Source organism: Schistocerca gregaria, chromosome 3 (assembly GCF_023897955.1).
Source record: "Schistocerca gregaria isolate iqSchGreg1 chromosome 3, iqSchGreg1.2, whole genome shotgun sequence".
Taxonomy (NCBI): domain Eukaryota; kingdom Metazoa; phylum Arthropoda; class Insecta; order Orthoptera; family Acrididae; genus Schistocerca; species Schistocerca gregaria.
In genome coordinates, this window is record NC_064922.1 from 825,741,400 (window position 1) to 825,813,488 (window position 72,089).

Sequence of the window (72,089 nt, forward strand, 5' to 3'; positions counted from 1 at the left end):
ACAACCCTCAAATACTCTAATACGCCCGAAATATATGGATTAAACAATGCAAGTACCCAAAAACACACAAAGAAATTAATTAAACTATCTAACAAATAAGTAAACTAGGATTATACGACTTGCTGCTGCAGCTGCTTATCCAACGGCGGCAGGGAGCACAATCCACAGAAAGAAGTCCAGAGGTGTAAGAACAGGAGAACGGGCTGGCCAACTTATGCGTCCACCACGTCCTATGAAAAGCCCGTCGAACATTCTGTCAAGAGTCAGCCTAGTGTTAATTGCGGAATGTGCAGGTGCACCATCATGATGATACCACATACGTCGACGTGTTTCCAGTGGGACATTTTCGAGCAACGTTGGCAGATCATTCTGTAGAAACGCGATGTATGTTGCAGCTGTTTGGGCCCCTGCAATAAAGTGAGGACCAATGAGGTGGTTATAAGCTCCCCACAAAATAAAAATAATATACATAATATTCACATTTAGTGTAACCTCCCCACAAAATAATTTCTGTAATCTCCCAACAGTAAGAAATATAATTATTTATAGCATTCAGCGTAACTCCCACAGATAAATTCCGTAACCTACCAATAATACAATGCTACTAATCTCTCAATAAAATTGCGACTCACTTATAACCTTTCAATAATTGACTGTCAATTTAACCTGGTAAATTTTGGACGTCAGCAGTGCTGCGTCATGGCCCTGATACATCATTCTGAATAAACTGAAAAATCTTACCTTAATTAGGTCGCCGGATAACGCGTATATATCTGCTCCTATAAGAAATTTTTCTGGCGCAGCTAAGTGCAATGCTGACCGATAGATTTGTCTTATATAAAAGGAAAGAACTGATTTTTCTTTTCAATAATCGGGATGACCAAGGATGGGAGAAATTAGTAAATTCTTTAAATTGAAATGAATGATTATCAAAAGTTACTTTTTATGAGGAAGATTCTTACTAAGCGATTTTTCTAAAAACATTTACATGGGACTTGATATAACAATACTACAAATGCGCGAGGCTGCTTTTAACTTATACTACAACGCTCAGGCTCCGCCATCGCTGCACACGACCGGCCCATCCAACACGATACACCAGACTGCTCGCTAGCAACACCTTACTCGTACTGCCACACAGTTCCTACTGCAGTCAACACTGCTCTTTGGTCTCAAATTCTCTTACAGCTTACATATCGCAGGCAGCACGTTAGCAATTCATCCAAATTACATCAGCTCGAGTGCGCTAGCGACAAATTCTTTAATCATGGACCTCTTACATAACTCTCCACTGGGGGGCAAAAATTTGGCAGCGATGGTGAGTCAATTGGACTTGCCATGAGCAACAAATTTTTCTATAATCTATTTAGTTACTTTGTCTACAGTCACAGAGTACATACATCATTGATAAGTGCAGAACATATTAAGAAATTAAATAGAGTGCACATGCACTGAGTACAAAACATATTCAGAAATGACAAAGTATATACGCAATGAGTACAAAATATATTAACAAATGACATAAAGTGCACACGCACTGTATACATGTTTACCATTTTACAAGAATTTAAACAAATTGAGAAATGAAATAAAGTGCACACTCGCTGTATAAGTCTTTAGCATTTTTACAACAAATAAATATATCAAGGAGTGAAATAAAGTGCACACGCTCTGTAGAGTATATTTAGGACAACCGATCTTGTTAACAAATGAAATGAAGTGCACACGCACTGTATAAGTCTCTATCGTTTTACAAAAATTTAAACGCACTGTATAAGTTTTTGCTATTTTAGAAAAACTAGGAAAGGAATGGGAAGGATTGCATCATGGTTGTAGCACAGTAGGTTGCACGTAACTGCACTGGAAGTCCATATCTTTCCACAGAAGCACAACACGAAGTGAGACAATCTGACGTTCTCTTCCCTGAGTATTTATCAGTGTAGCCAAGACACTGAAATGTTGTATTAGTATTCAGTGTTTTCATTTTGGTAGTACATTAGGTACACCAAACAGTAGGACCATAATAACATCTCCATCATTCAAGGTGGTGGACAGCTTGATATGTCAACACCACATTCTTGTAGAATCCATACTCTTACAGCAACGTAAAATTAGTGCAAAAACCAATATAGTGCTCCATGATCATGAGGATGGACAGGACAAACGGATATTGCAGTAATTGCTGGTAATTAGGACAGAAGTTGAAGGACACATTAAGTCTTATGTTAATCATCATAGAATTACACTAGTGTATCAACCGATCTGAATAATTATTGGCATTCATTGGCTATTTACACAGCATTTAAGTAGTATGTTTGGAGTATTATAGAACATTATTCATAAGTCATCTAATTACAGTAATTAGTGGCATGTCATCTCATTATAGTAACCATTAGCATCATAAGATATCTCAGTACAGTTATGTGGCATTCATTGGCCAGTTACTAAACATGTAGCAAGTATTGAGTATTACAGAACACTATTCATAACTCATCTGATTGCAGTAATTATTGGCATTCATTTATGAATAAGTCATCTCATTACAGTAATCAGTGGCATTCATTGTCCACTTACAAAGCATTTTTTTTTGCATCATTCAGAAGTCATCATTCAAAGCAAGACTTAATTAATGGCATAGCATTTATGAATAAGTCATCATATTACAGTAATCAGTGGCATTCATAAGACAATCATGACAGTAATTATTGACATTCATTGGCTAGTTACAAAGTACTCATATAGTGTTACAAAACATTATTCAGTGTTATTCACAAGTCATCATTTAAAACAGGAGTTATTGAGTGTAGCATCAAGTTATTGGTGTTTATATACAATATGATGTAAGTGACACAAGACATATTTAAAATGTAAGACAGTGGAACTATTACTCGAGGTCAGTAGTCCAATAATACAAAGACATAATGGAATCAATACACAGAAAATTTGAATTTTATTTAAGACTAAAAATATATCTTAAACTGGTACCATTATTTAGTTGTATACTGCTAATCGTTGGGACTCGTAATTTTTTTTTTTTTTTTTTTTTTTTGCTAGCAATGCATTGCGCTGGGATCGATAATTAATTGCTGGGGCATGAAAATATTTGCTTTTGACTTATTGCTGGAAATAAGGATTAATAACGTCATTTGTCATGAGTCAGCTGTAGCAAGATTATGAAACAAGTAGAGTATATGTGATCACATTCATAAATGATAGACACAACTGGATAAAAAAAATACAAGTATTAGAATAGGTTTCATAACTAAGGGCTTATAGCATATTAATATCATGAAAAGCTTCTCCTCGAAAAGATACAAAATGGATTATTGACCTGAAAGGAAAAAGGTATATTATGCTGAAAAGTAGCAAACTTCAAATTATCAGGTAATGAAACGTGTACTTAATATGTGTGTACTCTAGCTGTCTTTCCCAAAACATTCAGTCATTATACAATGCGACATAAGACATACTGTCAAAGGACACTGCAAAAAATACTTAAATAACTACATAGCATCTCTTAACTAATAGAAAATATATGAACTTCATCATTATCCTCATCTGCAAAGAAAAACTTCAGTATTCATATTACCGTAACTTCATCATTATCATTATCTACAAAGAAAAACTTCATTACTCATATAACCATATTCTTCATACAACTATACATCATCATTTATCATCATATGCAAAAAATAGACACTTCATTATTCATATTCATATTACCATTTACTTCATACAGCTATTCATAATCATTCATTACTTTCTATAGTATAGAGTTTCTTACTTCTAGCATATATCATCACTAAAATTAACATCTGTAGTTCTGTCTGACAGCTTGCATCAATCGCCTCGTATTCTGAAAGAAAAATAATTAGTCAAGACTGCTATCATACGATGTGTATAATATATTCTGGTTAATGCTTGTTAATTCTGATCCATTTACTCTTCGTGACAAGATATTGCATTTTCTTTCCTTCATTCTGATGGTAAAATTTCCATTTCATAGTAAACCACTGTGGTTATTTAATTTATTTCTTTTTCACGGTATTGCTTTCTGAAAATGAAGAATACGAATTAATATCTTGCATTTAAATCATATACTCATTAAATGAAAACTTGTTTCTAGTGATATAATTAAGCATACAGCATAGCATGACAGAAAACATATTAGGACAAAAACATAGACAGTTTTTAAGTGCATAAAATATACACACAGTATAATAATGTAGTAGCAAAAAATGTAGAATAGTCAAGATGTTGAGATATCTTAATGCAAAAATGTCAAAGTCAGCTGGTGTTTCTTATATCTTAAACATTTCATAGTGTATACAGACAAAAATTCTACTTTCGATAGGAAAACAATCATACATACAGAAAAAATCGAAAATGTGCACGGTCTGATATAACACGACAAGAAAAGCGACCTGCTAACCTTACCTTGCCGGGCACTTGCCAGGAAAAAATATGATAATCATCAGTAAGAGTTCATATCAATAAACGGAAAAGGCATTACAATGTGATAAATCATAAGTATGTTCATTCAATAAAGGGTTTAATATTGGAGACATGATGATTGCCTTTGCTTTTTCTGGTTCTCAAAGTTTCAACATGTACCACATTGGGATGAGGAATGCTGCGAATTCTGTATGGATCTGCGTATAGAAGTTCACATTTACTGCATCTACTCTTTCCTCTGTTGGATAAATAGTGTGTGCGTACTAATATCTTCTGTCCAATGTGAAAGTCACGGCGTGTACAAACATGTTTTTGCTGTCTTCTCCGGCGCTCTGCGGCACGTTTGATGTTGTTGAGCGCAATCTCAATTATTTCATGGTGGCGTAGTCGACGAGATGTAGGAAAGGATACTAATTCTTTAATTTTGTTATGTGGTTCAACATTTTTCAACATAACAGTCGGAGATAGCATAGTAGATTCATTTGGTATGGAGTTAATTACATCCTGGAATGAGAGTATGTGTGTATCCCAATTAATATGTCTTTTATGGCAGTACATTCTACACAGTTTACCAATTTCTTTCATCAGTCGTTCACAATGGTTCGAAGAAGCGTGATACTTGGATATATAGATCGGATAAATGTTTCTAGCTCGTAACATACGTGTCCATATCGCAGATCGAAATTGTGGTCCATTGTCGGAAATTACTTTCAATACATGCCCTACATGAAATAAAAAATGTTTTCCAAATGCATTCGAAATAGATTTAGCAGTACCTTTGCGCAACGGAGTGAAGGTAACAAATTTCGAAGTGAGTTCAACAGCGACAAAGATGTAGCAAAAACCTGTATTAGTTCTGGGAATCGGTCCAAAAATGTCTACAGCGGCCATGTGTCTCAATTTAACAGGCACGATGGGATGTAACGGAGGAATATGTGAAGTCGTGTCTGATTCAGCTTTCTGGCAGATTTTACATGACGCTAAAACTCGTCGAACACGTTTCTCCATGTTGGCAAAATAACAGTTCTGTCTCAGTATAAGAAAACATTTTCTGGCTCCATAATGTGCGTAACTGAAATGAGTATACCAAATTAATTTGTTAACAAGTTCGTCAGGAATGCATAATAACCAGTTGTTGCCGTCAGGGTGAGAGCGGCGGAACAGAATGTTATTGCGTATCGTGTAATGGTTTCTAATGGTAACGTTATTCTTATCTTGCCAAAGGTGTTTAATTTCTTTCCATACGTTGTCTTTGCTCTGCTCCTGTGCTACGTCTCGTAATGACGACGAAATGAAATTTTCAAATGCGACTTGTTGAATATACATGACGCTAAAATTTGCTTGGCAGAAGTAGGTTGCGATGTCTTGCTGATTGTTGCTGTGAGAACGGGATAGTGCGTCTGCTACAAGATTTTGTGTACCGGGAATGTGAACAGCTGTAAAATTAAATTCCTGTAAATAAAGTTTCCATCAGCTTAATCTGTCATGTGTAAATTTAGCGAAAAGTAAAAACTGTAAAGCTCTATGATCTGTGTAAACGGTAGTATGTCTTCCATAATGAAAATGCCTAAATCTGGTAAATGCCCATACAACACATAATATTTCAAGTTCTGTATAAGAATAATTGTCTTCAGCAGGTGACAGAATGCGACTTGCAAAAGCGATGTTTTTAGTTACTGTAGTACTGTCTTCTTCAATTTCCTGAAAAATGTGTACGCCTAAAGCGGTGTTAGAGCAGTCGGTGGCAATGGAAAAATTTCTGGTAGTATCTGGGTGTGATAAAAGTGGTGCGTTCAACAAAGCTTGTTTCAGATTGATAAATTCAGACTGTGCTTGGCTATCCCAGGACCAAATAGTGTTTTTACCCGTCAGTTGGCACAATCTAGGGGTGTCTAAAGCAGAGTAATGAATAAATTTACGGAAAAAGTTAATTAAACCCAGAAAGCTGCGTAGTTGTTTCTTTGTCGTTGGAACAGTAATGTCACGTAAAGCTTGAAGTTTTTCCGGGTCAGGCACAATGCCTTCTGCTGAAATTACATGTCCAAGAAATTTTATGGAAGTTCTGCCAAAGTGCGATTTGTTAAGATTAACTGTGAGTCCTTGTGCACGTAAAGTTTGTAACAGTTGTTCCAGAATCAGATTATGTTCAGACCAGTTAGCTTCTGCAATAAGAATGTCGTCTACATATGTTGTGATTCTGTCTTTAAGTTCTGTCGGAGGTATACTATTCAAACCGCGAATAAACGCTGCTGAAGAAATTGTTAAACCGAACGGTAATTTACAAAATTGATAACAGTCACCAAAACTTTCTGCCGTTCGAGTGGAGCTGAATTTGCCAAAATCCCGATTTCAAATCTAATGTGGAATAAACAGCAGTACCATGAAATTTCTGTAGAAGTTCTTCTAGTGTCTGTGGGCGATCTGTTTCGTTAATAATAATGTCGTTGACATGACGCGAATCAAGTGATCCATCCTTTTTCTTAACAATATGGAGCCGGTTTATGTACGGACTAACAGTTCAATAATACCATGGTCAAGCGTAGCTTGCAATTTTTTCTTAACTTGTTCTCTGTGAATATACGGAATGGGATAATGTTTAGCTTTAAACGTGTCGTGCTGTTTAACTTGAAATTCATACATGAAACCAGACATAGTACCAGGGATGTTGTCAAAAACTGGAGCTTGCTGTAAAAGAATTTTGCGTAGTTGAGTACGTTCGTCATCAGTATTTGCACTGCTCTGTTTCACTTCCTCAGAAATCATTTGCATAACATCATAGTCGGCTTCGTCTCGTGTATTGTAGTTGTGTACGAACGTATCTGTGAACAATGTGGAATGACAGTCTGTGTTACGTGATGCAGAAATGACCTCTGTCCGATTAATTGTTTGTTCTTCTGCAGATAAAGAGTGCTGAAATTCTAATGCCAGTTGTATTTTTCCATCCTTTAACATTAAATAGGAATTTTGAAAGTCAATAATTGCGTCGTGTTGTACCAAAAAATTCGTACTTAAGATAACGCCTGTTATCAATTAGGGAACAATCCAAAAATTTGAGTGGAACGTATGACCTGCAATACAAAATGATAAGTGTGTCTGTAATTTTACATCTACTCCTTTACCAGATACTGCTCCTTTTACTTTAGTTTTGCCTAATGGTAACGTAGGATAAGTATTCTCTTCGTTACATTCGTTGAATGTTTCCTCATTTATAACTGACATAGGTGATCCAGAGTCGATTACTGCTAAAAATGTGGATGATCCAATCTTTACTTCAATGACAGGGTGGGAAATGGTTTTTTGAATAACTGGTTTTTCCTGCAAAAGAGTGTCTCGCATGTCGTCAAAAGTAATAACATTTTCGTGAACAAGATTCTGTGAGTTAAAAGTATGGCTTACGTTGCTAGAAGATGCTGTACTGTATCCAGTCAAATTCGTTCTGACGTGCTGTTATTTGCGGGAGGATGCTGTGGCATTTCAACTATTTGTACTGTTCTATTACTTCGTCCTGACGTGTTAGGTTGGGGATGATACAGACTGTCTGGTTCATTCATGATAATCTGTTGTTGTGGTTGATTCTGCTGCTGGTTAAGACCGACTGTTACGCTGAAAACTGTGCTCATTACTTTTACGCCTGTCATGATAATCATTGATATACGGCGCGTTGCGATAGGAGTTGAAATGATGTGTTTTCTGTACGTACTGATTTTCTTGTTGCGGTGCGTTACTATTTGGTGTGGCCGGCGCTATACGTGTAGGCGGCGAAACATTAAAGCTTTGTTGACCTTGAAAACTACATTGTTGGTTAGGTATGCTAACCGATTGGTTTTGTTGATGTTGTGGGGAAAAGCCTCTATTGTTGCCAAATTGTCTTTGCTGTTGCTTATAACTATGAGGATACTGTTAATTAAAATTTTGTCTGTTATTAAAGTTCCGGTGGTTGTCATTCCTGGACCGTCTATCACCTTTACTATTACAATAGCGTGGCTGATCGTAATTTCCGTATGCTTGTTTGCCTTGGTTATGATGTGAAAAATTTTTGTTGATGAAGGAATAGTCTGACTGCTGAACTTCCAAAAGCTGTAACAGATCTCTGAATGCCGAAATATTTTCTTTCTGCTGACGTGTTAAAAGTTATACTCTTAACGATCGTGGTAATTTAGAAATACATAATTGGATAAGTGCTGATTCACTGTATGGCTCACTTAAGTAATGGTTTTGTTAGATCATGTGCTCAAAAAATTGCGTGACAGTGGGAAAATTTGAGTTCTCATAATTTGGTAAGCTAATTAATTGATCTTTGATTCCGCGCTGTGTAGTCTTCGACCAATACGCTGACAGAAAGGCATTCTGAAATTCTTTTACCGAGTAGCACTGTCTCGCTATCGGTCTCATACGAGTTGCCGGTTCGCCTTCTAAAAAACTGCAAATAAATTCAAGTTTGTGTGTCACGGGCCAAGTTGGCGGAAAAGCAAAGCTAAATTGTTGTATCCAATCCAAAGGGTGAATCTGTGTTCTGTAATTTTAAATACTTTAAATTTCCTAACGGATAGAAAGTGCTTGTAATCAAAATTTTCGTCTCTGAATGTCTGAACAGGTTCAGGATTGTATGATAATCTGTTTGTCTGTGACTGTTCGGAATCTAAGTCATGTACTCTCTGTAAATTACCTAAATTGTACTGGCTGTGTGAGTGTGAGAAATGTTCGGAGAGTGGCGTATGCTGTGTCGTGTTACAGGCTGACATTTTTCATCTCCGTCACTTCTTGCTGTAAAGACGACACTTTTCTACGCAATGTATTATTGGACGAAACTATCTCACTGATTGTCTGCTGTAAATTTTGGAATTCGGGTGTTTGATTGAAAGAAATTGGTGACGTATCGTCTGATTTGGTATCATTGTTATTTTCGATAACGTCAATACGATTGGCCAATTCATCAAATTTTTCAGTCAGTGCTTTTACCTGATCGTCATTTTTACTGTCACAAACATTAATTTGTTTTTGGATTTTACGGGTAGTTTTGTTCAATTTCTTAACGTCTGCTTTAATGGCATCGGGATCCTGTATTAATTCTAATTGTTCAAGTCTGTTGGTCACTGTCTGAAAGTCTACTGTGTGTGCGTCTGTTTTTGTTTTAAGATTGGCGATTTCATCATGCAATTCGGTGTTCAACTGTTTGATTTCGTCTGATACTGTTGCAATATTGTTGTCTACGTATGTTTTCGCCTTCGTAAACATTTTACGCTTATCTTCCTGTCTCTGTGCAGTAATTGTTTCAGTGATTTGTTTCTTTACTTTGTTCTGTTCATGTATGAATTTACGGTAACGCGTTTCACTGTTTTGTGGGTGGTGATTAAAACGTGCGTCAATTAGGCTGTTCTGTTGTTCGAATTTCTTGTCTACTTTCGCATCCAGTGTGCGTGAAAGTTCTGCTGACATTAATTTAAACTCGTCGCGTAACTGTGTTGCGTTTTCAGAACATTGTTTAGCGACTGCACTGATTTCATCTCTAAGAAATTTGGTTGTGGCTGCATGTGTATTACTTAATTCTTGTGCAACGGATCTAATTTATTCACTACTATCCCTAGCACAAGCCTTAATTTCCTCACGTAATTGTTCTTTAGTATCATGACATTGCACGGCAACGGCTTTAATCTGTTCACTAAGCTGTTTGAAATTGTTGTCTTGTTTTTCGTTCGACTGTTTGGAATTGTTGTCTAGTTTTTTATTAAGTTGTTTGTTCGATTCATTAAGTTGTTGTTTGATATTTTCACTAAGTTGTTTATTTGATTCAGTAACTTGTAGCAATAATGCCATAACTTGATCCAAGCCAAAATTTGCGACTCTATTTTCTGTGCTGCGTGATGGTGTATCTGCATTTGTCACGTTTTGTGTAACCATTTGGTCATTCTATGATTGTTGAAAAATTTTGCCAATAGGATGTGCACTGTTGGCCCCTACACCGGAATCAAATAAACCTGACATATTTTGTGTACATGGTTCATTTTCATTAGAAACATTTGTCTGTTCACTGTGTAAATTTTGCAAATCAGGTGTGTTAAACTGGGCAGCGTTCATTGTAACGGAAAGTGCCGCGTCATCAATTGTTAAATTTACAGTGGACACAATTGAATTTGTTTGCTCATCATTTAGATTAGAATCATTACTAGTAATCGGCACGCACTGATTATCTGTAATTAGAGGATTATCACTATTACACTGAGTGTCGCTAGTATTATCGGTCAAATTGTTTGAAACGGCTTTTTCACTCATTGCACATCGCGATGAACTGTTAGCAGTTTTTCGCGGCATTTTACAGATCAAAGCTAAGCAGAAAATCAAACAAAGACAAAGCAAAATGGAACAAATACAATTACAACAAAGAGCAATAAATTGCCGATGATCTGTGAAAGAAAGAGTGACAAATTAGTAAATGCGTTGCGCCAGATGCAAACTACTTTTAATATTAAGTAAATAAGAGCAGATATATAACTGACTACTTCTCAGAAATTCACAAAAATACGATGCTGGCCGGTTGTCGGCAAGTGTAACCTGCCCACAAAATAATTTCCTTAACCTCCCAACAGTAAGAAATATAATTATTTATAGCATTCAGCGTAAGCTCCCACAGATAAATTTCGTAACCTACCAATAATACAATGCTACTAATCTCTCAATAAAATTGCGACTCACTTATAACCTTTCAATAATTGACTGTCAATTTAACCTGGTAAATTTTGGACGTCAGCAGTGCTGCGTCATGAACCTGATACATCATTTTGAATAAACTGAAAAATCTTACCTTAATTAGGTCGCCGGATAACGCGTATATATCTGCTCCTATAAGAAATTTTTCTGGCGCAGCTAAGGGCAATGCTGGCCGATAGATTTGTCTTATATAAAAGGAAAGAACTGATTTTTCTTTTCAATAATCGGGATGGCCAAGGATCGAAGAAATTAGTAAATTCTTTAAATTGAAATGAATGATTGTCAAAAGTTACTTTTCATGAGAAAGATTCTTATTAAGCGATTTTTTTAAAAAACATTTACATGGGACAATGATATAACAATACTACATTTGCGCGAGGCTGCTTTTACCTTATACTACAACGCTCAGGCTCCGCCATCTCTGCACACGACCGGCCCATCCAACACGATACACCAGACTGCTCGCTAGCAACACCTTACTCGTACTGCCACACAGTTCCTACTGCAGTCAACACTGCTCTTTGGTCTCAGATTCTCTTACAGCTTGCATATCGCAGGCAGCACGTTAGCAATTCATCGAAATTACATCAGCTTGAGTGCGCTAGCAACAAATTCTTTAATCATGGACCTGTTACATGGTCGCCAATGATTCCGCACCATACATTCACAGTCCACGGTCGCTGTCGCTCTACCTGTCTGAGCCAGCGAGGATTGTCCACGGACCAGTAATGCATGTTCCGTAGATTCACTGCCCCGTGGTTTGTGAAACCCGCTTCATCGGTAAACAGGTAGAACTGCAACGCATTCTCTGTTAATGCCCATTGACAGCATTGCACTCGATGATTAAAGTCATCACCATGTAATTGCTGATGTAGCGACACATGAAACGAGTGAAAGCGGTGACGATGCAGTATGCACATGACACTACTTTGACTCAGTCCACCGGCTCTCGCAATATCCCTTGTTCTCATGTGTGGGTTCATGGCCACAGCAGCTAACACACCAACTGCACTCCCTTCTCCTGTGACGGGCCTGTTACGGACCCGTTTACGTGCTACGGCCAAACCTTTTGCATACAGTTGGCGGTAGATATTTTGCAATGTGCGGGACGTTGGATGCTCTCTGTCCGGGTACCGTTCTGCATACACCCTGCAGGCTTCAGCTGCATTTCGCCGATACTCGCCATATATGAGTATCATTTCCGCCTTTTCAGAGTTAGAATACACCATGGTTACAGTTCCTACAACACTACACTATCACAGACGTCTGGTAACACGGTGTACTACAGTTGGTTTGCGTGCGGAGACGAATGGAGAATAACAATAGCAGCAAGCGCTACATGTGGGCACTGCGACAGCTAGACCAAACCTCAACAGTGCACTACAGCCACAGTCGTAAACACGGTCGTCATTGTAATCATGTCCCTGAAGATGCTGCTCGCCGACAGTGGCCCGTGTGCATGTGCGTCAGTGAAAAAGACCAATAAAAAGGTGTTAGCATGTGGACGTAATGTGCTGTTCCAGTCTCTTCTGTACCTAAGGTCCATCACCGTTCCCTTTGGCTCCCTACGTAATTCGGTGCTCTCCGATACACACGATCGAACAGCAGAGGAGTGGTACTCAAGCGTCAACTTTAGGTTACAATATCTCTGGATGTAATTAACATTTTACAATGGAACAAACCGCACTGACTACGTATTTGTTTATATGTTCAGATGCGGTAACAAAACTAACGGGGTTCCATTTTAAAATACGTAGGTTTGTGTTAAAAAACATACTTCTGTGCATTTTTTTATGGTTTGTATTAACCAATTACACTAGCCCCTCTCCTCACGTTCGGTCTGTGGAATCGATTCGTCAGTATTTGATGTGGTTTACGAAATATATCCAGCAGTAATGTTAGGTGATTCACCCAATATATAAGAGCTACTGACTAATTATTTCTTTTAACAAATATGTACCGCATATGACCGTTCTCTATAATACGTATTCATGAACCCAACGCACTTTCATTTACGACATACAGCAGCAGATAATTGGTACGAGGCACAAGCACCCATTTGTGGTCAGCACTGAGAAACAAACAAGAAAACATTTCCATTATTAAGCACTCCCCCTCCCCAGCGCAACGACAAATCTATCTGCCCCTGTACCAAGTGGCACCTGTAAAAGTGATAGAACAACTTTACGCGCTCTAACTTATAATTCTTCCAGTATACTTTTCATTTGACGAAGGAGACAGTTACAGCTGACAGCTGCAAACCATTTATTCTTTACCGGATTTGGATATATATCATTTATCGTTCTTCAGAAACCATAAACATTAGCACCTGTTAAAATGAAATAGTACTTTCGGAAACAAACCACTCGCAATTGTTGGTTGTATGTGGCTCCTTTGCCAAATAAAATTGCTGTGCAATTACTGACAACAGTAACCCATGTTTATGGCACTGAAATTATGCAATCTGGGGAAAAAGATTTTTAATACCCGTCCGCCGGTTTAACAACTATTAGGTTATGAGGGATATATTCGTAGGAGACAGGAATATTTGTGTCACGTTGTCAACAGTTACATTTTTAGTCAGTTTTCACAGGAGTTGAGTGTTGAGACCGACTGGAATAATCGTTGTGGTAGCATGAGTCAATGATGACAAGTGCCAATGCTGGCCGAGCGGTTCTAGACGCTACAGTCTGGAACGGCGCGATCGCTACGGTCGCAGGTTCGTATCCTGCCTCGGGCATGGGTGTGTGTGATGTCCTTAGGTTAGTTAGGTTTAAGTAGTTCTAAGTTATAGGGGTTTGATGACCTCAGAAGCTAAGTCCCATAGTGCTCAGAGCCATTTGAATCATTTTTGAACATGTGCCATTCGCAGACTAACAGAATGACTGTCACAATGTTTACGAGTGTTGGAAACTGCATATATGCTGCTGATCAGATTTCAATAAACTGGAAAAACGCATACAGTGCATCTGACTAATTCATTCCAGTTTAATTATCTCTGTGAAAATAAATTCACATGACTTGCATAATCTTACAATATTCATGTAGCTAGGCAGGAGCATATGAAGGGTGAAGGGAAGGAAGGGTATCATTAGTAATTTTGAGCCACTGCCAAAAAAAAATCTGGGATCTTTGTATCTTGTTCCTGAAAGCTATTTTCAAGTACTTTCATGCAAAATGACATAGATGTATTATTAAAGTATTATATTACATTACTTTATTGTAATTGCATTAATCACAAACTTTCATAAAATGTAGAAATAAATAAGAAATCTAAAAAATAAGAAAAGGACAGATGCACTGCACATGCAGCAGGCTATCTAAGAAAGCTACAGGCCTCTTACTGAATCTGGCTTTTATTCATTATAACTGCAAAACAAACGTAAATACAAATATAAAATGTTTCATTGCGTCTTCTAAATGACTGGACAACTGATTACGATATTTATTTTTCAGGCACATTATTTTTTTAAATGGAGCTTCACAAAAGTAAGTTGAAGGAAAAAGGGTTAAAATGAACTGTGCACAGTCTCGTAAATTTTTATAATTGTTAGGCACACATTTCTAAAATTCAGTGTACTGTTGTGTTTCACGATGTTCCATAAATAGAGCTTTAAGCTGTGTGTCGTGCTGAAATCCGATTATTTCATTTAGCAATTTAGTTTTAGGAAATACAAACTGACAGAATAATTTGAGGTCATCATGTCCAATGTGCCAAGGGTTCTCTACGAGAATGAAACAGCTTCGAATATTTCTAAAATCTGCAAATTGTTTTTTTATTTCTTCCGAAAATGCTTCCAAATATTCTTTCATGTTTTGGTAAATAGTTTCGGTGGTAGTTAAACCCTATCAGAGCATAGCAACAGTTGGAAAATTAGACTTCTCGTCCATTTATATATAATTGCACTTTGGCTTCAAATGCAATTATTTTGTTAGTCATTTGCCCAATAATCTTGTTTGTTCCTTGTAATTCCAAGTTAAGTGTGATGAATTTTTGTGTAATATCGGTTAAAAAACTGTAAGTATCCACCATTCATCATCATCAAGTTCAGGCTAATTTTTGCCACTTTATTGTAAGAATAAAATAATTTCAGATTTGCCAAACCGTTTCAATACTTTTCCTAATTTTAGTCATCTGACAGCAGTATGTAGGAGAACATCAATGTAACAAGCTTGCAATTTCTGCAGAAGTCTTTAAATTTTCGATGATTAAATTCACGGGCACGAACGAAATTTATAACGCTTATAACCGTTTGCTTAACATTCTTCAATTTGGTATTTGAAATTTGACATGCCAAACTTTCTTGGTGAAGTAAGCAGTGAATGGAGAGTAAATTTGGCAAATTTCTCTCCTTCTCAATCAGTGATATTAAACCATTGTTCACGCCTGTTATTGACGGACAACCATCTGTACATAATGATATTAATTTGCTCACAGATAAGCCAATTTTTACAAATTCTTTCGTTGCATCCACAAAATGACATCCTTTTGTGTGACCTTTCATGGTTATAATTGCTAAAAAATCTTCCTATGTTACCCCATCATTTGTGCAGTAACGCACAAGTAATGAACACTGAGCCATCGAAGCTAAATCTGTACTGGAATCACATGCAAGACTGAAGTATTTGCATAGTTTGACTTTATTAATTAGTGCCTCAAACATATATTTTGAAATATCTTCTATACGACGTCGACAGTTGGATTCTGAAGGTGTGAGCTTATTTATTTCAGCTGAGTTTGTTTTCTGTGGAAGAAATTTCGAAACAAAGTTTCAGAAATAGTCATCATACATTGCTTCACTAATTCAACATCAGCAGATATATAACTGACAACTTCTCAGAAATTCACAAAAATACGATGCTGGCCCGTTGTCGGCAAGTGTAACCTGCCCACAAAATAATTTCCTTAACCTCCCAACAGTAAGAAATATAATTATTTATAGCATTCAGCGTAAGCTTCCACAGATAAATTCCGTAACCTACCAATAATACAATGCTACTAATCTCTCAATAAAATTGCGACTCACTTATAACCTTTCAATAATTGACTGTCAATTTAACCTGGTAAATTTTGGACGTCAGCAGTGCTGCGTCATGAACCTGATACATCATTTTGAATAAACTGAAAAATCTTACCTTAATTAGGTCGCCGGATAACGCGTATATATCTGCTCCTATAAGAAATTTTTCTGACGCAGCTAAGGGCAATGCTGGCCGATAGATTTGTCTTATATAAAAGGAAAGAACTGATTTTTCTTTTCAATAATCGGGATGGCCAAGGATCGAAGAAATTAGTAAATTCTTTAAATTGAAATGAATGATTGTCAAAAGTTACTTTTCATGAGAAAGATTCTTATTAAGCGATTTTTTTTAAAAACATTTACATGGGACAATGATATAACAATACTACATTTGCGCGAGGCTGCTTTTACCTTATACTACAACGCTCAGGCTCCGCCATCTCTGCACACGACCGGCCCATCCAACACGATACACCAGACTGCTCGCTAGCAACACCTTACTCGTACTGCCACACAGTTCCTACTGCAGTCAACACTGCTCTTTGGTCTCAGATTCTCTTACAGCTTGCATATCGCAGGCAGCACGTTAGCAATTCATCGAAATTACATCAGCTTGAGTGCGCTAGCAACAAATTCTTTAATCATGGACCTGTTACATGGTCGCCAATGATTCCGCACCATACATTCACAGTCCACGGTCGCTGTCGCTCTACCTGTCTGAGCCAGCGAGGATTGTCCACGGACCAGTAATGCATGTTCCGTAGATTCACTGCCCCGTGGTTTGTGAAACCCGCTTCATCGGTAAACAGGTAGAACTGCAACGCATTCTCTGTTAATGCCCATTGACAGCATTGCACTCGATGATTAAAGTCATCACCATGTAATTGCTGATGTAGCGACACATGAAACGAGTGAAAGCGGTGACGATGCAGTATGCACATGACACTACTTTGACTCAGTCCACCGGCTCTCGCAATATCCCGTGTTCTCATGTGTGGGTTCATGGCAACAGCAGCTAACACACCAACTGCACTCCCTTCTCCTGTGACGGGCCTGTTACGGACCCGTTTACGTGCTACGGCCAAACCTTTTGCATACAGTTGGCGGTAGATATTTTGCAATGTGCGGGACGTTGGATGCTCTCTGTCCGGGTACCGTTCTGCATACACCCTGCAGGCTTCAGCTGCATTTCGCCGATACTCGCCATATATGAGTATCATTTCCGCCTTTTCAGAGTTAGAATACACCATGGTTACAGTTCCTACAACACTACACTATCACAGACGTCTGGTAACACGGTGTACTACAGTTGGTTTGCGTGCGGAGACGAATGGAGAATAACAATAGCAGCAAGCGCTACATGCGGGCACTGCGACAGCTAGACCAAACCTCAACAGTGCACTACAGCCACAGTCGTAAACACGGTCGTCATTGTAATCATGTCCCTGCAGATGCTGCTCGCCGACAGTGGCCCGTGTACATGTGCGTCAGTGAAAAAGACCAATAAAAAGGTGTTAGCATGTGGACGTAATGTGCTGTTCCAGTCTCTTCTGTACCTAAGGTCCATCACCGTTCCCTTTGGCTCCCTACGTAATTCGGTGCTCTCCGATACACACGATCGAACAGCAGAGGAGTGGTACTCAAGCGTCAACTTTAGGTTACAATATCTCTGGATGTAATTAACATTTTACAATGGAACAAACCGCACTGACTACGTATTTGTTTATATGTTCAGATGTGCTAACAAAACTAAAGTGGTTGCATTTAAAAAACGTAGGATTGTGTTAAAAAACATACTTCCGTGCATTTTTGTATGGTTTGTATTAAACAATTACACTAGCCCCTCTCCTCACGTTCGGTCTGTGGAATCGGTTCGTCAGTATTTGATGTGGTTTACGAAATATATCCAGCAGTAATGTTAGGTGACTCACCCTACATATAAGAGCTACTGACTAATTATTTCTTTTAACAAATATGTACCGCATATGACCTTTCTCTATAATACGTATTCATGAACCCAACGCACTTTCATTTAAGACATACAGCAGCAGATAATTGGTACGAGGCACAAGCACCCATTTGTGGTCAGCACTGAGAAACAAACAAGAAAACATTTCCATTATTAAGCACTCCCCCTCCCCAGCGCAACGACAAATCTATCTGCCCCTGTACCAAGTGGAGAAGGGGGAGGAGGACATGGAAACATACAGGGAGAGTGCAAAATGGACAGATAAAGGGGTGAAGAGATGGTGAGTGAAGGGAAAGTCGAGATGGACGACAGAGAGTGAGGGAAGGAAGAGACAGAATAACATAAAATTGGAATAAATACATATCTAGCCAGTGCCAAGTACCTCATCTAGTATGAAATAAAATTAAGGTTGCTGTAGTTCAGTCAAGTGAGTTGAAGAACAATGACTTTCAAAACATGTAGAAAACAGTTGAGATCGTGTCTCATGTTATACAATACATTTAAGCAGAAGTCCATTCGCTGTTATTAACTATCTGTTCACAAAGACAACGGAGCAACATTTCGTTGGGCAATGACATTGTTACAATTTACGGGTCATTGAGAGTGGTAACAATCTGAAACAGAGAACATTCTACACGTAGTGGTTCGAATGCTATCGACTTTGACGATAAGTGATAGAAAGTCGGTGGTAAACCTCTCGCTTCTTAACTATAGCTAGTCTATTGGAGGTTCATAACACACCATTTACATGGTTTGCCACTTAATAAAAAGAGCTGGAAATCTGCGGCCCGAGGTGCCACATCATATTGTTAGCTTTGGCCCTTGAGCAAAAACGTTTGACGATCACTGCTCTATACAAAGGGGCTACAGATGACCGTGTGGACGTGCTGGAATTGTTCTTTCAGTGCGCAGTTGTTTTGCGTAAGAAACTTCAGTATGCATAGCAGAAGACAGCTTGCGTTTTTCGAGCACGCTTCGGAGTTCGACAGCGGAAGAACAGTTGCATGTAGGGAGTGCGCATTATCGTTCAGAGAAATTGACGATCGCATCTGACGGAACCAGACAGCTGTGATGCGGATGTGTAATCGCTGCGTGCAGAAGGGAATGATGGAGCAACGCGGCCGACAGCACCCACCTTGTTGCACGACTGCAAGCGACGATAGGCATATTACGCGCTTATCAGTGATGGATCGTTCTGCCACATCAGGAACTAATTCGGTCTATTGTACAACAAGCAGTGTCCGCGGGTGCCATACGACGTTGTTTATCGTTTGCCTCAGATGGTCTGTCCCCAAGGCGTCCGTTGCTGCGTTTATTACTGACAAGGGGAGGCCGCCAATTGTGAAATTCAGATTCGATTCATACTGCGCATAATAAAAGCTCATGGCCAGAGGTGTAATGTGGCAAAGCACCAAGATGCACTTCTCAGCCGTTGTCGAGAAAATCGACAGTTAAAAGAAACCATTGCGGTGAAATAATCTCTACGTTTAATTATTTTGTACAGCGTCGTGGTGCATCGGTAAGCGCTCGGGTTCCTAATTCGAAGGTCGCCGGATCGAATCTCGCACCATGCGGTCTTTTTATTATTAGTTATTTGTAATATATATATATATATATATATATATATATATATATATATATATATATATATATATATATATATACTCCTGGAAATGGAAAAAAGAACACATTGACACCGGTGTGTCAGGTCAGACCCACCATACTTGCTCCGGACACTGCGAGAGGGCTGTACAAGCAATGATCACACGCACGGCACACCGGACACACCAAGAACCGCGGTGTTGGCCGTCGAATGGCGCTAGCTGCGCAGCATTTGTGCACCGCCGCCGTCAGTGTCAGCCAGTTTGCAGTGGCATACGGAGGTCCATCGCAGTCTTTAACACTGGTAGCATGCCGCGACAGCGTGGACGTGAACCGTATGTGCAGTTGACGGACTTTGAGCGAGGGCGTATAGTGGGCATGCGGGAGGCCGGGTGGACGTACCGCCGAATTGCTCAACACGTGGGGCGTGAGGTCTCCACAGTACATCGATGTTGTCGTCAGTGGTCGGCGGAAGGTGCACGTGCCCGTCGACCTGGGACCGGACCGCAGCGACGCACGGATGCACGCCAAGACCGTAGGATCCTACGCAGTGGCCGTAGGGGACCGCACCGCCACTTCCCAGCAAATTAGGGACACTGTTGCTCCTGGGGTATCGGCGAGGACCATTCGCAACCGTCTCCATGAAGCTGTGCTACGGTCCCGCACACCGTTAGGCCGTCTTCCGCTCACGCCCCAACATCGTGCAGCCCGCCTCCAGTGGTGTCGCGACAAGCGTGAATGGAGGGACGAATGGAGACGTGTCGTCTTCAGCGATGAGAGTCGCTTCTGCCTTGGTGCCAATGATGGTCGTATGCGTGTTTGGCGCCGTGCAGGTGAGCGCCACAATCAGGACTGCATACGACTGAGGCACACAGGGCCAACACCCGGCATCATGGTGTGGGGAACGATCTCCTACACTGGCCGTACACCTCTGGTGATCGTCGAGGGGACACTGAATAGTGCACGGTACATCCAAACCGTCATCGAACCCATCGTTCTACCATTCCTAGACCGGCAAGGGAACTTGTTGTTCCAACTGGACAATGCACGACCGCATGTATCCCGTGCCACCCAACGTGCTCTAGAAGGTGTAAGTCAACTACCCTGGCCAGCAAGATCTCCGGATCTGTCCCCCATTGAGCATGTTTGGGACTGGATGAAGCGTCGTCTCACGCGGTCTGCACGTCCAGCACGAACGCTGGTCCAACTGAGGCGCCAGGTGGAAATGGCATGGCAAGCCGTTCCACAGGACTACATCCAGCATCTCTACGATCGTCTCCATGGGAGAATAGCAGCCTGCATTTCTGCGAAAGGTGGATATACACTGTACTAGTGCCGACATTGTGCATGCTCTGTTGCCTGGTTCTATGTGCCTGTGGTTCTGTCAGTGTGATCATGTGATGTATCTGACCCCAGGAATGTGTCAATAAAGTTTCCCCTTCCTGGGACAATGAATTCACGTTGTTCTTATTTCAATTTCCAGGAGTATATATATATATATATATATATATATAATTAATGAATTACTTATGCATGTTGGTGAAGGCGGATCGCTCTCCAATTGTACCGCCTCCATTTTTCCGTTTGTTTAACAGGGTGTACCAAAGCACTCTGGTTTGCACTGATTTTCGACGATGTTATAAGTTGCGCTAGGGACCGCATCTACCTTCTTTCGAAGTTAGCAGGCAACTACGCAGTTATGCGGCATCTCGTTTCGGCCCATTCAACATCTGTCCTTCAAGTGTAAAAGGCGATTAACGGAGTTTATATTTCATACGTGCCCCAGCAAATTTGTGTTCGTGGGGTCTTTATTCTAATCGAACGTTTGACTTACGCTATACATATTCGTTTCGGAATATCGTTTCTACGTCTACGTCTTCCGTTAACTAATCGTGGTTAACAGTATGAAGACAATTAATAACATTTGTGAAATACAACTTTGTTTGCGGAAAACATAATAATGTTCGATGTCGCCAGTTTTTCCACGACAAACGACTTTCAACAACTTATTATATGGATAATTGTTGCAACTGATATATACTAGAAAAAAAAAGTTTGCATGGTGCGAGATTCGATCCGGCGACCTTCGGATTACGAACCCGAGCGCTTACCGCTGCACCACGACGCTGTTGAAAATTATTAATCGTAGAGAGTGATTCACCGCAACGGTTTCTTTTAACTGTCGATTTTCTCGACAACGGCTGAGAAGTGCATCTTGGTGCTTTGCCACATTGCACCTCCGGCCATGAGCTTTTATTATGGGCAGTATGAATCGAATCTGATTTTCACAATTGGCGGCCTCCCCTTGTGAGTCAACGCCGGAGGGCGTTTGCCTGAGCAATGGTACGATGAATGATGGGCGTAGACAACCGAATGGAATGACATTCTTTTGCCGAAGAATCCCGACTCTGCCTGCACCACCAGAATCGTCGGATTGGAATCTGGAGATAGCGTTTTGAGAGACTGTATACTGGTCCTTGTGTAATACCTAAACAATTAACTCTCAATATCATACTTTTTTATTTATTTTTTGTTATTAATTTATGTGAATGTTCTCTTCTCGTCATTAGTTCAAAAATGGTTCAAATGGCTCTAAGCACTATGGGACTTAACATCTGAGGTCATCAGTCCCCTAGACTTAGAACTACTTAAACCTAACTAACCTAAGGACATCACACACATCCATGCCCGAGGCAGGATTCGAACCTGCGACCGTAGCAGCAGCGCGGTTCTGGCCTGAAGCGCCTAGAAACGCTCTGTCCAGCGGCCGGCCGTCATTAATAATAAGAAATTTGTACATAACCGCAGAAGACGCCGACGATAAGCATTTAAAATTATCTTTGTAACAGAAGAGCAATAATGTCTGGAAAATATTCAATTTTTTTTAACAACTTTTGTTTCAATCTCGCTTGGGAGTACTTACGTTACAGATCTCACACAAAAATAACGTGTAATTTTTACTCGTGCGTCAACTATGTGTGTAGTAAATGCTATATGCGTATAAAAATGCAAGAAAATATACATATTAAAAGTTATTGCAGGCGCAAGAATATTTTTATTTATTACGCCAATATTCTTTGATAAGCATGACTTTTGCCTGCATTCGTAGGAAGAGACAGTAATTTCTTCCATTCTGGAAGAAATATTAAAATATATATGTGTTGATCATCAAGATTTACTGGATGTACTGTATGACCAGCAACCACAGAAAATTGGAGGTAAATTAGTGATGTCAGGGTAACTTAACGGTGACTTCTATGAAATATATATATGTGTGTAATAATTGAACAATTGACTCTTTGTTAAGCACCAAGTTCGCTGCAAAATCTGACGTTGTAAAAATCTACGTCGACAGAATATGGGAAATTATCCTAGATATATATCATTTTTGCGCCTTCAGTATTTTCACATAGCTTTGCATTTTTCCCATGCTGCAAGAAAGACTGTTCATGGCACCTATTTAGTTTCAACAAGAATCCATGCTTTAACTCCAATACTGAAAGGAGTAATTATACCTCATTACGTAAATTTCATGCCGATTCATACTTTTTGTGTTAGCTGTTGGGTTGAGTCCCAGCATGGTTATTCCAAAATCGACCAACAGACTAATACATCCTGCACCCGGAATTACGGTTTAAGGTGGTACTGAATTCTATTCCAGCAGCCCTCCTATTACGCATTGCCGGTACACTACCCAGCCAGCGTTACATTTCTGATGTGTTGTAGGCTGTTGTCCTCCCATCCGTCCAGAGCTAGCTGATGGCCACACTGCAACAGGATAACGCGCGGTCACATGTGGCACACAGTGTTCAGGACTTCTTCGTCACCTGTCGGACAGAACTGCTGCCTTGGCCTCCCTGATCTCCCGATCTGTACCCTATCGAAAACGCCTGGTCGACAGTTGGTTGGTTGGTTTGGGGGAGGGTACCAAACAGCGAAGTCATCTGTCCCATCGGATTAGGGGAGGATGGGGAAGCAAATCGGCCGTGCCCCTTTGGGCAATGTTCAGGACGTCTTTGTCGCCCGTCGGACTGCACTGCTTCCTTGGCCTCCCTGATTTCCCAATCTCTAGCCTATGGAAAACGCCTGGTCGACAGTTGGTTGGAAGGTATGGGGGAGGGTACCAAACAGCGAAGTCATCTGTCCCATCGGATTAGGGAAGGATGGGGAAGCAAATCGGCCATGCCCCTTCGGACAATGTTCAGGACGTCTTTGTCGCCCGTCGGACTGCACTGCTGCCTTGGCCTCCATGTTCTCCCGGTCTCTAGCCTATCGAAAACGCCTGGTCGACGGTTGGTTGGCTTGTTTGGGGGAGGGTACCAAACAGCGAAGTCATCTGTCCCATCGTATTAGGGAAGGATGGGGAAAAAAATCAGCCGTGCCCCTTCGGGCAATGTTCAGGACGTCTTCGTCGCCCATTGGACTGCACTGCTGCCTTGGCCTCCCTTTTCTCCCGGTCTCTAGCAAATTGAAAATGCCTGGTCGACGGTTTGTTGGTTGGTTTGGGGGAGGGTACCTAACAGCGAATTCATCTGTCCCATCGGATTAGGGAAGGATGGGGAAGCAAATCGGCCGTGCCCCTTCGAGCAATGTTCAGTAAGTCTTCGTCGCCCATTGGACTGCACTGCTGCCTTGGCCTCCCTTTTCTCCCGGTCTCTAGCAAATTGAAAATGCCTGGTCGACGGTTTGTTGGTTGGTTTGGGGGAGGGTACCTAACAGCGAATTCATCTGTCCCATCGGATTAGGGAAGGATGGGGAAGCAAATCGGCCGTGCCCCTTCGGGCAATGTTCAGGACGTCTTCGTCTTCCGTCGGAATGCACTGCTGCCTTTGCCTCCCTGTTCTCCCGGTCTCTATCCTATCGAAAACGCCTGGTCGACGGTTGGTTGGAAAGTTAGGGGCAGGGTACCAAATAGCGAAGTCATCTGTCCGATCAGATTAGGGAAAGATGCGGAAGAAAATCGGCCGTGTCCCTTCGGACAATGTTCAGGACGTCTTCGTCGCTCGTCCGATTGCACTGCTGCCTTGCCTCCCTGCTCTCCCGGTCTCTAGCCTATCGAAAACGCCTGGTCGACTGTTGGTTGGCTTGTTTGGGGGAGGGTACCAAACAGCGAAGTCATCTGTCCCATCGGATTAGGGAAGGATGAGGAAGCAAATCTTCTGTGCCCCTTGGGGCAATGTTCAGGACGTGTTCGTCGCCCGTCGGACTTCACAGCTGCCTTGGCCCCCCCTATTCTCCCGGTCTAAAGCCTATCGAAAACGCCTGGTCGATGGTTGGTTGGAACGTTTGGGGGAGGGTACTAAACAGCGAAGTCATCTGTTCCATCTTATTAGGGAAGGATGGGGAAGCAAATCAGCCGTTCTCCTTCGAAGAAACCATCCTGACTCTGGTCGATGACTGCGAAACGACTGGCCCGAGATACACCACCTGCTGGTACACCAGATCAACTTTGGCAATATGTGGAAGCAATAAGAACTGCTACACCCCAACGGCAGGTACAGAACCTTTTTAATTCAAGGCCGAGGCGTGTAGCAGCGGTTATAGCCAGCGACGGCAACACTCAAAACAGATTTTCCTAAATAAACATTTTATTTTCTGAAATCTGATAATTTTCATTAACTACTTCAACCCTAGTTTTATCCGAGTCATATTTTTATTACCACCCTTTGTGTGATTTCCCCTCGTTACCAGCTTTAATTTTTTTTCCGCCCCCAGAAAATGATGTAGCCATTTATACCTTCGTCATAATCTCCTTTTATACGTCTGGTTCATTTCGATCACATATTGACGTCTACTAAATTTTGACTGCTTATTCGAGCGCATGAGTGTATTTTCACGCAGTCAGTAATTATGTTATGTTTTCGCTATTCTGCACACAACAATGCGTTTTGGAAGCACAGTTTAGTTGCGTGATGCCTATGGTGGAGGTAGGATATTACTCCCTAATTATATACGTAATCTGTACTTGAGGTTCATCCTCAAGAAACGTTAATTTCATTGTATGCATAGGTCTGCGACGCAAACTAATATAAATGAGTGCTAACAGTGTCTCCATGCGTGGACATTTACACATAATTCATAATTATTGTTTAATATCTCCCAAAATATGGCATCAGTCTAGGTTGGCAAAGAAGAAATCGAGGGGTATGGGAATAGCGTCAGAATGTACTTTTTGTTCATCTAGTGCCAGTACGACGATGTTGTTGTTGTGGTCTTCAGTCCTGAGACTGGTTTGACGCAGCTCTCCATGCTACTTTATCCTGTGCAACTTCTTCATCTTCCAGTACCTGCTGCAACCTACATCTCTCCCTCTTCGGTATTTACCCTCCACGCTGCCCTCCAGTACTAAATTGGTGATCCCTTGATGCCCCAGAATATATCCTACCAACCGATCCCTTCTTCCAGTCAAGCTGTGCCACAAATTTCTCTTCTCCACAATTCTCTTCAACATCTCCTCGTTAGTTATGTGATATATCCATCTAATCTTCAGCATTCTTCTGTTGCACAACATTTCGAAAGCTTCTCTTCTTGTCTAAACTATTTATCGTCCACTTCCATACATGGCTACATTCCATAGAAATACCTCCAGAAACGACTTCATGACACTTAAATCTATACTGAATGTTAACAAATTTCTCTTCAGTTGAAGTTATTTATTGGTTGCACCTCACTAATGCGTCACATTGACTGTATTACTATACCGTTGACGCTACCACAGACTGCCGTCGCCACAATACGCATAATCTCGCTACTGAGGGCGTCAGTGCATATCCACAAAGTCCCTAATACAGCTGGTCATAAAATATGGATACATCGATGCTTTTTCCAAAAAACATCGAAATATATTGGCCGTATATTTTTCGCCGATATATAGATATTGAAATGACAGTATCGAGTGCCGATATTTTTATTTTATATTGTATTTTTTCGCAGTTTTCGACGTATATTTGAAGTTGTAGTAGAAAATAATTTTACTTTCACTATGTGATTGAGTATTACTAGATTTTGAGCTTTCATCGCATCCAGTCATTCTCTTCGACTACATGAAGCAAGTGCAGATGACACAAAGAAGCAGCCCGATTGCAGTGTGGATGGAATAGCAAGTTATCCGATGTAAAGAAATAGCACACCAGTTGCGCTAAAAAACAATTTTTAATGGCACTAGCGAGTTATTTCTTCACATTGGCATTCTTCAAAAACAGTTGCTGAAACTGTGAACAAAAATCTAAACGACAAGAGTGGTCTTTGCGGTGGGCGGGGACGAGTGAGGCGAAAATGCTGACGTAATCGGCGTTCCGCGCTGCCAACAGAAACTGCAACGTTTATCACCACGCAGTTTTGAAACCACAACAGCTAGGTCGCTGGCGTTTGCAGAAGTGAAAAAACAGGGAAGTCGACATGAAGTGTTCCAGACAAATACGATGTGTGACGAAAACGAACGACGGATCCATCGGACTCCTTTTATCGTGCCACTTACCTGCGGTTATCATTGTTAGCAAAGTGGTTATCGCCGAGCGCGAACGTGCATATCATTCTTTTCAATGGTTGCTCTGAGGGGGATTATCAGGCTGCTAGCTTTTTGTTGCACAGAGTATCTAATAATAAACCAAAGCTTAAATATACACTCTAAAACTGGCAGTATATTTACAATGTGCAGCCGATATTTTTTTGGCTCGTACGTCGATATTTTCTCCGTCGATAACCGATATGCCGACAATATTTTTCGATATATGAGTTCCGATAGTGACAGTTATTTTTATATCGGTATATCGGTATATCGGCTTCCCGATATTTCTAAAAATATCAACAGTACTAGTCCCTAACGAGCCGGAGGTGCCAATTACGTTATCACAATCCGCTGTCGACGGATAAACAGTGAAGTGCTACTCGCTGGTGATCTGCGACTGATGTACCCTCTCTTCAGATGTGGAATCCGACAGGAGAGCCCGTGGGTTTGCCGTCTCGGGAAATACTTCTGGTTGTCCGACCGTAGCTCCGGAACGCGAAACACCAGCCAGTGTAAGGGTTTTGTTTCATACAGAAATTTGTAATTTTGGTAACATTTTGGACGTCAGGCGGAAAAGTAAATCTTGAATAGCATCTGAATAATAGTGGGCAACATCTCTGCCAAAGAGGTTGCACTGCAAGAGACTGTCAGTAGAATCTTTGCTTATGACAGGACTGCAGAGAGAGAGAGAGAGAGAGAGAGAGAGAGAGAGAGAGAGAGAGAGAGAGTCGAGTTGCATTTAGTGATGCAGCAAGATGCGTTTAGGCCGTGCTGTGCGCCAGCAATAATTTTCTTCTATTATTTTTCATTTATGGAGAGATGTTTTGAAAATTCATTCAGAAGACTTCAAAAGGTGCTGTAATGGGGCATTTGGTTAGAGATCGAAGTGTAGTAATTAATTTGGTCAGGCATTTAGAATTCGAAATTTTTATGATACAGTAACAATATGTGATTTGCCAGTTTTTCTTCAAAGATGGATAGCATACATATTTGTAAGAAAGTAAAGAGAATTAGTTCAGGTTTTTCCACAATTACTTATTGTATTCGGATCCTACTAAAGCTACTGGCCGGGTCTGGATGTTACTATTGACTTATGGCAGTGTTAGTTGCAGAGAGTGGCCGGATGCTCTTCCTCTCGCCACCCCGAACCGCCCGGGACGGAATTACTGTACCCCATTTGCTGCATCTAGTGTACGCCATATAATAGCGCGAGCGTTTTCAAATGTCTGCGAGTCGTGTAACTGAGGCGGAACGTGGGTACCAGCCCGATATTTACCTAGCAGGATGTGGAAAACCGCCTAAAAGCCACATCCAGACTGGGTGGCAGACCGGCCCGCGACGGTATTCCGCCGGGCGGATCCGAACAGGGGCCGGCGCGCCTACCCGAGTCCAGGAAGCAGCGCGTTAGCGCTCTCGGCTACCTTGGCGGGTTTCCACCGTTAGTGTGAAGTGAATTTTTATTTCAAGTTAAAAAAAAAATGGCTCTGAGCACTATGGGACTCAACTGCTTAGGTCATCAGTCCCCTAGGACTTAGAACTAATTAAACCTAACTAACCTAAGGACATCACACACATCCATGCCCGAGGCAGGATTCGAACCTGCGACCGTAGCAGTCGCACGGTTCCGGACTGCGCGCCTAGCAAGTTTAAAATATTTTGTCTTAGTGGCGTAAGCTTTTGTTAGTACAGGTAGGCTACTTCATTGTTTTTGCATCAATCAGCATTCGTCTTCTTATTTCAAGTTTCACATACATTATTTTGCTCTCTAGAGTTTCCCAGTAACAGAACTTTAATTGCCAATGATCAGTGCAGTAATGAGGTTGATTAGTAGAGACGTTTTGTGGATGTCTCTATCGTTTAGAGCACACATTGCACATAGAGTTGCTAGTAGTTTGAATTTTTATTTTTTAACTGAAGTCGCAGCATTAGCTGAAGTAGTTTGGAGGTAGCAGCAGCACAGCATTTATTCATTGCTCAAACACGGAAGCCATTTATAATTTACTGCCCTCAACAATAACATACTTTTCAGACACGGCATTTTTGATAGACATTTATTCTTGATAATTTTCTAATGGTCAGATTGCCTGTATTATTGCTAACAGGACAGTTTTCTTAAATTTTACAGTACAGACTATACTCTCGCTGCGAGAGTTGCAGTGCATAGTTTAATGTTGCATTTCTGATTAACTTTTCCACCTGATCACTTTTCAGGAATTACGAGACTACCTATGAACTTTAATGCTGTTTGTATAATCATGACTTCAACTACACATTACCACAGATACAAAATACCAGTAAATATAAATATACGTTACCATACAACAAAAACTAGTTAGCCACATTCAACAGCAAACACTCGTTACTCTTCCGGCAGTGTAGAATGGAATCTCTTTAATACACTACCGTGTAGCGATCCTCGAGAAGTTGGGACGTTTCAACTCCCCAGCCGATTAGGCTTCCAATCAAAAACTCCGACGTGAAACGTTGCACCAACTGACTGGCTTGTCACCAAAAGTTTGCGGCGCCACTTTACGTCACCAGCCTACCGCCAACGAACATGTTCGCCTATTGCGTACGTGGGGAGAATACAGGCGGGTCAACGCCCTAGTGCCATGGGTGTCTATCCATCGCAATCCCTGCAGTGCCAAATTTGCCATTCCTGGAAGATCCGCACAAACGGAACCCACATAGTAACGTGCGACGCACAAAGCTCGCTTCTCCCGCCGTGAAGCCTATTACGGCGGCGCGTCAGGTGGGCCCGTAGTCTCAATAGGGTAAGCAGATGGTTCAAATGGCTCTGACCACTATGGGACTTAACTGCTGAAGTCATCAGTCCCCTAGAACTTAGAACTATGTAAACCTAACTAACCTAAGGACATCACTCACATCCATGCCCGAGGCAGGATTCGAACCTGCGACCGTAGCAACACGCGTTTCCTGACTGAAGCGCCTAGAACCGCTCAGCCACATCGGCCGGCCGCTTAAGCAGACCTGGACGCCACTCGTACATTAGAGACCTCCTCCCCGGCTTTTGTGCCCAGCCCGTCTATTGTGACAGAACGGCATCTTCGCAGAATCGCGACTGTCCGCTGGTGAGAGCTCTGCCCTCAGCTGAAAGCTGCTGACCGTTCCAGGTGCCAGCGTACAGTTTACAGAGAAGTGCAGCAAAGTAATTTCACCTTCGTAATCAGGATAACCAACTGGAATGAGATTTTCACTCTGCAGCGGAGTGTGCGCTGATATGAAACTTCCTGGCAGATTAAATCGGTGTGCCGGAACGAGACTCGAGCTCGGGACCTTTGCCTTTCGCGGGCAAGTCTCTACCATCTGAGCTACTCAAGCACGACTCACGCCCCGTCCTCACAGCTTTACTTCTGCCAGTACCTCGTCACCTACCTTCCAAACTTTGCAGAACTAGCAGAACTATTGCGGAGATATCGCTTAGCCCAGCCCGGGGGATGTTTCCAGAACGAGATTTTCACGCTGCGAAGTAAAGCTGTGAGGACGGGGCGTGAGTTGTGCTTGGGTAGCTCGGATGGTAGAGACTTGCCCGAGAAAGGCAAAGGTCCGGAGTTCGAGTCTCGGTCCGGTACTCAGTTTTAATCTGCCGGGAAGTTTCGGGATAACCAACTGTCCAACACTCGGTACTCAATCACTCGTGTATCAGATCAACAACCAGCTTACTGTCACTAGTTAAACCACGAGCGCGTGTGATAGTAGGAATAAAAAAATGAAAGAATGACGAGCATAGGCTGGAGGCTTCTCATAGTCATTAAACTGAACTTATTCAAATTATATTGACACGTTAGCTGTTTGTGTAGCAGAGTGCTGATATTGGTCGTGAGAAAACTGTATTGCTCAGAGGAGGAAACTGAGAACCACACTACTCGTATGTTTATATTCATACGAACAGCCCTGTGAACCATCTCATAGAGTTTGGTGCTTTGTTAACCAATGTCACATCCCAGATTTCTTGTTCCAGTCGCGAATAATACATGGGTGGAAGGACCGTTGGTAAGCATCGGTGTCATCCCGAATCTCTCTAATTTTACCTGCTTAGTAATTTATGTTTCAAATGTCCCAATCACCTGTCTCATCATTTCTTGTTCACATATTCTATGTGTTTATCCATTTCAGACTTGTCTCAACATTTCTTGTTCACATATTCTATGTGTGTATCCATTTCAGAGTTAGATAACTACATCTTTAGACATTCATGTAAACGTTCAATCAATAGAACCTTTTTTGCTCCCTATATTCTACGGGGCTACTATAAATGATCTGTGGAGACATCCACAGCGATATGCGTCGTTGACATGCTGTGAGTGCAATATCTGTGACTTGACAGAGACTTCAGTTCGTTGGTAGCGTCCATGGCTAACACTAGTGTGTCTTTTACCTGTGTATATGTTCGTCCCTCAGACTTCAAAAAGAATATAATAATTCCAACTGAAAGGAAAGCAGGCGCTGACAGATGTCAATATTACTGACTATGAGGTTGATAAAATCTTCTCTGGTTGACAGCCGAGTCAATGCGTTGTTCTCCGGCAACGCTTTAGCAAGTCTCCTACTTGCCATCCTCAGGCGAAGTCACTTCAGTTCGCTGCTGAAACGTTGCTGAAACGTTGCTGGAGAACACCCATTGACTCGGCTGTCAACCCGAGAGGATTTTCTCATCCAGATTCACCAAGAAAGCCTGCATTCTCATATTACTGACTATGGGTTTAATAAGTCATGAATGCAAAATACTAACACGACTTCTTTACAGGAAACTAGAAAAACTGGTAGAAACCGATCTCTGGGAGGATCATTTTGGATTCCGTAGAAATACTGTCAGTTTGGTTTCCGTAGAAATGCTGGAACACGCGAGGCAATACTGACCCTAAGACTTGTCTTAGAAGATAGGTTAAGAAAAGGCAAACCTACGTTTATAGTATTTGTAGACTCAGAGAAAGCTTTCGACAATGTTGGCTGGAATACTCTCCTTGAAATTCTGAAGGTAGCGATGATAAAATATAGGGAGCGTAAGGTTATTTGTAACTTGTACACGAACTAGACAGCAGTTATGAGTCGAGCAGCATGAAAGGAAGGCAGTAATTGAGAAGGGAGAGAGACAGGGTTGTAGCCTTTCCCCGATGTTGTTCAAGGTGAACACTGAGCAAGCATTAAAGGAAATCAGAGAAAAATTTGGAGTAGGAATTAAAGTTCAGGGAGAAGAAATAAAAACTTTGAGATTTGTCAATGGCACTGAAATTCTGTCTAGAGACAGCAAAGGACCTGGAAGAGCAGCTGAATGGAATGGACAGTGTCTTGAAAGGAGGATATAAGATGAACTTCAACAAAAGCAAAACAAGGATAATAGAATGTAGTCGAATTAAATCATGAGATGCCGAGGGAATTAGTTTAGGAAAGAGATATTCGAATTAACAGATGGGTTTTGTTATTTGGGCAGCAAAGAAACTGAAGGTGGTCGTAGTAGAGAATATATGACATGTAGACTGGCAAAGATAAAAAAGGCGTTTCTGAAGAAAAGAGGTATGTTAACATCGAGTATAGATTTAAGTGCTAGGAAGTCTTTTCCGAAAGTATTTGTATGGAGTGTGTATAGAAGTGAAACATGAACGATAAACTGTTCTGACAAGAAGACAATAAAGGATTCTGAAATGTGATGCTATCGAAGAATGCTGAAGATTTGATGGGTAGGTACTGAACAAAATTGGGGTAGAAAAGAAATTTGTGGCACAACCTAACTAAACGAGCGATCTGTTTATAGGACGCATTTAAAGATATCAAGGGCTCACAGTGTGGCGCTGGAGGGAAGTAGGGTGCTAAAAATCGTAGAGGAAGATCAAGTGATGAATACAGTAAGTAGATTAAGAAGAATGTAGTTGTAGTAGTTATTTGGAAATGAAGAAGCTTGCAGAGTAACACAGTGAAATGCCTCAAACCAGTCTTCGGGCTGAAGAACGCAACAACAACGTATATTCATTCAACAAAATGTAAGTCTATCGTACCGTGTTGTACCACTTAATATCGTATGCGCATCGAACCCGACTTTCATAGATTCATTCGTTTTCAGAGTTCAATATTTAGATGGACAATCATGACTGATACATGAATATAACCGTAAACTCACAGAGTTTGCATTGCGCTTACCAGTGAAGTGCCTTGTACAATGGCGACAAAAACAAAGAAAGAACTTTTGGTGTGTTGGAATCTGCGAGATGTTTGTCTCTTACAAGAGTGCAGCGTTCGCCACCGGTAACTGAGTGGTCAGCGCGACAGAATGTCAATCCTAAGCGCCCAGGTTCGATTCCCGGCTGGTTCGGAGATTTTCTCTGCTTAGGGACAGGATGTTGTGTTGTCCCAATCATCATTATTTCATCCCCATCGACGTGCAAGTTGCCGACGTGGCGTTAAATCGAAAGACTTGCACCCAGCGAATGGTCTACCCGACATTTATTTAACAGTGCAGCGAGCTTGCAGGAGGAATCATGGAATAGAACCACAATGCAAACTGAGCACTGTGCGTTGGTGTCGATAGTTTCGGGACACTGATTGTCTCTGTTAACAGCAAAGTACCGATCGACCAAGTGTGTCAGATGCAACTGTGGAGAGGATGAGCTCAAGTTACGTATGCAGTACAAAAAAATCAAGGTCCGCACAAGCCACGATCTTTGAATACCGTAGCAAACTGCGAGGTTCGTCTACGGACCCACTAGCGTGTTTTTCACTCGTGTTTGTGCCGTAGGGCCGTGTCCTACGTGTGCGACACAAGCGAGCGACTGCGAGCGACTTCTGGATACGCGACACTCCAGCGACAAGTAGCAACATCGACATTGGGTGTACTGCGTGCAAGCGACCATGTCGCGCTACAAGATGGCTGCTTAGAGCCAACCAGCTGTTTCTATAAAACGGCGTCCTTAACCTGTAGAATACTGTAGCTGGAGAGTAAGGCTACAGAATTAGGTTTATTTAAGAAAACAAAGCGAAAAGGAATGCTGTGCATGAAATTTAGAAACTGAAGAATCTCCATGGAGATTCATAAGTATCGTCAACTACGAAGATCACCAGACAAGTTCTTCGAATACACATGAATGAGCAGAGGAGCATTCGACTATCTCATCAATAAATTAAATACGAATGTTTTTTTTACACGATCAAGAACTTTTAACAGCCAATAAACGCAGAGGAATGACTATTACATAACTAACTACGTTAAATACAAACATAAGCACAAAGAAGGTTACATGTGGAGGATAGGTAGCTATGGTGTAACGGTAGTGTATACAGATCGCAGTTATGTGCGAGGAGGTTTTGAGTTTGATTCCCAGCAATACATATATTTTTACTGACACAATTACGATTCTGTATACTAAGTTTTATGTATACTGCTTACACTGCATCGCTAAGTACATTTTTGAAGTCTTGCCAAACAACTTGATCTTCACATCTATCCCAGTATATTACACACATTTAATTCCTAATAAATTACAATAAACCAGGAAATTTTCCAGATATTTCATGTTGCGAACGTAATTCATCAGCAGTCAGTGTTAAGGCCAAGCGTTTCAATTACTCTCAATAGTCTGTAATAGTAAAGCTTACAAAATTTTTGAAAAGAAAGTCAATCGTTTTGTGTAATGATTTGCCTAGAAGTATGAAATAAAAAATTATAAGGAAACGTTTGGTGCACCTCATTTTTTGTTCATGACTTCGAGCATCATCCAAAGGCATATAGAACGTTTCTATGATCTACTTATTTCTTTTACACAAATAATTTCATAAAATATTTGAGTGGTATCTTCCATATTTTAAATTCAAGTTTCATTCAGAAAGCATTATCTTACTGACTCCTCATTTGCCTTCCTGACGTACTTGATTCGAAGGAAGCCTTTTTGACATTTAAATACCGCACCAATGTATCTTTTTATGTGCAAAATACCTAGGTCTTGAACAGATGACATTTTGGCACTTAATTTGAAGCAGCTTTTCGTGAAATATTTCAATATTTCCTCAGCTTATTAATTAAGTTTTCGTTCATTACCCTGATTACTTTGAAGCAGTTAAATATTTTCATGCCAAACTAGACCTCATGCTGGTCACTTTGATACCACGTTTACCCGTTTCTCTCCCTTCGTTTGCCTATGAAAATTTTTGACAAAACCTCATGTCGTAAGTTATAGGGAGTCTTGTTTTCACTCTGCTCACGCGTTTACAAAAACGTATCGAGTGTTAATCGTATGATGAAATAGTCCTTTCCGCACGCTGTCATTTTCAAAAATGGTCGTTTCGATATCTTGAAGCTTTTATGAGATACGACGATTTTTACGACCACTTGATTCCCTAAGCGCAGGAAAGGTTCGGAAGCGACGCGAGCGACCCGTCTGCGGATATAACAACCAATATCTCAAGAATGAAAGGAGATATCATTTCGGTCTCAACTTCAAATACAATTTAGATTTATTGGTTACATTTCATACGCAATAATGTATGGCTTTAAATGAACTATACGGAAAGTCTACACAATGTGATTTTACCTCAGCAAAATCTTAAAAATTTCGTGCAGCCATGTACTCAGTTTCGTGCAACACAGTAACTATGACGAATAACGAAAATAAATTCAGACCTTTGTCGTTTAAGGATATCAAGCTATAGGTTACGGAAGAACCAATTTTTTTCACCCAATAGTTTTCTTAAAATCGGATGTTAAGTAATTCATAGCTGTCTTCGCGTCCGCTCCACTGCTTTGCCGAGAAGACACGTGGCTGTCACTCTGTCTCGTGCGTGCTGCAGTAACAAGATTCAAACACGTTTGAATTCAAACGTCGCCAGTTAAAGCGGGAGACAGGCAGCGACACAGGTGTCGCTCACTTAGGACACTTCCATAACTACACGTGCTGTTGTGTTTTGTCGTCTGAAGCTGTCGCGCACTGTCGCTCGCTTCTTTCGCTCACGTAGGACACGGCCTAACTCACGCAACACGTGTGGCACTGTTAAGCCTAGTTGACACGACGACACTAGGTTGCAGGCAACTGCGCTACCGGCCACTGTGGATGCGCGACGCGCGTTTTCACAACTCGTTGGTGAAACTAAACACTTTCGGCGTGTTCCAACTTTGGCGACACTAGTTATATGAGTTTTGAGGTTATGTGTGTTCGTAGAGTGTAGATATACTGAAATATGAAATGGGGAACGGACAATAGTGTTTGCTTTTTGGATATCTATGCTTTGCATAGGTGTTTGTGAGATTTCAGTGATGCTGATTACAAAAATAAGCAACATATTGCTGCTGCTGCCAAGATGCCGTACAGAAGATATCGCCGCCGTTCGAAACAGACGGTCTACAAGACCATCGAGAACATCGAATTTGCTACAACTGCTGGAGACAAGAAGAATCGTATTCCAGTTAAGTCTGTTGCTGCTCAAGCCCTACTGGATGCTCCTGCCATTTTCGTCAGTTGTAGACTTAATTTTAGTTTAGATATAAATGATACTTTCGGTCATGGTAACGGATGGTTTACCGTAGCCATTGTTCGTGGTGGTACAGGAGTACCAAATGTTCCAGGACTTGAAAGTTTTGTGGACAGAGACATTATTGCTTTTCGCACCTACCATATTTCTGAACTAGCTACTAAAGATTTTGGTAAATCAGCATATGTCTCGCCTTCTTCTTTGTCTTTATATACACGTAACAGGAGGAAAATATCTGTCAATGAGTCTGTATTTATATGGGTTAAAGGAAAAGGTGTATGTGAATATGTAAAGTTTGTTGGTGATTGTACTGTATATTTTCATAAATAAAGTTTTTATTTCCAAACTGACACAGATGATTTTACAGTATCTGAGCAGCAGGGCAAAATTTATTGAGTTAGGAGCACATATACAACTGAATTAAGAAAAATAAAAGCAGTTGTAATTCTAGCTGTGGCAATGCTCTCGCCAACAAGACTAAAATCCCATCGTTCGAGTGGGCCAACTCTTTGTTAAGGAACATTGTTGACAGGAGGGAAGGCTATACAAATTCAAGAAGCTGCATTCTTTATTCAATATTCATCTGCTTAAAACATCGCTGCAGTGCTCCCCATTCACATATGTTAGAATTTTGAAATATTGCCACTGTGCATATCTATCTTCAAGAGGGTAGTTTGCAAACCCTTCTCGCCTTAATGCGACCTACTTGGAATAATTATTGTTGTTAATGTTAATAATTATTACTGTTAACGTTAATAATTATTGGTGTTAATGAAAAAGCGTCATCACCAACTAAAACTGTTTCTTTTAGCATGCCGAGTGGTCTCGATTATAAGGCACACAATATATGTAATTTCAGTTCTGGCGACAGTGCTTCATGCATTACAGTACCTTTATTCCTTATCGCATAACTAACTCTATTTAGAAGACAAGTGAACAGTTCTGGTGACATTGTAAGATAATTAAAAAAACGTCTTGGATCTCCCGTTATATTTTATTTCAGCAAATATGCTGAGCAACCGAGCTAACGTCCTTCCTTCATCCACACACGAATCGAAACACGTTTCTTATTTTTTTTCGTATGCAGCGATTCCACGCAACAAGCTTTAACTCGTGCGACGTGCAGCTCCAAGAAGTTTCATTTCAGACACGAGTCAGGGACCCACAAAACGACGAAACTGAAGTGTATACTGGTGTCGGCGTGTCTACAGTCAAATATGAAACCACTTGCGTGCAACTCATTCCACGCAACGGGTGGCGCAATCCAATGTCGTCGTGTAAACTAGGCTTTAGTGGCGGTCACACACGCGCTTTTCGCACGCAGCGTGAATCGCAGGGATATACCATCAGTAGTGAATCGGTGGCAGCTGCGGCCGACATTTACTGTGTGCGGTAAATTTCATCTATGAACGGAGTTTCATTAAATAAGAATACCATCTTTGCATTCTGTGCTGCGACAGTTGTCCACTGGCGTCGGATTATATAGGGTTTTTCAAAAAGAATGACCTGATTTGGGCGGTAATAATTACGAAACATGGGACGTGCCAGCAAGGAAATGTGTGTCGTTTGAATCGGTCTGGCTTAGAGTTTCAGAAAATCGCTGTTGGATATCAGCCAATACGTCTTCTCAATTGCAGTCAGCCAGAAGCAAGATGGCGTCCGCTGAACACAAGGTGTTTTGTGTGCTGCAGTTTGCAAAGAGTGAGTAAATGATTTCGGCCCCGAGCGCTTTCCGTCGGCGTTTGGCGTTGATCCGTCTGCACAGAAAAACATTCGCCGTTGGATACCAAGACAGGATGCTTGTAAGTGGTAAGAGCCCAAGTCGACCTCGCGCTTCTGATGACATGGTGGAAGGAAATCGGCAAACGTTTGAGCGTAGTCCACGAAAGACTTTTCGCCGCGCAAGCAGAGAACTGGCAATGCCCTATACGCGTATCTGGCGAGTGCTACAGCGTTATTTGGTCTACAAACCTTACTGACTACAATCAGCGCAAGCTCTTCGGATTTGTGAGGCTTCAGCAACGCTTTGGCAGAGAACATGGAAGACAATGCTTTTTACCACAGCTAATTTTCAGTGATGAAGCGACATTTCATGTTAGCGGTAAAGTAAACCAACATAACGTACGCATATGCGGACTCCAGAACCCTCAAGACATTGCTGACACGGGAACGTATCCATCGCACAACCTTCCCCCCCCCCCCCCCCTTCCTCCCACCCCTCAGACTTAGTGGTATGATGTCTCAGATGACAGACCGTCAAAAACTGAACGCAGGTCAAGCATCAAAACAGGAGGAAGTTGTGCTGAACTGTAAGAAAAAGCAAAGTGGAAACAGGGAACGGTCCAAGCTTAACAACTGCACAGATATAAAAGATAACTGCACTGTGTGTGTAAAATGTGTATATATTGTATTCTAAAGTTACTGTGGCTTACACTGTGTTAACTAAGTATATATTGCATTGAAAAGTTTGTATGGTTTATGTGTTCTATCGTGTGGGACGTATAGATTCAATAGATGGATAACTGCGGGAGATTTTTTACATGGAAAATTATATGTGCTATAGCTATTGAAGCACAATCGTCAAGAGGAGACATTACCTGCTCATTGATCAGTATCAGACTGTAGCAGCAATCGTAATATTTAATTGTAGTTACACTGGTATATATCTTCCTGGCTTCTAATATTCTTGTGAGTCTAGTATGTATTTGATAATGTGTACACAACTTTGTGGGTTTCACTGTCAATGCAGATTAGCGATCTATGCAAAATAATTTCACCTTTTCTTTCAGTGACTGGGGGGGGGGGGGAGGAGTCTCCTTCCCCTTGGGGTTTTACCTGCTCTGCAAACTTTCGTCTCGCCTGTTTTTGGAATGGGGGACTGATGACTTCAGCTGTTTAGTCCCCCTTAAACATCCGAACAACTACCACCACCTCTGAAAGCCCCAGAAAGAAAAGGTGGATGGTGCTTCCATACCGACGGCATCAGTAATTCGGTGGGTAAATTCGATAAGAGCTAATCATAATGATCCATCGTTTGTGCTGGGATATAGGAGGCTCTGCATAGCGGAGGGAAGGTTTGCGTATGTTGAGAGCAGGAAGGCTGCAATCGATGTTATTTTCGTAAACAGGTTCTGTTAGGGTAAGAATTTTCGTGCATACAAGCTGAGACATCAAGAAAACGAGCATTAACTATTTCTGGGACGCCATACAATTGCTGAGAGGTCGAATTTTTTGTTATTTTCTTCACAAAGCCACTGAGGTAAGAATAACATTGAGAACGTTTTAGATGCTGAGTCACCACGCTGCGAGGTGAGAGCCACGTTGGGGCGGGCACGCATGACTGAACGCACGTGTCAACACACCCTGTGCTATTCTGCCTTCAGTGGTAAAGACGAGTGGGTCCTGGAGTTGTCTCGCATATGAGACTGGCGTGAGCGGTCCTTGGAAAGCTATGACCTCAGTATAACCATGACTGTATAGAGGCATGCAACTTTTGCTTGCGTTCGACGACTGCATCTGTGATGGAGCCGAGCTGGGGCCTGTATGTGCTCTGACAGCTACCGGCCGCCTTACTCCACAGGGTTTGTGGCGCGCACAGACCATCCTCTATTGTATGTGCACTCTGTAAACATGTCTTCGCTCCGGTGCGATTGCATCATCATCTGCGTCTAGGTGATAGGAATTTCTCAGGTTTGAAGTATGAATGGGGATGCCACAATCTCATGCTTGCAGGCAGCTGTGCGTGGTTTGACATCTGACGGATGCGTCACTTATCGCTACCTCCTGTGTACTCTACTGGACAGGGGGCGGCGGACTGTGCTTGTGTCCATTGATTGTATTATTTCGTGAGCAGGTCTGTAGACCGTGCTATGCGCCAATTGGACAGTTTATGAGTACTGAGCGTATCTTCACAGCAGTGTGAAGCATTATTTAGGAGCAGTTTGCTATTGTGTACTGAAATTAGGAGTTGGTTGTGTTTCTGTGGGCTGTGCAATATTATTAAAATCATAGGCATTTGCATCATGTGAACCGTGATGGAGATAGAAAGTTACATTTGGTATGGGGGAGGGGGGGGTTGGGGGGGGGGGGGTAAGACAGAAGAGAGACAGTTAAAATCTGTGACCCTCTCAGTTCCAAGCAATGGTTCGGCACAAGGATACACAGAAGGCTATTGAAGTGAATTGTGTTTAAGCCAAGCTATGCTGTACATTCTGTACTTGAAGGAAACTACAGAGAGATCAAAATAAAACTGGTCCAGAAATCATTTTGAAACGTCCCCTTTGAATAATTATACACAACTGTGTTTAAACTGACACACAATAATTTTAGCGCAACGCAATCTGCTTTAAAAAATCCCTACAAAAGAATGGCCCTGACTAACATTAACCTATACGTTTTACAAATCACTTACCTCACAAAAATATTCGTTACTCGAACTACTGCAATACAGCGAGCGCCACTACTGCCAGCTACATAAAAGATTAAAACTACTGAAGGCACTAACTACTGATAGGCATAGTTAGCAAATGAAAGATTTTGATAGAGAACAAACGATGTATTTACCTCAATAGTGTTCAAAAGTGATAATATATATAGCACTTCATGACATCCAGTCTTACAAATTTCAAAACTCCGCCATTTCTCTCCCCACATCCACCACTGCTGGCGGCTCACCTCCAACTCTGCAACGCTACGCGCTGTTAACATCCAGCTGCCCCACACTAAAATGGCGAGTATTGCAAAATGCCAACCAGCCACTGACTGCACACAGCACAGCCAGTGATTTTCATACAGAGCGCTACGTGGCGTTAACAATATAAAAAACCTAAACAGCCTACTTACATAGCCCCCATGCTCCCCACAAAAAATTTTACAAATTGTTTTGGGCAGTGGCCAATGCAGATTTGAAAAAAATGTTTCATAACTACATGTTGGTCAAAAGCTAAAATTTTCTCACAGTCCATAAAGACAGTCCTGATCACTCATCAAAGTAAAATTGCAGTGTTTTTCTCAAAGTCTTGGTAGTAAAAGAAAATGCATATGGAAGTAGTGGATTTCCATGCACCCTTAAAGAAGTAGTGTTGTCCTTTCAACGGAAAGACAGTGCTGACTCTTGACATGCAGACAGGTAATGGGCCACAACAGAGCAAACCCGCAGCAGAGTCAGTCCTAGTTTTGAAGAATATTGTAAGGTTGGTCATCACAGAACAGACCCACTGTAGTCCTAGTAGAGATTATGGTATTGGTGGGCCATGAAAGTTGCAGATCCACTTCAGTCCTTGTAGAGACGGCTAGCAGCCATCCGTTGCGACTGTGCAGGTGCACAATCACCATTATAGAGTCTTGCGGAGAATATAGCAAGTCAATAAACCACTACTTGTCCACTCACAAAGAATTTGTTTGAAATGTCCTTAGAACCAGCAATGCTGTTATCCAGTCCCTTGCTGAATTATTAACACATGTGCAAACACTATCAGTCCCTACTTCTCACATATTGTCCATATACTATGACCAACAGAAATCTGTGCAGTGAAATGTAACTTACAAGTTACTTAATTTGATGAACTGGTGTCAATTACAATTTTATAACATAAGAATACAATAACAAAGGTACAAAATACATCATTAAAGAACATAATAATACAGATAACATTTGTAGTAATACAGGCTTTATGAAACGTCAACTTAGAAAAATTTTTACTAAGCTGTGCTTAAACTGACACACAATATCTTTAGCGCAACGCAATCTGACTTCCAAAAATCCCTACGAAAGAATGGCCCTGACTAGCATTAATCTATACCTTTCACAAATCACTTACCTCAGAAAAAATCTTCGTTACTCGAACTACTGCAATACAGCGAGCACCACTACTGCCAGCTAAATAAAAGATTCTAACTACAGAAGGCACTAACTACTGATAGGTATAGTTAGCAAATGAAAGATTTTAATAGAGAACAAACAGTGTATTTACCTTAATAGTCAAAAAATATAAATCAGTTCGTGACACCAATTCTTACAAATTTCAAAACTCCGCCATCTCTCTCCCCACGTCCACCACTGCTGGCGGCTCACCTCCAACTGCGCAACGCTACGCGCTGTTAGCATCCAGCTGCCGCTGCCCGACACTACAATGGCAGACAACAGTGCAAACTAAACACAGACTGCGCACAGCACAGCCAGTGATTTTTCATACTGAGCGCTAAGCGGCGTTACCAATAAGAAAACCTAAACAGCCTACTTACAGCTTTACAAAAGAACAGAAATAAACATATACATCAGTGTTACAAGAATTATGATATAAGTACATACATAAAAGATCAGAATAACTTTTGAAACATCAACTTCACACATGAGCATTAAAACAAAACAAAGAAAATGACCTATTGTTAATGCAAATTATATTTGAGGATAACAGTATTCCTCGTCATAGTGAATGTAGCTGAGTATTAGAAAATTCTACAACATAAGTCTCATCAGGTGAACAAATAAAGACAGGAAGAACATAAATACACAAGGGTACACAAACACATAGTGGGATAACACAAGGAAAGGAGAGGGTTTGTTTTACTGCAGTAATATGCAAACAAAACTTTCTTTACTTCTCCGAGATCTTCCTTCGTTCTTCATTATTTCCAAAAAGTCCTATCTATACCTGCTTTCTGTACTTTTCTCGTATAACCTCTCAGTGCATTTCTTCAAATTCATCGCAACTCATTCTTTTATATAGGCTACCCTCTCTTAAGCTAACTTAAATCTACTGAGCTCAGATGCATAAACTATGGGACGAGGAAATGCAGCAGCACAAAACAATTAACACAAACAGCAATGAAAAAAAATGGAAATTGGCGAAAGCAAGCTACAGTAAATCTATGTTACCAAGCAATGCAACATTACAACTAATATGAGCCAATGTGCAGCAACAAGAAAAATAAGTCAGTAGTAAGACTAGCTTAACAGAGTAATACAAAGTGAAACAGCCACAGCAAATGCAATAACTTATATCTAAACATTACACAGTTCAAGCAGAAAAAATAGTACACTAAAGACAACAATGCAGATAAGGGAAATGTCTATTCACATCTTAATGTCTATGTAATTAAAGTGGTGCACCACAAAAACTAATTCTAAAAAAAAAAATTACCAAGTACTTGAAAAGAAAATTATATATGCAGTTACTGCTTTTAGTCCCTTCTTATTGTTCTTTCCATTCCAAGTGCTCTTTTTTCGAAGAATGTGGATCATAAAATAATTATTTAATAGACCTGTTGACAGAAAGTGTTCACATTAGCAAATGTATTTAACTTTACTTTATAAATCCAATGCTGCAACACAGCTGGAAAACAGATATCAAATGAAATAAGCAACTATGTACAAAGCAAAACATAAGAACATCATTCAATAGCCATGTGGTATTTCATAAGTAGTAAAAAAATCTCTCATCTAGAAAGAAAGTAGCCATGATTAGGTGTGCAGCATAAGCTATTTCTTGTCATTTCATTAGGCATTTCAGTAATATCAGAAAGTACGATACGTTTCCAAGTAATGAGCGTCTCGTATTTGCGATGCTTTCTACAAAGGAATGTCAACAGCGAGGTTAATGGTCTCCTTTTTTCTCCACCTGTGCCTCTGAAAGCCACACACTAGTGGCTTTTTTCCAGGCGATTGTCGCGCAGCTGGGTGCCGACGACTCATTACATGAAGGTGGTCACTTAACTTTCTTGCCGAAATATTTACGACAGCAGTTTCCGCTACAGTGACAGTCTCATACAAAAATTTTCACAGGTCGAAAATTTCCGTTACAAATGTGTAGAAACAAAATCCTATAAATATAACAGCGTGAAAAAAATTTTCGGCGGCATTGTGATACATTCACGCATTTACACACATTTCATAACTCTTAAAGTACGATTCTTGGTTTCCAAGAACGTTTTTCACAAACCAGAGTCCCTCACCACTACTCATTATTCCTTACCTTATTCGTCGACACTTCTTCAATATTTCATCATAACAGATACGTAGCATAATCAAATAACTCATATAGCATCAGCTTATTGATCATAAACATACCGCAACAGCATAATACATATCGTCATCATAACATCATAAAACCTCAGCCAAATCTCAAAATCATCGTAGCTTTCTGCAAGAACTTCAAAACCTAAAAAATATTCTCTGCTCATTTCAGTAGTGTCATCTACCTCGAACGTACTTTAAAAATCATCATCCCATACCAAATACATCATTAAAAGCTCTCATAGTATCAGAACGGTTCCGAAAAAATATGAACATTTCACAAAGTACAGACAAAATACAATTTCATAAGTATGAAATTATCCAACTGTGTAATTGCGTAAACATGTGTGACTGACGTAGTAAAATAAATATTTATCTCTCTCAGTTAAATGATCAGAGAGCTGTGTAATTCTGTGTTACAGAAATATGGTACCGATGTGTAAAGTTGTATAAGCAAATACCATGTTAGCTAGGGCTCCTTGTGCTTGTCATACACATGGTACATAAAGTAAGCGTGTAACCCCCTGAGGATTAATGTAATTATATCCTCAGGTGTCACAGATTACAGCAATGGAATGAAATGTATCACGGAAAACCTTTGTATCATTGTACTTCAAATATCTTTAAAAATAAATGTTTTAAGTACAAAATTAATCACTCAAATACGTGTTCTGTAGCGCTAAACTGTGCGTCTTGTTGTAAGATAATCTCTGTGGAAGTGTCGTAGTTATCGTCCTCCGAAAGTTAAGTTCTGCAGAAGTCAATGTACTTACCTAATGATAAACAAAAGTGAAATGCTTTGCCTATAGGTATCGTTGTTACTACGCTTATTGCCGTGATGAAGAAAGTACTGTGCTGTAACGTATTGTTGTGCTACGAAAAAGGCTGTCTGCTTGTAGCTATACCACAAAAGTTACAACTAAAACATGGTCTACTTTCCAGAAGAATTCAGAAAAACTGTACAGATATAAAATACATAAACCGCAAAAGCAACATTGTAAATTGTCACTCATTAGTAGCGTCGTGATAAAATCGTGTAGCTGTCACATGAACTAATCACTGTGTCGTCTGGTATCTCACAGAAAGTACTTTAAATCCAGAATGTATTTTCAAGTAAACCAAAATGTAGCATTAAAATCTCATTAGCAATACTGGTAAATGTTCTAAGTATGTGAGCCTTATAGTCGTTACGTAATCGTGCAACTAACAAGCATGAATTTACACACGAAATAACACAGTGATGTCTGTTCACTATAACAATGCACTCGTAAATACTGTATAAATATGTTCCGTAGGTTCTTGACTGGATAGTGAACTTCAAAACATTGTTGCATGTTAACAGTTTCTAAGTGTGACAAAGCATACTAGAAATGTGAAGTGAAATGTTTTATGGCAAAGACAAAGTTAAAAGGCAGATTATCTTTCAATAAACGGTTTTACATGTGAAATGTGGTGTGAACCTTTACTCTTCCTAGTACGCAGAGTTTCAACTTCAACGCAATTATCATGTGGTATACGTCGGATTCTGTAAGGTCCATTGTAAACTAGAAAGAATTTGTGACTCAAGTGTTTCTTCTTATGTGACAATGGATGAGCTTTAATGAGAACTTTCTGACCAATATATAATTTCTTTGCATTTGCTTTACCGTGTAATTTTCTCCTTTTGTCTGCAGCAGAATTTATATTTTTAATAGCCAAATCAATTATGTATTTGTGTCGAAGTTTACGTGTATTCAGAAAAGGTACAAGCTCTCTGGTTCTGTTCGGTGGTTCTTTATTCTTCAGTACAAGAACAGGTGGTAAAGCAGTGGAGTCATGAGGCATTTCATTCAGCACGTTTTGAAATAAGTGTAAATATCTGTCCCAATGCTAATGCTTTCTGTGACAATAAAGTCTGCAAAGATTATTGATTTCTTTCATAATCCGTTCAGACTGGTTACAATGTGGTGAGTACAATGAAATAAAAACAGATTTGATTTTATGGTTACGAAGCATGCGTGACCAAACAACAGATCTGAATTGCGGTCCGTTACCTGAAATGACTTTACTAACGTGTCCAACTTCACGCAAGAAATTTTTAAAAAAGGCGTCGGATACAGACCGTCTAGTGGCTTTACGTAACGGAGTGAAAGAAACAAATTTTGAAGTAAGTTCAACAGTGACTAGAACATACGAAAATCCATTAGATGTTCTGACAAGCGGTCCCAAGACATCAACAGCAGCAAATTCTTTTAATTTAGAAGGAATGATAGGAAACAATGGAGCACGATGCGAGACAGTAGATGGTTTCGCCTTTTGACAAAGTCTACAAATAGACAAGACTCTTCGAATTCTCTTTTCCATATTGTTAAAATAACAAGTCGTTCGAAGAATATGATAACATTTTCGTGGACCAAAATGTGCATAGCTGAAATGAATGTGCCAAATGAGCTTATTAACGAAATCGTCAGGAATGCAAAGTACCCATAGCTTGTCATCAACAGTGCAGCGTTTGAACAGTATGTTGTTTCTAACCAGATAATAATGCCGAATCTCTGTGTGTGTCTTTTCATGCCATTTGCTTTTGATGTCTTTCCAAATCGGATCTTTATCTTGTTCATGAGCAATATCATTTAAAGATGTGGTGATGAAGTTTTCAAAGGCGACTTTCTGAATGTAAAGAATACTGAAATTTTTCTCGAGGATGCCTTCTGTGTTACTTTTCTCAAGCCCAGCCGGTGCGCGTGACAGTGCGTCCGCAACAATGTTCTCCTTGCCGGGAATGTAGACTACTGTGAAGTGGAATTCTTGCAGAAACAATGCCCATCGTTTTAACCTGTCAAGATTTTATTTTGAAGACATAAGAAATTGTAATGCACGATGATCACTGTATACTTTTACGTGCTTACCATAAAGAAAGAAACAGAATTTGTTAAATGCCCAAACGATAGCTAAAGCTTCTAATTCAGTAAACGGAATAATTTTTTTCAGATTTTGTTAGCACTCGGCTAGCAAAAGCAATGGTTTTCTGAACGGTAGTGTCATTTTCTATGGCTTCTTGAAATAAATGGGCACCAAGACCGACTTTAGAAGAATCCGTGCCAAGGCAGAAATCTTGTGACAGATCTGGATGAGCTAGTATTGATGCGTTAAGTAGCGATTCTTTCAAAGAATTGAATTGCAACTGTGCTTGTTCGTCCCAGTTCCAAATAGTATTTTTTCCAGTGAGAGAACAAAGTTTTGGTGTAACTAGAATTTGCATATTCTGAAAACGACGGTAAAAATTTACGAGACCTAGAAAACTGCGGACTTGTGTTTTTGTGGATGGAACTGGAATGGCTCTGATAGCTTCTAACTTTTCAGGATCCGACTGAATGCTTTCAGAAGAAATAATATGTCCCAAAAACTTCACCTTTGTCCTACCGAATTCAGACTTTTCCAAGTTAACTGTAATTCCAGATTCTGCAAAAATATGTAACACGCTGTTGAGGATGAGAGTATGTTGTTCCCATGAGGCTTCTGCTATCAGAATCACTTAGAAGGTGATGTGACGTTTTAAGAACTCAGGTAATATGGAATTTAGCCCGCGAATGAAATGTTCAAACCAAAAGGAAGTTTCTGAAACTGATAACAAACGCCGAAACAAAGGAAAGCTTTATATTTTCTACATTCTGGATGAAGTTCGATCTGATAAAAGCTGGATCTGAGATCAATGGAAGACAACACTTTTACACCATTAAAAGTTTGGAGAAGTTCTTCCAACGATTGCGGCCTGTCTGTTTCAGGAATAATGATAGTATTGATTTGTCTCGAATCTAAGACAAGCCTGATCGATCCATTTTTCTTCTCAACAACATGTAATGGATTGTTGTATGAGCTTACTGTAGGCTCAATAATGCCCTCGTCTAGCATATATTATATTTCTGTTCTAACACGGTCCCTCTAATGTGCTGGAATTACGTATGGTCTAACTCAAAATTTAGTATGCTCACGAACACGAAATTGGTATTGAAATCCCTTGATTGTTCCTGTTTTGTGAGTAAAAACTGTGGAATGTGCTTGTAAAATCTCAAAAAGGTCCTGCCTATCAGTGTCATTACAATTCTCAATTGTTTGAATTTTATTCTGAATTAACTCATTAGTTTCAAATATGCCGTCGATATCATCCCTGTCAGTACTTGCAGAGTGATTGTTCGTGTCTAGTTCGGTAGAAAATTCCGAACGGTTGTCTAACAGAAGGTGAAGCCGATTAATATCCTCGTCATGGTTTGAGAGCCAATCTTCAAATTTCAAAGCTGTTGACTTACCTCATCTCTCTAAACTTTTTCAGCATCGTGAAAGTTTAAGATTGCTTTGTATTCATTCAAAAAGTCTACTCCCAGTATAATTTCCGTCGACAATAATGGAACAATAAGAAAGTTCATAGAGAAGCTGTGGTTTTGACAAAAGAATTCTAAGTTGGTTTGTTGGCGTACATCTACACTTTTTCCAACGATTGCACCTTGTAATTTAATCTTACGTAACGGAAGTGTGGGGCAATCGTTCGATTTGTTGCATTTGCTAAAAGCTGTTTCACTAAGTCAGGTACTGCCATAAATTTTACGTCATTTACAGTAATGTGAATCACAGGATATGCAATGTTGTTATGTTTTACGTCGTGTTCCTGGAGTAAGATGTCCCTAATGTCTTCCATTTTTACGTAATTACTAGCTACGGCAGCTGCATCATCAGTTTCATAAGTACGTTTTGTGGCTGCCAGCGGTATGAGTCATTGCCTATTGTGTCTTTGTTGTCGCGCGTCGTTATTGGGATCGGAGACCTAACTTCTACAAATTTACCTTGTCGAGAGGGCCCTGCTCTGTTTGAATCCCGCCAGTTCTGCTGCAATTCAGGTCTGTTGTTACGATCATATCGTCTGTCGTCATGTCGGTAGATTCCATAGTTTCTTTCTTGTCGGTCACGTGGTGGAGAATTTCTCCCTGAATCGTAACTGCGCGCTGGATAGTTGCGTCTTAAGTTATTCTGTCTCCCTTGATAATAATTATGTTGGTTTCCATATTGTCTGTTTCTCTGATTGTCTCTGTGATAGTCATTACCGCGGAGAGGTGATCTTTCCCTTTAATTATTACTACTCTGCCAACGGTTGGTCACGATTTACGTTGTACGAATAGCCTTGTCGTGTATTATTTCTGTCATCGCGGAATTGTGACAGGTGTGACCTGTAATTGTTGTGCTCCTGTTTTCGCGTTCCGCGATTGTCAGTGTCAATTTCCAGTTCTTGTAACAGTCCCTGAAAAGCTTCAATGTCGTCTTTGCATCGTCCTGCTAAAATAATATGTCGAAAATGTTCAGGCAGTTTGATTAAGCAAATGCGGATGAGTTCTGAGGGGCTGTATGGGTTTGACAGGTACTGATTCTTGTGCAACATGTCTTCAAAATATTTCACAAGACTGGAAAATTCAGATTGTTCGAAACGTTTCATCATTATGATGCTACGTTTTACTCTGTCTTGTGTAGATTGAGATCAATACGCTGAGAGGAAGGCATGATAAAATTCTCCTTCACTGTGACAATCGTGAATGACCGATCGTATTCTTACAGCTGGTTCATTCTCTAAGTAGCCACACATAAATTCTAATCTGTGCTCTAATGACATGTTGGGGGGGAAACAATGAGAGAATTGATGAAGCCACGCTTGTGGATGAATGTTGTTGCCAGAATTCTTAAATTTTTTGAATTTACGTGCAGTAATGAACAGCTTCTAGTCAAAATCATCGTGTCGGCGAGTAGCACATCGCTCATTGTTACTTCGTTTCGGCGGTTCCATCTCAAAATCCAATGCGCCTTGCCAATTTCTTTCATAATTTCCGAAGTGTTGTGTGTTATTATTTTGTGGTTGTACCGTATTTCTATGTCCCTCTTCCCGTACTGGAGCGCGAGTGTCCTCTGAAATATGTAATTCTTGTATTACTTGTGCCAACTGATCTTGTACTTCCCGGATTTCTCTTTTGTACTGTGTATTAATTTGATTTTGATTTTGTTTGAATTTTCTAATTTGTTCATACTCTTCAGTGTCCGTGGAGGCTACAGGTCTTATGTCATTCGGATCATCACCTACCTTTGTAGATAAGTTAGTGAACTGATCTGAAAGTTCGGCTACTTTATCCGACAGTGAAAATATCTCCTCTGTGTCTTTTTCTGAACCAAGGTTCAGAGTGTCCATTTATGTTGAAATCGTATCTACTGTGTCCTTTAAGTTTTCCTGAGTTTTTGCAAGTTGTGTAACCGAATCGGTAGATGCAACAGAGTCAATTTTAGCTTGCAAGGTGTCGTGAGTTTCATGAACAATAGTTTGCAGTTCTTTTATGGCTGCTTCGTGATACTGTAATCCATTTTCATGACGCGAAAAAATAGGTTGAAAATGCTCACAAATTTGTGTTTTTACATCATTACAGACTTTTTGACATTTCAATTCGATTTTATGTAACTCAGTAGTTAAATCTTCACGTGTTTGTTCAAGTGTGGTGTCTAACTTTTGAAGATTTTGCTGTGTTTGTCTCTGATTTTGTTCCATTGTGTCTAACTGTTGCTGTGTTTGTCTCTGGTGTTGTTCCATTGTGTCTAACTTTTGAAGATTTTGTTCCATTGTGTTTAACTTTTGAAGCTTTTGTTGTGTTTGTCTCTGATTTTGTTCCATTTGTTGCATTAATTGCAATAATAATGTATTAGTGTCTGGAATCTGCTCCTTTATGCTTTTCGGCAGTGCATTTGTACCGGCAACATTTACATTTTGACAAGCAAAAAATGTGTCTTGACTTATTTGAGAAAACGGTGAGGACGCAAAACCTGAATGTACATTATTTGCTAGATTGTGCCTGTCATTTCAGATTCCTGACGCGAGCTGTTGCCGACCGATCGATCGATAATGCTTCCCTGTTCACTAATTGTTTCATTGCTCCACCATTATTTGCAGCCCGCTCCATTTCCCTATGCACTATTACCAAATTACTACTTTGAACATTAGGTAATTCATTACATGGTGGTGCTGACACACTGCTCTCGTCTTCACTATCATTTCTCAGTTTACTTTGGAGCCTAGTATTACGTTTTTCACACGCCATTATTGTCGCAATATTTCACACGACAACACAGAAAAACACAATTTGAAGAGCAAAAATAAGAGAACACATTAACATAGCAAATAATATCTAGTTAATTGCAAGCGCAACTGCGAAATACTTGGTGCAAATCTACATGCATGCCACAACTGTTTTACTGTACAAGAATGAAAGACTACAACTACAAAGGAGATTCTCTCTATAATTACGCGCCAGCAATAAACAAAAGCTATACTAATTACACAAACTACAAGAAAAAAATCAGAAGATTCCAGTGAGGTATCCTCGGCTAAGGGTCGACATGTGAAACGTCCCCTTTGAATAATTATACATGACTGTATTTAAACTGACACACAATAATTTTAGCGCAACGCAATCTGACTTTCAAAAATCCCTACAAAAGAAAGGCCCTGACTAACATTAACCTATACGTTTTACAAATCACTTACCTCACAAAAATATTCGTTACTCGAACTACTGCAATACAGCGAGCGCCACTACTACCAGCTAAATAAAAGATTAAAACTACTGAAGGCACTAACTACTGATAGGCATAGTTAGCAAATGAAAGATTTTGATAGAGAACAAACTATGTATTTACCTCAATAGTGTTCAAGAGTGATAATATATATAGCACTTCATGACATCCAGTCTTACAAATTTCAAAACTCCGCCATTTCCCTCCCCACATCCACCACTGCTGGCGGCTCACCTCCAACTGCGCAACGCTACGCGCTGCTAACATCCAGCTGCCCCACACTACAATGGCGAGTATTACTACAATGCCAACCAGCCACTGACTGCACACAGCACAGCCAGTGAGTTTCATACAGAGCGCTACGTGGCGTTACCAATATAAAAAACCTAAACAGCCTACTTCCAATTTTATACACCTTAAGCAGGAATATCCATCTTTTATGCGTGGTCGCCTGTAAAGAAATTGCCATGTGTTACTAATGACTGCCCAACACGTATCTCTCTGCGATCTTCAAAACCTATAGTTTTCTTTGACCACTAGCCACTAACACACTCACCCCAACGTCTCGAAATCGAACCGCTAGCGCTGAACTGTAACTTCCAGCACCCTCTAGAACGGTATCGATATTACAGCCACCGGAAATGGGCTGCTAATATTGATCGGTGTAAACAGGTTTAACCCTCCACACAGCGCTTACTACTACTTCAACTGCTACAATTAAAATAACCGAATACAGTTCCTTCATAATCCTTGTGTCAGTGTTAATATTCTTACTACTACTATTACACCTGTAATACCTGTACACAGTAAAAACAATTGCTATAGTTTTGCCCCCTACGTCTGCTGTTAAAATCATTTTCATGTATGACTTGACCGAAACAAGTAACATCTCTGACTCCAATAAGCAGCTCGACACATTGACATTTCAGTCCCACGATTATTACGGCCTCCCGAAGAAATTCACGCCCCGACAAATCCGCCTCAGTGATAAAAAAAAGAAGTAAAGCTGGCTCTGCTGCGTAGCAGAAATAATGCAGACTACTTTCAGCGCCTTCGAGAAAGCTCTTAAGCTTTTTATTAAATTCAAAATGGTGCAAAATTTCGGCTTCTCTTCGGAAAGTCGTCAGTAGATGTTGGGGTGTTCAGCCTAAAATGCTTTCTCGTTCCACACCTGTTGCGCTGGATGATTATGGATTTCCCTTAGAGCACATATGCTTCCTCATATGGATCTTGTAGCATGTTCATCACCATGGAAAGTAGAAGGCTTCTATGAGAAACTGATAAGCACTTAAATGTGTACCCCTTAAATCACCGTAAACAGTGTGGTAGATGACGTTTGACTCATTCATTTCTCAGAATGCACAAAGAGAAACATGAGACTACGTCTCGACACGCACTCTAGTCTTTCTTTTTTCCTCCAGATATGGTAGTGTAAGACATTTTATTTGACATAGGTTCTTAGACCCCAGGAATCAACAGAATAACAGATTACGCTATAACCATTAGAAATTCTGGAGTCATCTCTCCTGATTTTTCTGTTTCCGCTTCTTTGCCAGCCACTTGAACAACTTTTTTTTTTTTTTTTTTTTTTTTTTTTTTTTTTTTTTTTTTTGCTACAGGAGCTTACTATTTCGAAACCCTTGCTTAGATACTAGTGCTTCCTCACGTGGTTTCATATAGCAATATAGCACACTATTTCTGTAAAAAGTTCGCCTATTTCTGCCTCACAAACATAAATTCTGTCTGCCGTTTCTTCCTGTTTGACATTTCTCTTAGATTTTCATTTGTCCCTACGGAAGACCGTCCAGATTTTTCTCCATTTCCTCTTTACTCTTTGTCTTCCTAGATGATTCAGAGAAAGTGTACAGCATATAGGTGCTAAGTGCTTTTAATTTTTTAATCGTCGGCTTTATTTTAACCACATATCTTCTGTGTTTTCTTTCTTCTTTTCCGCTTTCTCGCTTACCTTTTGCTTCTCCCCATTGCACTTCTCTTTCTCGTTTTTGCTCTCTGTCTTGCCTTTTCCTTCCCCCCTTATCTCACTTTCTGCTCTTCCTCTTTCATTTTCTGCCTGTCTCTCCCTATCCTATTCTGCTCTGTCTCTCTCCATCTCTGCCTACCTATACCTCTCCCTTACTGTCACTCGCTTTCCATTTCCTTCCTTTTCTCCTTCTTTTCTGCTTTCTTCCTTTCCTTCTCCTCCTACTTCTCTCTCTTCTCTTTCTTTTTTATTGTCCCCTTTTCTCTTTTCTCCTAATCCTTCCTTTTACATTTCTCCATCCACCTTTCGTGATTTTTCATCTATCGTTAGCTTAATGCAGCTGAACGTTTTCTGATTATTTCACTAGCTTTCTGCTACACTCTTTATGTTTCACTGCTGCCTCTAATAATAACAGCAATAATAATAATAATAATAATATTAAGTACTTTCTGGTTCTGCCTTGCTATGAACCCACTATCCAACATGCTAAATAATACAAATTATGGATACAATATTACTGGAACATACTAACACAAAATCACATATTTGCTATACATGGATGATCTAAAACTACTGGCAGCAACAAATCAACAACTCAACCAATTACTTAAGATAACAGAAGTATTCAGCAATGATATAAATATGGATTTTGGAACAGACAAATGTAAGGAAAATAGCATAGTCAAGGAAAAACACACTAAACAAGAAGACTACATATTGGATAACCACAGCGACTGCATAGAAGCGATGGAAAAAACAGATGCCCATAAATAGCTAGGATAGAGACAAAACATAGGAATATATAATACAACTATTAAAGAAGAACTAAAAGAAAAATATAGACAAAGACTAACAAAAATACTGAAAACAGAATTGACAGCAAGATGCAAGACAAAAGCTATAAATACTTATGCTATACCAATATTGACCTACTCATTTGGAGTAGTGAAATGGAGTAACACAGACCTAGAAGCACTCAATACACTTACACGATCACAATGCCACAAATATAGAAGACATCACATACATTCAGCAACAGAAGGATTCACATTAAGCAGAAAGGAAGGAGGAAGGGGATTTATCGACATAAAAAACCTACATTATGGACAGATAGACAATTAAAGAAATTTGTTTCTAGAACGAGCAGTAACTAGCAAAATATACAAAGCAATCACTCATATAAATACATCGACTACATCACTGCAATTTCATAACTACTTCTACAACCCTTTAGATCACATAACATCAACAGATACGAAGAAAGTAAATTGGAAAAAGAAAACACTACATGGCAAGCACCCGTATCACCTAACACAGCCACACATCGATCAAGACGCATCCAACACATGGCTAAGAAAAGGCAATATATACAGTGAGATGGAAGGATTCATGATTGCGATACAGGATCAAACAATAAACACTAGATATTACAGCAAGTATATTATTAAAGATCCCAATACCACAACAGATAAATGCAGACTTCGCAAACAACAAATAGAAACAGTAGATCACATCACAAGCGGATGTATAATACTAGCAAATACAGAATACCCCAGAAGACATGACAATGTAGCAAAAATAATACATCAACAGCTTGCCTTACAACATAAACTTATAAAACAACACGTTCCCACATACAAGTATGCACCACAAAATGTACTGGAGAATGATGAATACAAATTATAGTGAAACAGAACCATTATAACAGATAAAACAACACCACATAACAAACCTGACCTCATACTCACCAATAAAAAGAAGAATTAAGTCAACTAATCGAAATATCCATACCCAATAAAACAAATATACAGAGTAAAACAGGAGAAAAAACTGAAAAATACATCCAACAGGCTGAGAAAGTCAAGGACATGTGGCATCAGGATAAAGTTGACATTATACCAATCATACTATCAAATACAGGGGTCATACCACACAATATACACCAGTAGATCAACGCAATACAGCTACATCCAAACTTATATATACAACTAAAGAAATCTGTAATTATTGATACGTGTTCAGTTACCCGAAAGTTCCTAAATGCAACGTAACATATACCGTACAGTTAAAAGGAAGTCACGCTTGATCAAGGTCTGCGTCACTTTCCATTTTTGACCAGACATAACGTGTGAGAAGAGCAAGAATAATAGTAATAATAATAATAATAATAATAATGATAATAATAATAATAATAGTAACAGTAAATCAACAGAAACTGGAGCATAGTAAATTTCGCAGCTACTTATTTCACCTCATGTCAGTAGACCCTCGAAGCGGATTCCAACAGTATTAAAGAGAAAACAGCACACTTTTGCCCAACGGTTGCTCATAACTGTGTCGTCCTAAACCATACAATTTACTTTGCTGACAGTTAATGCTTCCAGCTGGCAAAGATGGAATTCTGTGTGGTGGTTCCAAAACTGCAAGGTGTCACCTGATGAAATGTTACTTGCATTTGGTCCTAGTGAAAGAGGGATTTTTTTTTAAATTGCTTGTTCTTTACGTTAAACTTCTTCGCTTGTAATACGCTCTCGAATCTGGATTATACGGAGACAATACCCTTACCTCTCTGTTGGGTGAGGTTTATATTCGTGAACACCACTGTCTCATCCACAGTCAATCACCCCTATCATAGTTAATATGGTTTCGAGCAACTGAACCATCCCATTTATCCAAGTCGTTTTATTTTTGTAATATGCAACGGATAACTAGGATGAAAAACATTGATTTCAAGAAAGAATTAGAGGAAGGGAATGCTGACACACAGACAGAACGTGGCTTATGAATATCCTCTTGGGTAAGTTGTTCGTTATCACTTACTCTCTCTACAATTTCAGGGCTCTGTTAGGCGTTGTGAACATCAGTACTTCTGAGAAGCTTATGAAATGGATTGAGGACTGAAGAGGTACGAATTTGGGGTTATTTTAAATAGTGTGAGATTCAGAAATCGAAATAAGAATTAATTAATTCAGCAATGGCAGATCACCTCTCTCTGGATTATCATTATACATACACGGGGTTCTAAGGAGACATCATTTGATAAACATCTGGACTCTACAGCTAAACTTTGTGTAAGCGGTTCCATAAATACATTGGCTAAACAAGTGAGAACATATAAGCCATCAAAGCCCTGCTTTTGGAAATGGGGCGCTATGTTAGGGAAAACGCAGTATGCACACAATTCACTTGCGTATACCCATCCACAGAAAATTAACAGCAGTTATTAGCATTGTGTTCTACTGCAAGACCAGAGAACTATCGATAGTGCTAGTGATGTGAATCGGACATGGGGAGGTATTTCCACAATCACTCCACAAATAGGAATAAAAAGGCTTAAGTCAGAACTTAAAAGAAATTTTTCGTATGAATGGGTAATCATTTGATTGGTATGATGTGTCTGACATAACGATCAGATGTAAATATCAGAAATGGCGGAACTTGAGATACGTGACAGTTGGGCAGCTGAAAAATCACATTACCTCGAATAAATTCAGTAAATGAAACCTAGGCAAAATGCAACACATGCATTGGTAGGTCTTTAGTCAACTTAGCACTTGGTGATCTACAGTTTGAACAATATGGTTCGGCTCTAACGGCATGTAGGCAGGAGGCAGAATTAGCTCTGTCTCCAAGTAAATTCGGTATTGGATTACTAGTAGAAATTCCTGTGGCGTTCTGATATTCCTTTGACTCTGCACATTACAATTTTCTGTTTCAACAACACAGATTTACATTTGTAACCAACTTACGAACAGTTTCCGTAATTCCATCTTGTGTAAATGGAATGGGTGTGTGGCTGGTCGAAGACCTGAAGAAAATAGAAACCAACACCCGTAATTTTATTAAATAATTTTATTCAGTTACCAGTTTTGATGCCCCACTAACTCCATCTGCAGTTCCCTAGACAAATCGACAAAATCATCATGCTTACAACTGAAACCGAATCTGTTATGCAACATCAATAGTCGTTATTTAAAATAAATTTACCTTACATACGCATTAGAAAAAGTATAAAACGAGAGATGCAAGATGTCAAGACTGTAAAATAACACGCATGACACACAAACATTGGTTACTGGATTGCCATGTACCCATTCACTGGTTTAATAAAACCTGATAAAACAAAATACAGTATTAACATAATATTGTGATGGACAGTAAAAATTGCCCGCACGGTTAGCCGTGCGGCCTAACGCTCTGCTTCCCGAGCGGGAAGGTGCGCCGGTCCCTGGCACGAATACACCTCGCGGATTAGTGTCGAGGTCCTGTGTCCTGGCCAGCCTTTGGATGGTTTTTAAGCCGGTTTTCTATTTACCTCGGCGAATGCAGGCTGGTTCCCCTTATTTCGCCTCAGCTACACTATGTCGGTCACGCAAACATTTGGCGTTACACGGGTCTGGTATGAAATGTTCCCGGGGTGGGGTTCCACTGGGGGCCGACCCGCACAATAACACTGGGTTCGGTGTGGGGCGGCGGTGGGGTGGGTGGATTGCTGTGCCCTGTTGTGGGGTTGTGAACAACTGAGGGCTACGGCGGGATGAAGCCTCTCTGTCGGTTCTAGATCCCCAGTTATACACACATACACACACAGTAAAAATTACTACATTGTAATAATTAGAAAAGTCTTCATTGAACATAAAAACATATGAACTTGTGGTGAAGTTAACAGGGAAGTGAAACACCGCTGAGCACAAAGCCAAACCTGCCAAGATACCAGAAAATTATATGTCACAAATCGACAAGAAAATTAGTGGAATGTGGGACCGCATGACCAACAAATCGCTACGGTCGGAGGTTCGAATCCTGCTTCGGGCATGGATGTGTGTGATGTCCTTAGGTTAGTTAGGTTTAAGTAGTTCTAAGTTCTAGGGGACTGATGACCACAGATGTTAAGTCCCATAGTGCTCAGAGTTTGATTAACAAATGCGTTATGGATACCTGAACGTTCTATAGCAAGAGGAAGACGTCCAACAAAGCTCTATTAGAAGAAAGGGTACCATTCCACGTGCACACAACCGAGCAAAGTTAAACAAAACTACATACAATGTAAATGAAAGTGAGATTGCGTAACGTCTTACTGAAGGAAGACAAATTAACCATACTCTAAAATCTACTTAAGTAACATACCTTTACCCATCTACTCCGCAGTGCTAATACTAAGGGCTGACAATGCAAACACCCGACTCTAACAAAGGTTGCTACTCGTTTCTTCCAGAGGCTACGTTAAGTTGCGGCAGAATGAAATATGAAACAGACTAAACACTTCTGGTATGTGATGGGATCAAGTGCTCTTAACAGTCATGAAAGGGACTCAATCGCCCCATTTCACTAGGAGATTAAATTTCTATTTATCTTGCTTAGAGAAGTCGTGGGTAGGCGTTGTCTCACTCACGGTCGCAGCTAAAATTCACTTAGTCAACAATATGCGGCCGGTGAAACAAATTATGTAATGTACTGTCCCAAAGACCAACTAGAAAATGTATATTGGATCAGTTTTTGCTCTGATAAAGTATTCAGACACTCTAAATGGCGTCCATTAGCCTTGCTTTGATTCGTGAGACAGAGTTAAATTTGTCAGTATCCTGAAATCACTGATCCATGTCCAGTAGTTAATTTAGAGCATTCATAAAGATTTCGAAATCCAACCACAGAATTGTAAAACGTACTCCAGTAAACTTCAACACACCACCTACAGCTGATCTCTGGCAACTCCCATTGATAACATCCACAAAGGCAGAAGAGGACAGCAGTTCAACGTCAACAGATAAAAATTCACGCAAAAGCAACACGGTTCAAGTTTCCATAGAAACAAATGTAATTTATTCCTTTCAGTTAGACGTCATCAAGACCCCATTTTTAGAAAAATTATTCTCCAGCTACCTGATGCAGCGACACACTGATATGGTGCTTCCTTCTACGGCTTATGTGCATACTCATTAAACCTTAAGTCTCGTGACTTAATGGCGGAAAACGACCAAGCAAAAATTCACGGCCCGCATCTCGTGGTCGTGCGGTAGCTTTCTCGCTTCCCGAGCCCGGGTTCCCGGCGGGGTCAGGGATTTTCTCTGCCTCGTGATGGCTGGGTGTTGTGCGTTGTCCTTAGGTTAGTTAGGTTTAAGTAGTTCTAAGTTCTAGGGGACTAATGACCATAGATGTTAAGTCCCATAGTGCTCAGAGCCATTTTTTTGAAAAATTCACGACTGCGCACAGAAACGAACTTTCAGAATTCTTATATGCCTTTTTCCATGGTATAAATAACTTAGATGATTAAGAAGGATCAGTAACACCAAAAAACTGACATGCTAAACGCTTTGAAACACCATCTCAACTCCAGAGGCAATACATCAAGAATCCCTTATACCAGCGAGGCTATCAGTTACCTTCGCGATCTTGCCAATTCCAAAAATCCCCGAAAATTGTGTTAACGTCTATTAGTTTCAGCCATTCAGCCTCAGGAGTAGAATGCAGGCATTTTCACTGGCCATTTCCTCCTCCCCCTTGTAACACTTCTCTGCAAAGTGTCGCTTTCTGTCAGTGCCTCACGCAGGTTTGTTTCCAACAGGTGCCGCAACATGCCTGCCGTCATGGGCAGCCAGCAGCTTTCAAGGCAGCATGCTAGACCCCGACAATAGACCGCTTAGAGAGACTAGCAACAGACTGACCCGTCATCTCCAGGTTGTTTTTTGGACAACATGGTTGTGGAGAAAAGCAGCGATTAGTCTGATTAATCAATAATTCAATAACAGTCTTAATCGCATTTATTATTGTTATAATACCGCCAACCGGTTTCAACCCGACGTAGGGGTCATCTTCTGGGCGTTTACACCATTGGTCGACTGTTGGTGGTGTCACTCCTGTACACATAACGGCCGTTACGTAGACAGGAGTCACACCACCAGCAGTCGACCAATGGTGTAAACGCCAAGAAGATGGCCCCTACGTCGGATTGAAACCGGTTGGCGGTATTATAACAATAATAAATGCGATTAAGACTGTTCTTGAATTATTGATTATTGCTCTCCAGGCTGGATCAAGCTCCCTCCAACTAGGCACTGGAAACCGGCTCTATTGTCACCGACAGCAGTTAAGGAGGTGTTTGTGGGCAAGGCCCAGAACATTACGTTGTTTCTTTTTGTCTCAAATAGCCACTAGCACTGAATGAAAGCCGGCCGGTGAGGTCGAGCGGTTCTAGGCGTTTGACATGTCCTATATCCTTGTAAAAAGAGATCTACAGGTGAATAAAGCTACTGCTACTACTACTACTACTTTGGCCGGACGGGGTGGCCGAGCGGTTCTAAGTGCTACCGTCTGGAACAGCGCGACCGCTACGGTCGCGGGTTCGAATCCTGCCTCGGGCATGGATGTGTGTGATGTCCTTAGGTTAGTTAGGTTTAGCTAGTTCGAAGTTCTAGGGGACTGATGACCTCAGATGTTAAGTCTCAAAGTGCTCATAGCCATTTGAGCCATTTCTGTGATTGAATGAAATCTCTGCATGATAATGAAAATTGTACACACATACATCAAGTTTTTTTCTTTTAGCAAGCTAAAACAAAACAATCTAAAACATTAATTACCCTGTGTTCATGATTATAAAAGGATAAACAAAATGTAATAATTTTTGGATAAATGACACTTTGGGTGACTGTGGATATCAGTTATTGATAAAATGCTTGTTTTGAAAACAGTTTCAATAAGAAATTACCAATTTCGGCTGTTACCGGTTATTTCGCGGTCGTAAGACGAATGCAGTGGTTCACTCATGGGAAAAATCATATTGCAAATTTATTACAGAAATTGTGCGCGACTGTGCTGGAAAATAAAATATTTTCAAAACAAGAAGGTAGTGCCTTACCCCAGGCTTGGCTAATAAATGGACAGCGTTTGTGTCTTATTTCGTTCAAAAATAAAGCTCCACCATTGTTCACTTTCGAAAAATGGCAAATGCGGTGCTGTTCTTGTATCTTTATCAAATAACTTGAGAATAATATTCCTTTAAAAGACATAAAAAGCATTGATACTAGTAAACAATAAACTTTTATCCAGTATCGTGCTAATAGAGTCTGAAAAGAAAACAACGCACCACGAAGGAGCTATGCAAATTGGTCGCAAAATGATAAGCATGCAAGAATCCATGAAAAATGCAAAACTGTGTACTTGGGTGGTAGAGGGATGAATGTGTGACGCTGCAGTGCAATTTAAATGCGCAGCTGTTACTGATAGTGAACAGGGGACATGACCATACCAAGGCATATAAGTCTTTGCGAATTTCGTTCCTTGTACACTATGTAACTATGCCTCCCAGACACGCACGTGAACTACATACTCAGATGTCAGCAATTGAGAGAGGAAGTGTAGTTGGGCTCATAGAAGCCGGTTGGAGTAGTCGGCGAATCGCTCGACAGCTGAATAGGAGCGGTGGCACTATTCGACGATGTTGGCAGGAATGGGTGAACTGTAGCCGAACACAGCGTCACGAGGGAAGTGGTCGACCTAGAGAGACAGCAGAACTAGAAGGCCGAGGGATCGACAGAGAGGCACTCAGAGCCTCGGATTCATCATTATTATCGATCCGACGTGCAAATGGTGCTTCTGTGATCACAACGATCGCTAATACGTGGTTCACAGAAAGGGGGCTCACCTCACGGCGCCCCTTTCGCCGACTACCGCTGACCTATGTGCGATAACAAGCCCGTTTGCATGTCGTCGGGCACATGCGGCATGGAATCTCGTTGAAAGGAGTAGAAGTCTTCAGCGATGAGTTCCGCTTCGAACTGAGCTACAGTGACCAGTGAAGAAGTATCTAGAGACGACCGAGCGAGGTGGCGCAGTGGTTAGACACTGGACTCGCATTCGGGAGGACGACGGTTCAATCCCGCGTCCGGCCATCCTGATTTAGGTTTTCCGTGATTTCCCTAAATCACTCCAGGCAAATGCCGGGATGGTTCCTCTTAAAGGGCACTGCCGACTTCCTTCCCCATCCTTCCCTAGTCCGATGAGACCGATGACCACGCTGTCTGGTCTCCTTCCCCAAACCAACCAACAACCAACAATCTAGAGACGTACTCGATAGCGATGAGACACTAACACGTGTGTGGGGTGCCATACGGCCTGACAACCAGGAGTAATGATTTGGGGTGCCCCGTTGGTTGTTATCCGCGGCACCCATACAGCACAGCGGTACACGACAATATTGTGTGTCCCGTTTTGATGCCTTCATGGCGAGCCACCCTCAGCTTACATTTAAACAAGACAATGCTCGCCCGCACACGGCAAGAGTTACTTCTGCTTGTCTTCGTGTTTGTCAAACACTACATTGGCTAGCAAGGTTGCCAGATGTCTCACTATTTGAGGTTTCGATCGTCATTGATAGGGGTCTCCAACTATCTGGGGATTTTGACGATCTAACGCGACAATTGGCCAGAATGTGGCACGATATCCCTCAGGACGAAATCCAACAACAGTGTCAATCAGTGCCAAGGCGAATAACTGCTTGAACAAGGGCTACAGGTGGACCAACGCGTTATTGAGAACCTAAATTTGTGAAGCTCTTTGTCTTGAATAATTCATCCAATTTTTCTGCAACTGTTTGTCTGTACATGTACGTAACATTTACCGAATTCTGTCCCATTCGGATAATTCCTTCGTAGTGCGTCCTTTCTTTGTCTTAGCGTGTGCTTCAAATTTTTATTTTTAACAACCTAAAACAAAATGATGTAGAGAATCACACAGTAATTATTAAAAGTGGCCTAGCGGTTCCAGGCCCTTCAGCCCGGAACCGCGCTGCTGCTACGGTCGCAGGTTCGAATCCTGCCTCGGGCATGGATGTGTGTGATGTCCTTAGGTTCGTTAGGTTTAAGTAGTTCTATGGGACTGATGACCTCAGATCTTAAGTCCCATAGTGCTCAGAGCCATTTGAACCATTTTTTGAACTTATTAAAATAAAAGTATAAAGAAAATGTGTTTATTTTCTTGAACGACATTTTGGGCGCATGGAGATGTTAGTGATTGATCAAATGCTTATTTTGAAAACATTTTATTTTTTGGCATAATCAGCACAATCGGAATAAGGAGTTTCGGCTGTCGCCAGTGATCTTCAGGTCATAAGACGAATGCAGTAGTTCACTCCATCCACTGAGAAACATCACATTGCAAATTTATTACAGAAATTGTGTACGGTTGGACGGAGAAAGAAAATGTTTTTATATAAAAATGTAAAACTTTAGCCCAAGCTTGGCTAATAAGTGGAAAATATTTGTGCCTTATTTCACTCAAAAATAATGCTCCATCACTGTTCACATTCGAAAACTGGAAAATGTTTTTCTGCTCTTTTATCGTTGTCCAATAAATGGGGAAAAATATTCTTAAATGGGGAAAAATATTCTCTTAAATGACATGAAAAGCGTTGATAGTGTAAGGTGTTGATATGGTTTCTGATATTGTAAATAATTCACCTTTCCTATACTGGGATAAAGATGAATGAGAGCATGGTGTGTGTGTGGTGAATAAAATCCTTGACTAAACAGTATCTCTGTGACTGACTTGTCAGTCTGTCAGTTGTGCAGCGCTGGGAGATTCTTATTTGAGGCGTAGCAACGAGCATTTAAGTTTTTCAGAGAAAGAGATCTGTTATTTGTGAATCTGGGAGAAACCATCCGGAATACATTGTTAAAGAGATAAAAACTCATTTATAATTTTTCCTTGTTCTTTATATTGATGGGGAAGATTTTGGAGAAATTTTGAAGGTATGGTTCTAACTTTGGAATGAGAGAATTTTGTAATTTTTAGTCTTCTTACTTTGTGCTGTCTTTCTCTCTAGAATAGGAGTTTGATTTGTTAAAAACAATTTTCTTTGAAGTAAAACCCACCTCCTTGATTTCTAGTAAAGCTTTAAATTTTTGTCGTGTGTGCATTGCATTGTATACCTCACGACGTCACAGATTGTTTCTGACAAGCAAACTTAGAGTACATTATTTATCTTTAGCTGCTGTATCTGCCCATCTGTATTTGCTTTCGAGAAAGTTATCACTCCATACTTGTATGTATATGGACCTTAGGTACAGAAGAGACTGGAACAGCACATTACGTCCACATGCTAACACCTTTTTATTGGTCTTTTTCACTGACGCACATGTACATTACCATGAGGGGTGAGGTTCACGTACACACTCGGTTTCCGTTTTCAATTACGGAGTGGAATAGAGTGTGTCCCGACATGTCAGGCCAATAGATGTTCCATGTGGTAGCCATTTGCTGCACACAATTGCAATCTCTGGTGTAATGAATGTCGTACATGCCGCAGTACATCTGGTGTAATGTCGCCGCAGGCTGACATAATACGTTGTTTCATATCCTCTGGGGTTGTAGGCACATCACGGTACACATTCTCCTTTAACGTACCCCACAGAAAGAAGTCCAGAGGTGTAAGATCAGGAAAACGGGCTGGCCAATTTATACGTCCTCCACATCCTATGAAACGCCCGTCGAACATCCTGTCAAGGGTCAGCCTAGTGTTAATTGCGGAATGTGCAGGTGCACCATCATGCTGATACCACACACGCCGACGCGTTTACAGTGGGACATTTTCGAGCAACGTTGGCAGGCCATTCTGTAGAAACGCGATGTATGTTGCAGCTGTTTGGGCCCCTGCAATCAAGTGAGGACCAATGAGGTGGTCGCCAATGATTCCGCACCATACATTTACAGTCCACGGTCGCTGTCACTCTAACTGTCTGAGCCAGCGAGGATTGTCCACGGACCAGTAATGCATGTTCCGTAGATTCACTGCCCCATGGTTTGTGAAACCCGCTTCATCGGTAAACAGGTATAACTGCAACGCATTCTCTGTTAATGCCCATTGACAGAATTGCACTCGATGATTAAAGTTATCACCATGTAATTGCTGATGTGGCGACACATGAAACGGGTGAAAGCGGTGACGATGCAGTATGCGCATGACACTACTCTGACTCAGTCCACCAGCTCTCGCAATATCCCGTGTACTCGTGTGAGTTCATGGCAACAGCAGCTAACACACCAACTGCACTCCCTTCTCCTGTGACGGGCCTGTTACGGACCCGTTTACGTGCTACGACCATACCTGTTGCATACAGTTGGTGGTAGATGTTTTGCAATGTGCGGCACGTTGGATGCTCTCTGTCTGGGTACCGTTCTGCTTACACCCTACTGGCTTCAGCTGCTTTTTGTCGACACTCGCCATAGATGTGTATCATCTCCGCCTTTTCAGAGTTCGAATACATCATGGTCACAGTTCCTACAACACTACACTATCACAGTCGTCTGGTAACACGGTGTACTACAGTTGGTCTGCGTGCGGAGACGAACGCAGAATAACAATAGCAGCAAGCGCTATATGCGGACACTGCGACAGCTAGACCAAACCATAACAGTGCACTACAGCCACACTCGTAAACACGGTCGTCATCGTAAACATGTCCCTGCAGACGCTGCTCGCCGACCGTGGCCCGTGTTTGTTACAACACGCAACTGAACGTCGGAGGTTTCAAGCGTTAACTTTAGGTTGCAATACCTCCGGATGTAATTAACATTTTACAATGAAACAAACGGCACTGATTACGTATTTGTTTATATGTTCAGATGTGCTAACAAAACTAACAGGGTTCCATTTAAAAAAACGTAGGTTTGTGTTAAAAAACATACTTCCGTGCATTTTTGTATGGTTTGTATTAAACAATTACATTAGCCGCTCTCCTCACGTTCGGTCTGTGGAATCGGTTCGTCAGTATTTGATGTGGTTTACGAAATATATTCAGCGGTAACGTTAGGTGACTCACCCTTCCATTGATAGTGACCGGGTCAAAATACCTCACGAAATAAGCGTCAAACGAAAAAACTACAAAGAACGAAACTTGTCTAGCTTGAAGGAGGAAACCAGATGGCGCTATGGTTGGCCCGCTAGATGGAACTTTTAAGGGGTCTGTAGGCCCTTACTATAACTTTGCTCTCGGCACAGGTCGATAGGGCGAATAATCGATTGTGACATGTTGCGAGAGCGAGTGTGGAGTTGGGCCAGTGGTTGGCGGGAATGGTGTGTATGTGAAGGCCTTTGTTGAAATACAGGGTCTTTAACCGAGAAGGGTGTCGCCATCGCCGTGGTTAGACCCGTAAGTAATAGATTAATACCGGGAAAGTGAAGAAGTATCATTATGAAAGTGATCAGTGACATTACTAATGCTGATATTTGGTTTCGCGTCTATCGCACCGGCCTAACCTTGGATTGCAGTGTTGGATGCAGTGATGGATTAGCGTGTGAGGATAATGGAAAATGAAGAAAGCCTGTGCAGAGATTAGCCGTAATTAGATATGTATGACGAAGGCAGTGGCTGTCTGCTTTCTGTGTTTTGAGGAGAATATAAGTTCGTAATTACCAAAACTGTGTTGGTCTTCCTTATTACCAGACATTCAGTATTACAGTATTGAACAGGACGAACTGGAATGTAACAACTTCCGTAGCAGTCAATTCCGATTACCAGCCCCATTAGGTTCACGGTCATGTTAATAACAAATGTTGGGCTGCTATTCCATCAGATCAGGTCGGGATAATAAACGGAGGTGTTACAAACTGCAGTAGGTGAAACGGGTATCAACCGCATTTTTTTAAAGTAGGAACCCTCATTTTTATTACATATTCGTGTAATACGTAAAGAAATATGAATGTATTAGTTGGATCACTTTTTTCGCTTTGTGATAGATGGCGCTGTAATAATCACAAACATATTGCTCACAATTTTAGACGAATAGTTGGTAACAGGTAGGTTTTTTAAATTAAAATACAGAAAGTAGGTACGTTTGAACATTTAAGGTCGGTTTTTCCAATGTGTTACATGCACCTTTGTGAATCCATCATTTCTGAGAAGGCATGCTGTTACAGCGTGATTACATGTAAATACCACATTAATGCAATAAATGCTCAAAATTATGTCCGTCAGCATCAATGCATTTGGCAATACGTGTAACGACATTCCTCTCAGCAGCGAGTAGTTCGCCTTCCGTAATGTACGCACATGCATTGACAATGCGCTGACGCATGTTGTCAGGCGTAGTCGGTGGATCACGATAGCAAATATCCTTCAACTTTCCCAACAGAAAGAAATCCGGGAACGTCAAATCCGGTGAACGTGCCGGCCATGGTATGATGCTTCCACGACCAATCCACCTGTCATGACCGCTTCAACCGTTCGCGAGCTGTGTGCCGGACATCCATCATGTTCTAATTACATCGCCATTCTGTCATGCAGTGAAACACCTTGTAGTAACATCGGTAGAAAATTACGTAGAAAATCAGCATACACTGCACCATTTAGATTGCCATCGATAAAATGGGGGCCAATTATCCTTCCTCCCATAATGCCGCACCATTCATTAACACACCAAGGTCGCCGATGTTCCACTTGTCGCAGCCATCGTGAATTTTCAGTTGCCAAATAGTGCATAATATGCCGGTTTACGTTACCGCTTTTGGTGAATGATGCTTCGTCGCTAAATAGAACTCGTGTAAAAAATCTGTCATAGTCCCGTAATTTCTCTTGTGACCAGTGGCAGAACTGTACACGACGTTCAAAGTCGTCGCCATGCAATTCCTGGTACATAGAAATATGGTACGGGTGCAATAGATGTTGATGTAGCATTCTCAGCACCAACGTTTTTGAGATTCCCCATTCTCGCGCAATTTGTCTGCTACTGGTGTGCGGATTAGCTGTGACAGCGGCTGAACCACCTACTTTGTTGTTGTTGTTGTTGTTGTTGTTGTTGTTGTTGTTGTGGTCTTCAGTCCTGAGACTGGTTTGATGCGGCTCTCCATGCTACTCTATCCTGTGCAAGCTTCTTCATCTCCCAGTACCTACTGCAACCTACATCCTTTTGAATCTGCTTGGTGTATTTATCTCTTGGCCTCCCTCTACGATTTTTACCCTCCACGCTGCCCTCCAATACTTAACTGATGATCCCTTGATGCCTCAGAACATGTCCTACCAACCGATCCCTCCTTCTGGTCAAGTTGTGCCACAAACTTCTCTTCTCCCCAATCCTATTCAATACTTCCTCATTAGTTATGCCATCTACCCATCTAATCTTCAGCATTCTTCTGTAGCACCATATTTCAATAGCTTCTATTCTCTTTTTGTCGTAACTATTTATCGTTCATGTTTCACTTCCATACATGGCTACACTCCATACAAGTACTTCCAGAAATGACTTCCTGACACTTAAATCTATACTCGATGTTAACAAATTTCTGTTGTTCAGAAACGCTTTCCTTGCCATTGCCAGTCTACATTTTATATCCTCTCTACTTCGACCATAATCCGTCTGCCCAAATAGCAAAACTCCTTTACTACTTTAAGTGTCTCATTTCCTAATCTAATTCCCTCAGCATCACCCCATTTAATTCGACTACATTCCATTATCCTCGTTTTGCTTTTGTTGATGTTCATTTTATATCCTCGTTTCAAGACACTGTCTATTCCATTCAATTGCTCTTCCAAGTCCTTTGCTGTCTCTGACAGAATTACAATGTCATCGGCCAACCTCAAAGTTTTTACTTCTTCTCCATGGATTTTAATACCTACTCCGAATTTTTCTTTTGTTTCCTTTACTGCTTGTTCAATATACAGATTGAATAATATCGGGGAGAGACTACAACCCTGTCTCACTCCCTTCCCAACCACTGCTTCCCTTTAATGTCCCTCGACTCTTATAACTGCCATCTGGTTTCTGTACAAATTGCAAATAGCCTTTCGCTCCCTGTATTTTACCCCTGCCACCTTTAGAATTTGAAAGAGAGTATTCCAATCAACATTGTCAAAAGCTTTCTCTAAGTCTACAAATGCTAGAAACGTAGGTTTGCCTTTCCTTAATCTTTCTTCTAAGATAAGTCGTAAGGTCAGTATTGCCTCACGTGTTCCAGTATTTCCACGGAATCCAAACTGATCTTCCCCGAGGTCAGCTTCTACTAGTTTTTCCATTCGTCTGTAAAGAATTCGTGTTAGTATTTTGCAGCTGTGGCTTATTAAATTGATAGTTCGGTAATTTTCACATCTGTCAACACCTGCCTTCTTTGGGATTGGAATTATTATATTCTTCTTGAAGTCTGAGGGTATTTCGCCTGTTTCATACATCTTGCTCAACAGATGGTAGAGTTTTGTCAGGACTGGCTCTCCCAAGGCCGTCAGTAGTTCCAATGGAATGTTGTCTACTCCGGGGACCTTGTTTCGACTCAGGTCTTTCAGTGCCCTGTCAAACTCTTCACGCAGTATCGTATCTCCCATTTCATCTTCATCTACATCCTCTTCCATTTCCATAATATTGTCCTCAAGTACATCGCCCTTGTATAGACCCTCTATATACTCCTTCCACCTTTCTGCTTTCCCTTCTTTGCTTAGAACTGGGTTTCCATCTGAGCTCTTGATGTTCATACAAGTGGTTCTCTTATCTTCAAAGGTCTCTTTAACTTTAATTTCGGATCATCATTTGTTGCAGGTCGTGGTTGACGTTTCACGCGTGGATGAACACTTCCTGTTTCCTTAAATAAAGTAACTATCCGGCAAACGGTCCGTACACTTGGATGATGTCGTCCAGGATACCGAGCAGCATACGTAGCACACGCCCATTGGGCATTTTGATCACAATAGCCATACATCAACACGATATCGATCTTTTCCGCAATTGGTAAACGGTCCATTTGAACACGGGTATTGTATCACGTAGCAAATACCGTCCGCACTGGCGGAATGTTGCGTGCTACCACGTACTTACACGTTTGCGACTATTAGAGGGCCATCTATCACAAAGCGAAAAAAGTGGTCCAACTGAATCATTCATATTTCTTTACGGACTACACGAATATGTAATAAACAATGGGGGTTCCTATTATAAAAAAAAAACGCAGTTGACCTATGGCAGCGCCGTCTAGCGGGTCAACCATAGCGCCATCTGGTTTCCCCCTTCAAGCTAGACGTAGTTTCGTTTATTGTAGTTTTTTCGTTTGATGCTTATTTCGTGAGATATTTTGCCCGGTCACTGTCAATGGACTACACTGTATATATTAGGTTAGGTATATATATAAAACAAAAAAAACATGCTAAGCAGAAGTTAAGTCACTTTTATCTCTAGGCAGATCTCATATTCTTGAGCAAACAGTGTGTTGACAATCAGTATTGTCAGCTGTTGTGCTAGCAAGCAGATTAATTTTCAGTGACCAATATTGCTAATTTAAAACAGTTATTTTCTGCAGAATACAGCAGTAATTGAATTTTTGTGAATATTCCAAGACTAACATTGTACTTCATATTACGCAACGTTCATAATCTGCTTTGGCACTGAGTTTTAGTTATGTAGTTTTCATTGAGCACACAAATAGTTCCTTTCTGCATTTAGGCATCCGGGAGGACGAAGGTTCAAACTCACCTCCGGCCATCCTGATTTAGGTTTTCCGTGATTTGCCTAAATTGCTCAAGGAAAACGTCGGGATGGTTTTTTTCGGAAAGACATGTCCGCTTTCCTTCACCATCCTTCTCTAATTCGAGCCTGTGCCCCGACTCGTTGTCGACGGGACGTTAAACACGTATCACCTCCTCCTCGGCATTTAATTAAATTAATTTTCTTCATTTCAAATTTTGCATTTCATAGCGTTTAAAGTTTTATTTTACGACACTGCTCACATGCGCAGCACGGGACCAATCAACAGTCATTTTTGTGCGGAAACTGAATGCAATACTTAAAGTACACGTTGCATGAGGAGTAAGGTTTTG